The sequence below is a fragment of the Benincasa hispida genome, chromosome 9 (assembly GCF_027475165.1).
Source record: "Benincasa hispida cultivar pf3 chromosome 9, pf3_genome.v1.1, whole genome shotgun sequence".
Lineage (NCBI taxonomy): Eukaryota > Viridiplantae > Streptophyta > Magnoliopsida > Cucurbitales > Cucurbitaceae > Benincasa > Benincasa hispida.
This window is the reverse complement of record NC_143486.1, coordinates 29,482,939-29,555,027: the sequence shown is the minus strand read 5'-3', so window position 1 is coordinate 29,555,027 and position 72,089 is coordinate 29,482,939. Positions and strand designations below refer to the sequence as shown.

The window sequence follows — 72,089 nt, the reverse complement described above, 5'->3', positions numbered from 1 at the left end:
ATTGGAGCATGTCCCGAGGACGAAAAATAAGAAGGCAAACATTTGGCAAACTTAGCTGCTACCCTGACAGTTTTGGACGATGTATCTCTTAGTATATCACTTTGACGAAGGTGGGTTATACCTCCGATTGAGATCGCATGTGAGGACATTAATGCGGTATCAGTCTGCTTAACCGACGAGGAAGACTGGCAGCAGCCTATTGTAGATTACCTTGAGCATGGAAGGTTTCTGTGAAGGAAATCGGACATGAGGATTTCCATGAGAAGCGGAATGATCATTCCAAATTCCATTCATATTTGAACATACACAATTACAATTGGCTAACGGAAACTAACTGGTCATGCAACATTCGAAATCACAACATGTTTTTAATACGATCAAGGGAAAGAATAAATATACCTTTAAATACTCATCTTCAAACTCCCTCAATCACGAATGCTCGTACAATCTCCAAGACTGCAACACGGGAATGCTCGAACACAGTGACCGGAACACTGCACGATCAACAACAATCTCGAACACAATGATCCCAAAGATCACGAACACAAGGAATGACCTCCAAAAACCTCGACTTAGTCGAGTTAAGTACGACACCACCACAATGGCTACCTTGTTATTCTCGGTGTGAGAATCCAGAAGTGTAGGCTCTATATAGACTTGGTTAGAGAACGAGATCTGAGGAAGAACAATCGTATAAACGATTGAGCAAGTGGGAGATGAAAAGGTCTACTGTATAAACAATGCCCAATTGTTTAACAACTGCTATGCGATCGTTTAGCAAACGTTCCAGATAGTTTAGCTAATGGCCAGCTGTGTGAACTATCGTGTAGTGTCACTCCACGATCATTTAGTCTCTCTTCAACTATCGTTTAGTGAATCTAATTCACTTGATAGTCTTTTCGTGAGTAATTTATGAGAATAGAAAATCTCTTTTCAACAACAACTAAATTTAGGAAAACATTTTTCTTTTTATCTCACGGTTACCATGAAACTATCAATAACCTCCCACTCAATTGGTTATTAGAGAAAAAGATATAATTATCCAATAATTAATATTATTATAAATATATATGATAACCAACTTACCATACTATATTTATAACCTATAGTTTTAATATTTCATCTCATAAAACATATAAACCATAGTTCTTTTTCTATTTCATGGTACTTAATGTAAATCTCATTTACATTAATCCTCCGCTTGATGTATCTAATACATCACATCGACCATATCATATATAATTGAATTTTCTCTTGTCAATTTGAACATTTCAAATCAACACTAAAAACTGATTCTCAACTTGAATCCATTGAGCTACCAAGGGGATCTGTAGCTCGAAGCTCCAACGGTACGTAAATAACTGAATAAACTCTTTAGTCACGGGATCCACCATCCGTTAACTGTCAGACACTCCACTAAAGACCGGCAGTTGAACTCTCCTTACTACAAATATATTATGTGTCTATATCAACCAATCAACAGTGCGATAACCCTTTACAGATCCCTCGTAAGTACATCTGGACAAATAACTGTTATGCCTCTGTAGTTACACCTAACTCCTTAAGTACCACTGATCCCTCTAATGAACATAAGTCATAGTCCTACTATGACTGAGTCCTCTCTTCCAAAGAGAAGTTGTAGCCACTATGTTCAAGACCCGGAATCATCCCTTAAGGGAGCAATCTATTTACTTACCCTTGCTTTGGGGAAGGAGTGAATTCCATCTTGTGTAACTGAGTTCCCAGCTCCCAAATCAGACAAATCCCCAAAAAAGTAGGCATGTTGAGTTGGCAATCTGGCCACTCTCACCCATACTAATCAAATGCCTGCCCTCAAAGGCTGAAGTTCCGAAAACACTCAGGATTGAGGTCATGTAACCTATGGTCGTTTAGGTGAGATGTAAGTCTCAAATATCAACGACGTTATATACAGAGACGAATCATCTCGTGGTTCAGTATTATATAAACTCTTTGTATAGGACACCCTCGCTCGCATTTCTCCACATAAATGGTCAGGATCTACCATCTGTAGTAGTTCACAATGTTGGGTTTTATGTCCTAAACTCTTTGTAAAATGATAAACATATTCTATAATCAATATACTTATTATTGATTTCATAAATTGTATGAAAGTCAAAATCCAATAAACTAAGACCCATGAGTATTGTATGAGTACTTAAACTTTATGTGGAGACATAAGAATGGATCAAGTTCGAGTAAATAGTCAAAATGATCTATGGTACATGAATAAGATTGGGTACCTTATTCTGGTAACACCATTGGATGTAGCCTATTCTGTAGTTGTTATAAAGAGTTGTAAAGTGCTATATACGATGTGATCCTAATTCGTACATGTTATGACATGAGTAGTGGGGGCGTTCTATACAATGAGTTTGCATAAGATCGGACCAAGAAATAAGTCACTCTTACTTTATAACGTTGTTTACTGTATAAGACTGACTATTTCACCTAGATGACCTGGGTAACTCAATCTTAATCCTGAGTTAACTATGAACTCCTGTTTATTGGGGATTGCCCTTAGATTTTCATAGGTGAGGGTTGGCTCAACAGCGCCGGCTCAATAAGACTCCTATTTCAGGGATAAGACGTAATAGATAACTGGGGACATAGGGTGCAAGATGGAGTTCACACCTACCCGATTTAGGGATAGAACAAAGGTTGTTCTCTTAAGTACTGAATCCAGGTCTTGAACAAGGGGTCTCACCCTCTCATTGCACTGAAAGAGTTTGGTTTAGTGATCGGATCACAAACCAGTTGTTCATTAGAGGACCAGTAGGAACTTGAGAAATAAAACGTAATCTCGGGGGTAAAATAGATATTTGACCCAGCCGTTATTACGAACAACCTTTGAAAGGTCGACTTGCTGATTATGGTTAAATAATGTGGACATAATATATCTACAGTGAGGGGAGTGCAACTATGGGCTTTAGTGCAGTGACCCATTAGTTAAGAATGGGGATTAATCTTGTCTAATGGGTTTAGCCAATTAATAGCGGATCGTTGGAGCCCATGATCTATAGGTCCGCGAGGTCGCCCTACTAGCTCGTAACGGATTAGTTGTAGAATAACGTGATAAGTTAATTTAAAACGTTCAAATTAGAATTAAGGGAATTAGTAATTATATGAGATATAATTAGGTATTTAATTTTGAGAATTAAACGAAATAGGAGAATTTATATATTTAAATATGATTTAAATATATAAATATGGATTTGTGTAAAAATTAATTTAATATTTTATATTAAGTTAATTAAGTTTTATTTAAAATTAATTTATGAAATTAATTTTATTTTTCAGTTTTAAAATCAAAATGAATTTTAAAATCAAGTTTTGATTTTTGAGATAAAATTGAAAAAGAGAAAAACAAAATACAAAATGGAAAAAGTTGATTTTCCATTATCCATCTTTCAACTTGCTCACACAAATAGCATAATCTTTGCCTTGTCTTCTCCAAGCATGAGCTGCAATTTATGCAACTCTATCCTTTGCATGTTGATTTGCAATATAATGAAAAGATTGATGTGAAATTTGGGCATGCAATCTATAGAGAATTTTAGAGAAAATTCGGGTTGAAGAAAGGGTTCTTCACTAAGATTACTGCTGTGAACTTTTCTTCTTCATCCCTTGATTCAAGCTTGTTTTGAGTCCCACAACTCAATCTAGAGGACCAAGAGAATAATGGGGAAGATCTTGTGGTGGTCTGTAACAAGATTCGGAGAAGATAGCAACTGGAGAAGGAGCTTTGAAAAAGTTATATAAGAGGTATGTCTTGAAACTCACTTGTTTTTTACAAGAGCATGCTTTATATTTTGCCAAAATTAGTGAATTTGAGTGCTTAGATGATCCCTATGCTTCCACTGTTGCTGATACATTCCTACACACAATACTTGCAAACCTCTACAAAGCGGGTCGTATCCGTAGTGTCACAAGGATCAGGTATCCCTCCTTAATTCTTATACTACAGACCTATTTAGGTTATCACTTAAGGCATGATCCACTTGTATATCTCATATACATGCTTAAGTTTACATACAATAACCATGGAGATTTGTTTATTGGATATGAGTAAATGCCAAATAAAATAACTCTCATTTTATTCATAACAATGTGTATAGATTACAAACTACGAGACTCTGGGAGAATTAGGACACCAGTCCCAACATTGTGGATGACCCTCACTATAAAATCGAGATTCGAAGGAGGGCTGCGCATTTCATTTACTACAAAGGGGTCTTATACCGCTGATCCCTTGAAGGACTCTTCCTTCAATGCCTCAAAAAAGAGGAGTCAATGAAGGCTTTGAAAGAAGCGCATTCAGGCGTATGCGACACGCATCAATCTGAACCAAAGCTATAGTTCCAACTGAAAAGGATGGGCTACTACTGGCCGAGTATGATCCAAGATTCAATGGAATACGCAAAGAAGTGCGAAGTTTGTCAATAGCATGCAAATTTCATTCATCAACCGCCCGAGCCTCTGCATCCGACTATAGCTTCGTGGCCTTTTGAAGCATGGGGGCTTGATTTTGTTGGCCCTATAACGCCTAAGTCATTAGCAGGGCATTCTTATATCCATGTAGCCACTGACTACTTTTCAAGATAAGTTGAGGATATCGCTTTAAAGGAAGCTAAGAAAGAAAATGTGGTGGACTTTATCCAAACTCACATCATCTATCGGTACGGTATCCCCCATCAAATCGTGATAGATAATGAGAGGCAGTTCTCCAATAGCTTGATGGACAAGGTTGTGTCAGAAATTCAAATTCAAGCAGTACAAGTCGTTCATGTATAATGCTCTTGCAAATGGGTTGGCAGAGGCATTCAACAAGATGTTGTGCAACCTGCTGCTGAAAAAATTATCTCTAAGTCCAAAAGAGATTGGCAAGAAAAGATCGTTGAACTGCTGTAGGCTTATCGCACCACTCATCGTAGCCTTATAGAAGTCATTCCGTACTCTCTTGTTTGTGGGGTAGAGGTTGTCCTTCCTTTGGAAAGAGAAATTCCATCACTAAGAATGACAGTACAAGAAGGATTGACTACAGAAGACAATGCCAAGCTACGTCTCCAAGAGTTGGAAGCACTGAACGAAAAACGACTAGAAGCTCAACAAGCATTGGAGTGTTTCCAAGCATGAATGTCTAAGGCTTTTGATGGGCACCTAAAGCCTCGATCTTTTCAAGTCGGTGATCTAGTGCTTACTTAAGAAGACCTATTAACACAACGAGACATACGGGAAATAAGTTCACACCTAAATGGGATGGGCCCTATGTCGTCAAAGAAGTTTATACAAATGGAGCATACAAGAGTGTTGATCAAGACGGACTAAGAATTGACCCAATCAATGACAATTTTTTCAAGAAGTTTTACGCTTAACGAATGTTAATTATAAAAAAAAAAAAAAAAAAAAAAGAACTCCTCATCATAAGACCCTAAACCACATGTTGCTCTTGACCTGCATGAGCTTAAAAGGTGAACAACCAAAAAAAAAAAAAACATTTGAACTACGTCATGACTTGATCCTTTTTTTCGAGGGTACATAGGCAACTTAAAGAAATTTAAGTTCAGTCTATAAAAAAAAGGGTACCATAATCACCTTACGTATGGCGCTACATGACAGAATGAAGATGTTCATTTCTACTGGGGGCAACACGACAAATTGAAGATATTCATCTCTACTAGGGGCAATGCAAAAAATTAAAGATGCAAATCGTCTGTATGATGCTACACAGGTTGGATGTATACAATAAGGTTATCGTTAAAAATTCAATTATCTTTTCATTCACTTAAATAAAGAAGAAGTGTTGGGCGTTCATCACTTCAAATTTGAAGCATCACTTGTCTATAGTTCGACTCTTCTTCTTCAACTATAGACGTTCTTCAAGATTAAGTTCAGAAGTTTTGCTGATGCTTCTTTAAATTAAAATTCAGAGACTTTACCGATGCTTATTAAAATTCATGATTGAAGGATTTGTCAATGCTTTATCAAATTTAAAGCTCAAAGGCTTTGTTGATGCTCCTTCATCTTCAATTTTAAAGGCTTCGTCGATACCCTTCTATCTTCAAGTTCAGAAGCTTAATTAATGCTTCTTCATCTTCAAGTCTAGAGGCTTCACTGGTGCTTTTCCATCTGCAAATCTAGAGGCTTCGTTGGTACTCCTCCATCTTCAAGTTCAGAGGTTTCATCAATGCTTCTCCATATTCAAGTGTGAAGGCTTCGTCGGTGCCTCTCCATCTTTAAGTTCAAAGGTTTCATCGATGACCCTCCATCTTCGAGCTCAGAGGTTTCGTTAATACTCCTCCATGTTCGAGTTCAGAGGATCCGTCGATGTTCCTCCATCTTTAAGTTTAGAGGCTTCACCGATGCTCTTCCATCTTCCAATTCACAGGTTTCACCATTTCCTCTTCAAAGTCAAGTTTGAATGCTTTGTTTCTTCTCCAAAATATTGGTGCAACTTCCTTCCTTCTCCAAAATGTTTGTGCAACTTTGCTTCCTCCCCAAAAATGTTAGTGAGCTCCACCCCCTCTCCAAAATGTTGGTGCAAGCTTCGTTCATTCTCTAAAATGTTGTTGCAGCTTTGCCTCCTCTCTAAAATGTTGTTGCAACTTCACCTTTTCTACAAAAATGTTGCTATAGCTCCATCTCATCTCTGAAAATAAAGTCTGGTTCTCCTACCTTTGCCACAAATGCGAGATCAAGTTCGATCTTCCTGGCTCTGCTTCATATGCAAGATCAAGTTTGGTCCGTCTGTCTTCACCTCATCTGCAGAATCGCGTCTGGTCTTCCTAGCTTCGCCTCATATTCAAGATCAAGTTTGGTTCATCTAGTAGAGCTGGCGATCACCTCTGCAGGCTACACAGCTAGCACAAAGAAGTTGTGTTTAGCAGGAGTCAGATCGTTGAGAGTTGACAACCACTCCTGCAGGCTATACAGTCGCCCACACTTAGGGTTGTATCTAGCAAGAGTCAAATCGTTGTTGGTGGAGCTGGCAGGCTACGCAGTCACCCACATAGAGGTTGCGTCTAACAGGAGTCAGATCATTGTTGGTAGAGTTGGCAACCCCCCCTACAAGCTACACAGTCACCCACATAGGGGTTGTGTCTAGCAGGAGTCAGATCGTTATTGGCGGAGCTAGTGACCACCCTTGCAGGCTATGTAGTCACCCACATAGGGGCTGCGTATAGCAGAAATTAGATTGTTGTTGGCAGAGCTGGCGACCACCCCTGTAGGCTATGTAGTCACCCACGTAGGGGCTACGTATAACAGGAATTAAATCGTTGTTGGCGGAGCTGGCGACCACCCCTGCAAGCTACACAGTCACCCACATAGGGATTGTGTCTAACAGGTGTCAGATCGTTGTTGGCGGAGATGACGACCACCCCTGTAGGCCACACAGTCACCCACACTGAGGTTGTGTCTAGTAGGAGTCAGATCGTTGCTGGTGGAGTCGGAAATCACATATCAAAAGCCCCCTGCTAATATATAAATATATGTACATATATATAAGAAAAAAAATGAAAAAAGAACCCACCTTTTGGCCCTTTAAAGTGCAGGTTGCTAGCAGTTCTTTGCTGGTAATTCTAACTCCTATAAAAAAGAGCAAGGGGCAAGTTAGTTTTTTTAAAAAAAGAAAAAAAGAAAAAAAGAAAAAAAATCAAAGGAAAAGAAAGAAAAGAAAGAAAAGAAACAAACAAAACAAAAAAAGAAAGAAATAAAAAATAATGTGGGTAAAAAAAGAGAAAAAAGAGAGAAAGAAAAAAGAAAAAGAAAAAAAAAAGAGAGAGATGAGAAAGGAAAGGAGGAAAAGAAGATAAAGGAAAGTTCAGAAGAAGAGGGAATGAGGATAATGCAGGGATTTGAGGTCCTATTTATAAAGGTTCTCGGGTTTAAGGTCCTATTTATAAAGGTTCTCAGGTTCCTAACAAATTAGGAAATCAAAATCAAATAAAGATTTGATTTAAAATATTAGATTTCATAATTTGATTCTATCCCAGTTTTAAATTAAATTTTTTTAAAAAATAATTAAATTTCCTATTTAATTTGATTTTATTAGATTTTGTTCTCAAATTTATCTTCAATCAACCTTTGGACATATTCCAAATTTTATTCAACTTTGAGATTAAATTGTAGATAAAATCTCAAATTAAAATTTGGGTATCTTCTAAATTGTATATCAAATTCATCCAAATTTATGCTCTTATTTCTATTTCCAAATCAAATTGGGGGAAAGATCTAAAATTCATTCCAAATTAAAATTTGGCCATATTTCAAATTTTATTCTAAATTCATATTATCCAACTTAGTTTTTATCTTCAATCAAAATAAATTGGGGATAAAAAAGAAATCTCAACTAATCTCTCATTAAAATTTGGGCATATTCCAAATTTTATTTCAAATTCAAATCATCCAAATTTAGTCTTCTATCCTCAAAGACAAATTAAATTAGGGATAAAGTCTCAAGTATCTTAAATTAAAAATTTGGCCATATTTTAAATTTTATACTAATCAAATTTCTCAATTTTTATCTCCAAATCAAATTAAATTGGGGATAAAACTTGAAATTTTTCTTAATTTAAAAAGTTGGCCATAATTTAAAAATTTGGCCATATTCTAAATTTCATTTTTAAAATGCAGAATTAAGTTTTTATCTCCAAATCAAATTAAATTGGGGATAGAACTTGAAATTTTTCTTAAAGTAAAAATTTGGCGATACTCCAAATTTCATTTTAAATTCAAAATTTTTATAGTTTTATTTTCAAATCAAATTAAATTGGGGATAAAACTTGAATTTTTTCTTAAATTAAACTTTGGTCATATTCAAAATTTATAAATTCAAGTTTAGAGTTTTTGTCACCAAATCAAATTAAATTAGGGATGAAAACTTGAAGCTTATCTTAAAGTTTGGCTAGGTCCCAAACTTTATCACAAATTTTAATCAAACTTATGTACTAAATTCATAGTTTGATTATTTGAACATATCGAGGTCAAGAATAAATTACTTGTATCTCGATTCCAACTTTATCTTTTTCAAGATTCATCCACACACATCTGTGTAAAAATCTCGAAAAGGGGACATTTGTTGATGGAGAAATTTTGGACCAATCACAAATTGGAGAAATTTTGGACCAATCACAAATTGCCACATCATTCCTGACGAAATTCCAAGTCATCAAATTTAGGACCAATTAGGAGTTGACATGTGTCCCAAATTGAAGTTGAAAAAAATTTCGATGACCCAAAATGGTTTGACCGTTGAATTATATAAGATTAATTGCACTCAATTTGATATTATTATTTAGGTTCAAGTTCAACTAAGCCCAAAAATGGGTTGAATTTGACCCAAATGTCTAATTAGGCCCAAAGGTCAGACCCATGGGCCAACCAAACTCAAGTTCAACTAATCAAGCCCAAGGATCAGGCTCTAGACCAACTAAGCCAAAGGGTTAGGTCCATAGACCAACCAAGTCCAAGCCCACAAGGTCCACCAGAGAACTTTATAAATAGAGGAGCTCTCCTCATTTGTGGGGGTTAGCAATTTTACATCTAGAGAACCCAGAGAGAATTCATCAACAGCAAAAGACTCTTCTAAAGCTACACTCCTAGAAGACAGAAGACACTTGAAGACACAAAGACTCTTCCAAGACTTCTACTTAAAAACGTTCGGTGCTTTTCTTCTCAAGTCAAACACATTCATTCAACCGAGAGAGAATTAGAAGATCAAGTACTAGAGATCGAACCACATCGCATCAAATCAACACCAACATCACAACAACTCAAGTTCAACTCTATGAAATATGTTTCTTTGAAAACCTCATATGAACTTATTTGTTGGAATGCCTTGAATTTATTTGTTGGCACTTCGAATAACCAAGTACGGGTATCTCGCTTCCAATATAGTTTAGAGAACTTAGTCCGGTAATCTTGATTAAACTACAATAATTGTCAAGAGAGATGTTCTTACCTTGATCAGAATTGTACAAATTAATTCAAACACTGAACTAGCTAGCCTTAAACTACAAAAAGAGTTTCTAAAGATTATATACTACTTTATAAATCTAAACAAGTAAGCCTATCAAACTAAGAGAAAAGACTAATAGCAACCATTTTCATTTAGAAAAATACATAAACATAAACAAAAATACTTACAAACTTACAAACACAAACGAACTCAATGGAAACCAACTTATCAATCAATGTAAGTTACAAGATTATCAAAACTAAGAAGAAAGAATAATTAAATTTTAAACCAATAATTACAAATTTTAAATCAAAATTTTAGCATTTTAAACGATTCAAAAGAGTTCCAAACTTACAATAACCAATCACCTGCCAAATTTTCCAAAATCAATTCTTAAATTTGTTGGACAGTGGTTCTTAACACCCCGAAACCTCCATCTAACTTCAAAACATAGTGAGTATCAATAAGTTAAAACCAAAGTCAAATGGGCATCCACGATTTTCCAAGAAAGCCCACAAACTATAAGATCTAACTCCAAATCCTAAGTCTAGCGAGAAAACTTACAGAGGTGGCGTACAAAGGTTGGGCAGTGGCGAGAAAACTTACAGGGAGTGGCAGCTGGTTGGAGGAGTGACACGAGCGTAGAAGAGGTGTGACAACGAGTGGAGGCTGGTCAGAGGAGCGACGACTGATGTTGAAGTCTGGCGGCGACGTGAGTTACACAGAAAGAGATGGATTTTACGTCTTGACGCAAGTTGTGGAGAGAGAAAAGCGGTGGACTTTCACATTTTCGAACTGAAGAGGATTTTATTTTATTATTTTACTTTTAACCTATCCCCAAAAGAAAATATATAAACATATATATAATTTTCAAAATTCTTTCCTTTTCCCTCTACATTCCCTTCTTGAATTTTGAATCCCTTTTGCCAACAAATTTAAACCAATTATTTATAAAAATTTTAATTTATTTTCTTCCCCAAATTATAAACAATTTCTAAGTCTCCTAATTTTAATGCAACTTCTGAAATTAAATTAAAATTTGAAATAAAACTAAATTCTCCTTAAATTAAATTTAAATTTTCAAATCCTTCATTCCCAACAAATCAAATTGAATTATCTTCAAATCGATTAATCCATTTCAAATATATCCAAAATTTTAAATCTTCTCTAAATTAAAATAAATTCCCACCAACTGAATTTAAATTGAATTATTTTGACCCAAATAATTCATTTTTTATCTCAAAACTTAAAATAAAACCCAAATAATTTAATATAATTAAATTAAAAATTATCCGAAAATTTGGGTTGTCATAGAAACAGTAAAAAGCATGTTAAAGACCTATAGAACCTTAACTAGATATTTTGAAATTGACCTAAACATGTTCAATTTAGAAAAAGTGCAACAATTTTTCTTTAGTAATAGTAAGTTCAATCCCAAAAAATAGAGATGAAAAATAGTAAAAAAGAAAGGCTACGTCACTAATGAAGAGGGAGGGAATGAGAGAAAAGGGGGGAAATGAAAAAAAACTAAAGATGAGTGAGAGGGAAAAAGGAAAATATAGATGTTTTTACTTTTTTTAAAAAAAATATATTTCATTCTTTTTAAGAAAAAAACATATCTTTTAGTGATGCAGTAATATGTTGCTAAAAACTATGAACTTTCTGTGACACATGTTAACATGTCACAGAAACTTTTAGTGACATCTATTTAGACTTCGCCATTGATAATAGTTTTTTGTGACATGTTTTCTGATGTGTCGCTATAAATTAGCATTTTGCTACAAGTTTTGGCTATGCCACTAAAAAAATGTCACTAAAAATGATTTTTCTTGTAATGTAAGTTCATTAAAGGTATTTGACTCTTCTTTTTCCCTAACTTATGTACATTCTTGGACGCTTCCATGTATAGTTGGAGAGCTGCTAATTGTTGGGATGAGTTGATGAATAACATTAAAAGGTTGAATCAGGAGGTTGGGCCTATCCTTATGTAAAATGTGTGAAATTATCACAACCTTATTAAAAATTAGTAGCTTAACTCCTGATGGTGAGCTTCTTCTCCACAAGATTCGTTTGCATGTTGAGGAGTTCAAGTTTGGTTTGCATAGGTCCACTTGCCCTCCCACTTGCTTAGGTCGAAAATTCAATTGACTCAAGCATTGTGGATCCTACGTAAGACATACTTTCAGAAGCTAAATGTCGATGTTGAGTGGTTTGACCATGAAGGTGTAGGCAGGATAAACTAGATCGTGCGACTCCGCTGGGTCTCTAGTTTTTGTGGGTTGTGGAGAAGCAGGCAATTAAGAATCTATAAGCCCTTATTGTGACAAAAGGTTTGTCAGAATTTCCTGTTCAGGTTAATGGTTGCCTTTCTCCCCCTTTGTTAGTGGAGTATGACAGTGTTGAGCTTATCAATGTTGTTAATCATGTGGGTTGTGATATGTCTAAGTTGAGTTTATTGGTGGAGGAGATTGTCTCCTTGTTTGAGGCTGCTTAGGTTGTGTCTTTCACTTGGTGTCAGAGAGAGGCGAATGAGATTGCACATCGTCTTGCAGTTGAGGGTAACTTTGGAGTTAGTTTTGGAAATCTCTCTTTTTACTTCTCTAAAGAAGTTATAGATTTTTTAGGTTGCCTATTTGGTTTTCCTCTCCTATTTGTGAGGAAGACTCGTGTACTGTGAAGTTAGGCTTGTTGGGTTGTATGTTCTAAAATTTGTAGTTTGTAATCTTTAAACTTATTCTATTTGCAACAAAATTGTTATTGAGGTTTATTCAATAAAGCTGCTATTAAACATCTAAATCACACTTGTAATAGCCTAAATCCAATAAACTAACGAGTCCTTGCCTATAGCATGAATACTTGAACTTGATGTAAAGACATAAAAGTGGATCAAGTTTAAGTATATAGCCAAAACGGTCTATAAGTATAAGGATAAGATTGGGTACCTCATCCTCAGTACACTATGGATGCAACCCGTTTTGTATTTGATACAAAGGATGTGATCCCAAAATCGTTCATGTGGAGACATGCGAGTGGGACATCCTATGCAAAGATGTTTGAATAAGATCGGACCACGAAATAGTCACATTTCTTTATAACAACCGTTTACTATTAAAACTAACTATTTCAACTCGATGATCTAAGGTAACTCGATCTCAATCCTGAGTTAACTATGAATTCCTGTTTATTCAGGATTATCCTTTAATCTGCATAGGTGAGAGTGGTTCAACATTACCGCTCAATAAGCCTCCCATTTTAGGGATAAGACCGGGTAGATAGTTGGAGGACATAGTCCTACAAGATGAAATTCACTCTTACCTGTTTTAGGGTTAGCAGATAGGTTGTTCCCTTAAGTACTGACTCCTTGTCTTGAACAAGGGGCCCGCCCTCTCTATGACTGAGAGGGACTCAGTTTATTGGTAGAGCTATAAACCAATTGTTCATTAGTGGAGTAGTGGAGACTTAAGGAGCAAGATGTATTACAGGAATAAAACGGTAATTTAGACTTGGTTGTAAATACGAATAACCCGTGAAGGATCGACTTACTGATCACGATTAAATTAGATGAACATAAATATATTTATAGTGAGGTGAGTGCGGATACTAGACTTTAATGGAGTGATTCGGTAGTTAACGAATATTGATCTATTTGGTTAAAAGGGATTAGTCAATTAGTCTCAAATCATTGGAGCTCATGATTTGTAGTAGGTCCCCTACTAGCTCATAAATGGATTAAACCTTAGAATAGCGTGATGAGATAATTTGAAATGTTCAAATTCGAATTATGAGAATTGTTAATTATATGTGATATAATTATATGTTTAATTATCAAATTAAACAAGATTGGAGAGTTGGAGAATATTTAAATATGATTTAAATATTAAAAACATGAATAGGGATTCATGTTAAGAATTGGTATTTAATTAATTTAATATTAGATATTAAATTAATTAAATTAATTAAAATTGTCTAATTAATTATTTAAAATTAATTTTTAAAAAATTAATTGTTGGAATTAATTTTGTTTAAAATGATTAATTTTTATTTAAATATTAACTATTTAATTAATATATATAAATTTATTTTTTCATTTCATTTTGAAATTAGTTTCAAACTGAAAATTGAATTTTTTTGATTAAAAATCTATTAAAATGAAAAATTACATTTAGTAGGTTTTTCCCACTTAAGACACCACATTATTCCACTTAATTTGTTATGATTTGGTGTCAATCCACTATGCAATGTGATTGCATGTTGAAATTGAATAAAATCAATTTCATTAAGCTGAATTAAAGGTCATGGAATTGGAAATTGATGAGAAAATTAATTTTCTCATATACTTGAACCAAAACCAGAAAAATCTCTCCATATTTCTTCAAATTCAACTTCATTTTGGATCTCATAATCCAATTTAAGGGCCAAGATGATAGTAAGGAAGATCATGTGGTGTTATTTAAGCCAAAGGAGAGGAGATTCAAACAAAGGTAAATTTTGAAAGTCTATTTTTTGGAAAAATGAACAAATATATTATAAATCTAAATTAATGTAGTTAGAGTGTTTAAGATCTTAAATTGTTTTCTCTGGTGGAATATTAACACCATCGAGACTATATTTATTTTCTCTTAAAAAAAAAAAAAAAAAAGGAGAAACAGTTGTGAAAAGTTGGAAATAAATTAAATGAGAGAGAAAATATTTTACTAAAAAAAAGTATGAAAATGATGAGTTAAAAACAAATCTAAAACTAAGTGGGACCCAATAAAAATCAAATAAATAATTGTTATGATAATATAATACCATATGTCATAAGGCAAATCATATTATGGGCGCACCAGAAATTTTCCGAGTGTCTCTCCCACTCCAGTCGACTCCATCTCCGGTCACTTACGATCATCCCTCCTTCCCAAAATTTTCGTTCCTGCCTCAAAAACCATATCTCGTTTTTCAAATTCAGTCAATTTCAACCAAACCCATGTGGGAACTTATGGGCAAACTCCCTCAAATTTCTTCCATAGAAGGAAAACTCAAAGAAAAATCAGAGCTGGTGGAGACTAAAGCTCTGCAAAGACCGTTGATGAAATGCTCGAGGCGCTTAAAGATTGATAATCCTGTTATGTGGAGAAGGGTCTTGAACTGGCATCCGTAAGGATTGGTCAGTTAGTAGACCGAGAAGGTGAGGATCCTGAAAAAAAAAAAAAAAAAATTCTGTTATATGCTTATTTAGCTTTGAATCTCTGTCATGGCTCTGCAATTAATAGGTTCTGTTGACAATTTAGGGATTCTGAATATTGCTAATAGGATTTAGTGCTGAGGATTCATGTTGTGCAATGTTAAGAAGTAGAGATTGAGCTCTTTCTAATGTTAGAAAGAAAGTGTTTAGAGATCGAGTTAACCTTGAAGAAGGATGGTGGAGAATTGGGGAAACCAATTTTTCATATAAGAGTGTCCTTCCTTTTTGTATGAAGGCATTGGAGAAATATGAGATGGAATTGGGACATAATTCAGTTGAAGTTGCCTATGATAGGAGGCTTTTGAGAGGTGGTTTAATGTTGGTTTGGAAGAGCATAAAAATGCATTGGAGCAGAGTGAATTGTGTCAAAAGGCTTTTAATTGAAGAAGTAGTTGTACTCTCAACTCGAGGATGTTGTTTATAAGTGTTGTGTTGATCTAATCAGGAAACAGACATAGATGGAAAGAGATGATTGTAAAATTTTTGTCAAGAAGTAATTTCTTCGGTGGTGGCATTTGAGGCATATATCATTATACCGATTCAAAATGAGCCAATGAATGAGTTTGAAATTATACTTTCTTTGTTAAAAAGATTGGTAGCTATGCTTGATAAGCTTCTAGAAGAGCAACACTCAAATGGTAGGGCTTCTGCTAGAATAGGTTGGTTAATGGTGACCAGTTAGGTTCAATTATCCATTCCATACTTGGAGAGTCCGACATATTTGGAGATTGAGAGAGTCGGCTGCGCAGATGTTTGCAATAACAAAGGACTTTGTGGAGGTGTCAGTTGGTTCCAATCATGAAGATTCATTTGAAGCCTGCTAGAATCTTTTCGAAAGCATGTAGTGCAATAGAAAGGTATGGTTATTTTCAAGTTTTTTCTTCACTGTTAACATGGGTGGTTATGCTGTTCTTATATTGTTGTAAATATATTTTCATCCATCATTGGCTTAAGGGAGAGAGGGAGAAATGTATGGATTTTCACTAATTTAAAAGATGTATAGTTTAGAATGGCAATGAAGAAAATTACTTTATGTAATTAATCATTTATATGATGACCTAAAAACAACTATGTACCATCTCTTTTCAATTGTTTTCTTCTCTCATATGTTTCATATATCAATGAAGTTGTTTCCTATATAAAAAAGGAAAATAAAGCAGAACAGCCAAGTGTCTTTTGGAGATATGTAAGAGCTCTAGTTGTGGAAATAATAGGATTATTAGTAGAATAAATATGGTTATTAGAAGGGATAAATTAGTAACTAGATAGTAAGTTTGTCAGGGGGCTTGTTATAAATAAAGGGAGTGGTTTGGGAGCCAGGTGTGAAGAATTTGGTGGGATTTTCTTTGAGAATTTTGGGAGAGAGTAGCCCTTTCGAAAGGCTATGGAATATTATAGTTTCTTCACTGATAATGCAATATATATTCTTTCTTTAGCGTTCTTTCTGTTCTTGAGTGTTCTTGCTAGGAGGTATCCTAACCAGATATGAATAGCTTCATTGTGTACAGAAAAGTCAATTGTGTTCACTTTGGTGGAAATTGAAGATTGAAAAGTAAACGTGTGCCAATGCTCTGGCTATCCTACATGGCCATAGCTGTATTTAAGTAGTTGTTGTCAAAGAATTGAGTTTTCACAAAGAAGTCAAACAAGCTTTCTAGCTGACTTTAAGTCTCTAACAAATATTTGGACTAGCCAACTTAATGGGTTTGTGAGTGCTGTTGAAGGACCTTTTCAACCATTTGATCTTGGAATGACATTTCCTTTGAATATTAGACAGAAGAGATCAATATTTCACGAGTATTTTGAACAGAAAAAGTTATGGGAGGGCATGGATCTTTTGTTGGCATCTAGTTTTGAAAAAACAGAAGTGTGAGTATGGTCATTGTCGAGAACTATTTGCAATAACTTAAAGCTCTGTTTGATAATGATTGCATTTTTAGTTCTTTGTTTTCCCAAACTGTGCTTGTTTCCTCACAGTAATATAGATCTTTTGTCGAAATAACTAAGAGAAACTTTTTACATCTGCATACTTAGCTATGGCTATGAACAATAATATTAATGGCATCCTTTAACATAATCTTAACTTAATTGAGAAATCCAATGTCATTTGTTTTTCCTCTTTCTTATTTGCCTTGGTAGCTTATCATTTTCTATTGAATGACAGGAAAAAAATTGTAGAGAAGTTTTGCTTTTCTATCCAATTTTCATGATGAAAACTTTGTTTGCACTCACCTGGGTTCATTACGACAGGTTCGCAATTGAGAGCGATTCTTGAATTCATGAATTTGATTCCCTTTTCTTTTTTGCTGATGTGGTAATGTTCTTTGTAATTGAATTCCAAGAGCAAGTGATTGATGCTTGTAAAAGCCATGGCTCAAGTGCAGAAGATACGGTTAAAGAATACTAACAGCCTCAAACAATTGAAGAGGAAAGCATGTTGTACGTCCATAATTAAGCTCTTGACAAAACCATTCCTGCTACCTCATGGGCCGACATCTTCCAAATTTTGCGGCTCAGTATTCAGGGGCAGCCAGAAATCTAGCCAAAACACAGTAAACCCAATGAGCTATTTTACTCTCCAGACAAGTGGTCGGATCTGATGACACTTCTGTGTAAGTTCTATCCTTGAAAAGCTCTGATATTTGGGTTAATGTTTCTTTATAATTTCGGTCGAATCTTGTGTGCATAGCTGGAATAAGTTTGAAGTCTCACAACCCATGTTTTGCATTTATGTCTGCTTATCCTGATAGGAAGATAACATAATTACAGAGAGGTATGTACTCTGGGGAAAGTAAAATTTCTGTCATTTTTTGTTTCAACTCAAATAATGATAACTTTATAGGTGTATCTGTCACTTTGTTTCTTCAAAATTAACTATGTTCATAGTGTAAATGAGTTTGTAGTTTGCTATTAGCTGCATTAGTTTCATGTGAGAGAAATTTGTCCTTACTGAGATATCATGTCATGTGATGGCAAATCTATTCCATGCTCAGGGGCTTGGTTTCACCAATGTCGGGAATGAGGAACTTTATTTCCATTTTCTTTGCCTTGAGTTAATGAGATGTTAGAATGCAAGTAACTAAGATCTTGACTGAATTCAATTTTCTCTTTTCTTTTTTTTTTTTTTCTTTTAATAAGAAACAGACTGTAAAATTTCATTAATGAACAAAAGAGAACAACCTAACGGTAGGGGTTGAGGAGACCGCTCCCCAAAGAACATCAGGGCAAGGGGTTGAGGAGACCGCTCCCCAAAGAACTAGTTTAGAAGAGCCTTCCAATTGTTAAAAATAATCGATAGGCTATGTTGAAAGTAGGGTTTTACCCTAGGGGTATTATTGTAATTGTCTTACCCTAGGGCTCTCTACTGTCTAAATAGACACTCTGTTCTCTTGTATTCAGTGTATCAATTAAAAACAATAAGAAAAAGATCTGTATCGTGGTTTTTCTCCCTGTTCTAGGGTTTCCACGTAAACCGTGTGTTGGTCTCTCTTTTCTTATATTTCATCATGGTATCAGAGTTTGGGGACGAAACCCTAGTTGTTATGGAAGAGAACCATCTACAGTCGTCTTTTGCTGATGGATCTTCGAGTTTTGACATGAAAACTGCTATTCGAGCAGTTGTGAAGGAGTGTTTTCAAGCAGCCTTACTGGAGTTACTTTCTGTCGTCCAATTGCAGTCAACGGAGAGCCGCCGTCAGTGGGAGCCGCCTCATCCAACAGAAGTTCCGATCGGGCTTCTCCATACAGAATCTAGCTGGACTCGCGAAGATCAGATAGATCCGGCTCCGATCGGGTACATCCGCGCTGAACCCGAGCAAACCCTCGAAGGACAGACGAGTCCTGCGCCATCACAGCCCGCCAGACTCGTGCATACCTCCGTGCCGATTGGTTTTGCGCCATTCGCCACGACAAGTCCATCCGTTCTGTAAGGAGTTGCGCCGACTTCCGTGCTAGTTGGTTTCGCGTCGGCCTGCCCTAGGAGATCCGCCTCACCCACAGCGTTTGCAGATCCGACCCATTCTTTTTCTGCCCTAGGAGCGTTCGACCAACGACAAACCGGCGACCACCTCATGCAATCCAGCCGGCTGGGATCTTCACATATGCTGGCGACCTCCCAGCCGTCGACAACCTTCCTGCCGGCGACGTCCATCCAGTCGATAGTGGTGGCCCCGTTTCCAGCCGCTTGTAGTTCGGTCCATTACCCAGACGATGTGAGACAACAGTTGGCTTATTTGCAACAACAGATTTCAGATTTGGATACAATGTTTGGTGCAAATCCCCAACCAGTTTAACCAGTTTGTTCAGAGAATCCGGTAAACTTGTTCTCTATTTTGTCCAATACAACTTACTTAACTGGCTCAATGGGAAATTCTGCAGGATTTCTGGTTGGAGAGAAATTGAATGGGGAGAATTATTTCTCCTGGTCCCAATCGATTAGAATGGCCCTAGAAGGAAGGCACAAATTCGGGTATTTGGCAGGAGAAATTCTGAAACCTATCCCAGGCGATCCTCAAGAAAGAATCTGGAAAGGGGAGGATTCTCTATTACGATCTGTCCTCATCAATAGTATGGAGCCACAGATTGGCTGACCCTTACTGTATGCAGCAACTGTTAGAGATATCGGGGAGGCAGCTAGGGATCTGTACTCGAAGTGACAGAACACATCTCGGTTGTACACGTTACACAAACAGGTCCATGAGTGAAAACAAGGGACCATGGATGTTACTTCCTACTTTAATAAATTATTAGTGTATTGGTAAGAGATGGACCTTTGCCGAGAGATTGTCTGGAACTGCACACAAGATGGGGTCCAGTACTTGAAACTTAAAGAGGCAGATCGGGTATATGTGTTTTTGGCTAGATTGAACCCAAAATTTGACAGTGTTCGGAGTCGCATATTGGGTCAACGACCTACTCCTTCTCTCAGAGAAGTTTGTTCAGAGGTTCAACTAGAAGAGGATCGATCACATGCTATGAACAATCCTGTGGCTGTTTCCACTGATGCATCAACCTTTGTTACAAAGGCTTCCAGTTGCGACAGTGATAAAAAGCCCACACCTGTTTGTGAACATTGTAAGAAGCCGTGGCATATGAAGGACCAATGTTGGAAGCTGCACGGTAGGCCCCCAAATAGTAGGAGACGACAGTCACATGACAAATCAAACTCTGGGCGTGCACTCGTAAGTGACTCAGTTAGTGAGAATACACAGCATCAGACCTATCGGCTGACCAATTTGAGTGCTGTTGGGGTGAGTGCCATTGCGCAATCAGGTACATTTCCATCTTCTGGCCTTATTTGCATTAATGACAAGAAACCCTGGATTGTAGATTCAGGGGCCACAGATCATCTCACCAATTCTTCAGAATTGTTTGTTTCATACTGTCCGAGTGCGGAAAATGAACGTATTAGAATTGCAGACGGGTCTTTTGCCTCGGTTGCGGGGAAAAAAAATACCTCTCCTTTTGATGGTTTAGTACTATGTGATACACTTTATGTGCCTAAAATCTCATATATCTTTTATCGGTCAGTAAAATTACAAGAGATATGAACTGTAAGGCTATTTTCTCACTAGATTCTGTTGTGTTTCAAGATCAGAAGTCGGGGATGACGATTGGCACTGCCCGACATGATAGGGGGCTCTACTTCCTTTCTGACGATGCTTCTTCTAGGGAGGATCATAGAACTGGTTTTATGTCTTGAAAGTTTTCTACTTCCGAAAATGACTTTATATTATGACATTATCATTTAGGACATCCAAACTTTCAGTATATGAAATATTTATTTCCGCATTTATTCTGCAATATTAATATAGCGTCTCTAAATTGTGATGTATGTATTTGTGCCAAACAAAGTCGATTAGTTTTCGTTCTCAACCTTATAAGTCGTCCAGTCCCTTCTCCCTCATTCATAGTGACGTCTAGGGACCCTCACCTACTATTGGTAAACGTTGGTTCGTCACCTTCATAGACGACCACACATGCCTCACTTGGGTGTTCTTACTTGCTGATAAGTCTGAGGTGTCTTCTATCTTTAAACAATTTTATACCATGGTTGAAATCCAGTTCCATGCCAAGATTGAGATTTTGAGGAGTGATAATGGACGAGAGTTCTTTAACATCTCTTTCCATGACTTTCTTGTGTCTAAGGGAATTGTCCACCAGAGCTCGTGTGCTTATACTCCCCAACAAAATAGAGTAGCCGAGTGTAAAAATCGCCATTTGGTGGAAGTTGCCCGATCCTTAATGTTGTCTGCCACTCTTCCGTCCTATCTGTGGGGGATGCTATTCTTACAGCGGCTCACCTCATCAATCGTATGCCCTTTCGTGTACTTGACTTTCATAATCCCTTGAACCTATTCAAAGAATCCTTTCCGACTACTCGCCTGATTTCTGATGTACCCCTTCGTGTCTTCGGTTGTGTCACGTTTGTCCACTCCCATGGCCCAAATTGCACACAATTCACCTTTCGTGCTCAGAAATATGTTTTTGTTGGGTACTCTCTACACCAACGTGGGTATAAATGCTATCATCTATCCTTTCGTAAGTATTTTGTCTCCATGGACAGGACTTTCATTGAAGATCAACCCTTCTTCACCGTTAATCATCTTCAGGGGGAGAGTTTGAGTGAAGAGCCTAACTGGTGCTCCTATGATATTCCCTTAGGGGAATCCGCCCCGATTCCTTCTCTTAGTTCTGAAAAAGCCTATCCTGTCCACTAACCAAATTCCTTGGATAACCTACTATAGGAAGAATCTTAGAAAGGAAAGGAAGCCATCTGTTGAACAGTCGGCTCCGGTCCATGAATCAGACCCTGCATCTGGTTTAGGTACGTGTATTCTTGGAACTAATGATGTTGATATATGTATGGAGATTGACAAGTGCAGGGAAGATAAGAATGAAGGAGGTGGCAATACTGAAGATGTGATAGATGAGGAAACAGCTAAGAATGATAACAGTAAAGGGAAAGGTCCAGTTTGTGATAAGGAAGTGGAAGATACTACTGAAACCCTTGATATACAGGTGGTCGATCATGCTGAGAAACCTAGAGAGTTGGAAAATCATGATGCCTCTCTCGATCTTCCAATAGCACTGAGGAAAGGTACTCGTTCATGCGCAAAGTACTCTATGCACAGCTACATGACATATAGCAATCTGTCTCCCGAATTTAAAGCTCTCACTACCAGCTTGGACACTATCATGGTCCCAAGAATTATTCGTGAAGCAATGGAGAACTCTGAATGGAAAACTGCTGTTATGGAAGAAATGAGGGTTCTTGAGAAAAATGGTACATGGGAACAGGTGCCTTTACCTGAAGGGCACAAGACAGTTGGATGCAAATGGGTGTTCACCGTAAAATACAAATAAGATGGGACGATTGACCGATATAAGGCCAAACTGGTTGCTAAAGGTTTCACCCAGACCTACAGAGTTGATTACTCTGAAACATTCTCTTCTGTGGTCAAACTTAACACTATTCGGGTTTTGTTGTCGATTGCTGTAAACAAAGATTGGCCACTTCACCAGTTAGATGTTAAAAATGCATTCCTTAATGGAGAATTTGAAAAGGAAGTCTATATGAGCCCTCCTCCTAGATTCGAGAGTCAGTTCAAGCACAGAGTTTGTAGACTGTGAAAGTCATTATATGGACTGAAACAGTCCCCAAGGGCTTGGTTTGATAGGTTCACCATATTTGTTAAAGCACAGAGATACAAACAAGGGCATTCAGATCATACACTGTTTACGAAACGGTCTGACTCCGGGAAGATTTCTATCCTCATAGTGTATATTGATGATATTGTTCTGTCTGGCAATGATGAGGGTGAAATTACAAGGCTTAAAACGAGAATGGCCAGAGAATTTGAGATTAAAGACCTTGGTAAGCTGAGATACTTCCTTGGAATGGAGGTGACTCGATCAAGAGAAGGTATTTTAGTGTTGCAAAGGACATATACACTAGACATGCTCAAAGAAACAGGTATGACTGGGTGTAAACCTGCTGACACACCCGTGGAGTATAATGCAAAACTTGGTGTTATAAACAACGAAGTTCCTGTTAGCAAGGAAAGGTACCAGAGGTTGGTTGGAAAGTTGATCTACCTATCCCATACAAGACCAGATATTTCATATGCAGTAAGCGTGGTAAGCCAATTTATGCAAGCTCCCTATAAAGAGCATATGACTGCGGTTGAGCGTATTCTTCGGTGCTTGAAGGGGACTCCTGGTAAGGGTCTGATGTTCAGGAAGTCTGGAAAAAGGACTATTGAAGCATATACCGATTATGATTGGGTAGGCTCTGTCGTTGATAGAAAGTTGACCTCTGGGTATTGCACCTTTGTCTGGGGTAACCTTGTCACCTGGCGAAGTAAGAAACAGGGAGTGGTGGCTAGGGTAGCGGTGAAGCTGAGTACAGGGCAATGAGCTTAGGGATATATGAAGAAATCTGGTTGAATAAGGTTCTGTCTAATCTTTACCAAGACAGCGAGCTTCCAATGAAGTTGTTTTGTGATAATAAAGCAGCAATAAACATCGCAAACAACCCAGTCCAGCATGACAGAACCAAATATGTAGAAATCGACAAACACTTCATTAAAGAAAGATTGGATAATGGGAGCATTTGCATCCCTTATATTCCTTCAAGTCAACAAGTGGCTGATGTTCTCACCAAGGGGTTACTTAGACCAAATTTTGACTACTGTATTAGCAAGTTGGGCCTTATTGATATTTATGCACCAACTTGAGGGGGAGTATTGAAAATAGGGTTTTACTCTAGGGGTATTATTGTAATTGTCTCTTACCCTAGGGCTCTCTACTGTCTATTTATTCACCATATTCTCTTGTATTCAATATATCAATTAAAAATAATAAGAAAAAATTCTGTATCGTGGTTTTTCTCCCTGTTCTAGGGTTTCCACGTAAACTGTGTGTTGGTCTCTCTTTTCTTATATTTCATCAGGCTATACTTACAAAAGAATTTGGTATGGTTAGTGCACCACCAAGAGGTTGTGTGTTGAACAACAGTCCAAAAAGAATCAAAAGAAGCATACTTATCTTCAAAAACTCTAATTCTTTTCCTTCCAAAGGCACCACAAAAGAGACCGAGAAGCACACCTCCAAAGAACTTTCTCTTTACCCGCAAAGGAAGCACAATCAAGCCCATCAAGCAGCCAGTCATCAACTCTGTTTGGGAGGTAGCTATCCATGCCAAAAGTTCTAAACAAAAGGTTCCACCTTTAATAGCAAAATCACTATGAAGAAAAAGGTGATCCAGCGACTCTTCATCTTTCAAATAGAGGTGGTAGATAGAGGGGCCAAGAGAGAATTAAGGTTGTCATGAGAATTTAAGCCTCTATAAGCGAAGGACCAAAGGAAGAATTTGCCGTTTTTGGGGATTTTAAGCTTCCAAACAGGAGTCACCAAAAGGTAGGTGGGGGAGGAGGTTTTTTGGTGATATTCAAAAAGGTAGATTTGGTAGTAAACTTTCTCGAGGAGTCAAGCTTCTATTTGAGGCAATCTTGACCACCCTGAGGCGCCCAGGTGTTCAGGATTCCCAAAATGGCCACCCTATCACCTAATTCTTTATCAAACACATTTCTTCGAAGGTCTAGATTCCATGATTGACTGGAAGCACACCAGCAGTGTGTAGGACTACAGTGGGATGGGGTCGGGGATGCACTCCCCATCCCCATCCTCGTTATCGTGGGGATTTGTAGTTTCCATCCCCACCCAATACCCCGTTTTGAAGAGATAGGGTCGAAGTTGAGGAATACTCGATCGGGGATCGGGTCCCCGTGGGGAAAAATTCCCCATTTATATTTATATTTTTAATTATTATTTATTTATTTAAATTAAAAATTAAAAAACATTAAAGATTTTTTATTGTAAAATTAACAAAAAGTTAAAATTTATTACATTATGAAATGAAATTAAGAAAAAAAAAAGTTAAAAAACAGTAGCTTAACTATAAGAATAATAAAATTTAATAAAATAAAAATTTATATATACAAAACTATTTAAGAAAAATAAAAAAATATTCAGGGTGGGGATACCCTAGAATTTAAAACAAATAAAATAATATTTTGTGTCCTTGCTTTGACCGCATCCGCAGTCAAATTGGGGATTCTACGCACCCACGTGGTTTTTGCCCACCCTAATCCACTATCATAGCATCATTTTTAAGGATAGATTAAAGATATTGGGGAATTTCTGCGCAAGGGGTTGAGAATCACACCAAATATTCACTAAAATCTGATCGTTTTCCATCGCCAACAATAAACTTAGTAAACTTAAAAAACAAGTCTTTATGCTTTAATATGGCAGCCCAAAGTCTGGTTTTCCTATCCTTCTCAAGCGCCTATGAAGTCCAACCGTGAGCATCAACCCCATAAATAACCCCAATAATACGCCTCCAAAGAGCATTTTCTTCTTGACAGAACCTCCAAAGCCATTTTCACAAGGAGAGTTGTGTTATTTTTACGAAGTGACCCAATTCCAAGGCCATCGTAGGTAATTGGGAGAGAGGTCAAATTCCAACTTTCAAGGTGGGAGGTGGGATTGCAGGACCTCCATTCCAAACAAAATCTCTAATGATCTTTTCAAGGCAATTGATAGTACTAATAGGAGCTTGCATCAGGGAGAAGAACCAGCAGGGGACACTATTGAGAATCGATTGGTCAAGAGTAAGCCTACCTCCTTTAGAAAGGGAGATTTCTCTCCATCTGTCCACCTTAGCTTTGAGCCTTCCTCCAAGCTTCCTTAGCACTATGTTTCCCTCTAATAGGAAAACCTAAGTACGTAAAAGGGAAAGACTCCATCTTGCAACCGAACTTTGTGGTGCGAATATTCACTTCCTCCCTATCATGGTTGATACCAATGATAGACATTTTAGTAATATTGAGAGAAATCCCCGAAGTCAAAAGGAACAAGTTGACAACAAGCCACCACGCCAAAAGGTTACCAATCTCCAGAAGAGTGTCATTAGGATACTTGAGATGAGTTAAATCATAATGCAAAATACTGAATGAGAGACCTCTGATAAACATCTTTTTGTTGCAAAAGTGAATGAGGCTACTCAAGGCATCCTCACAATCGTGAAAAGAAAAGGAGCTAGAGGATCCCTATGACGCAAACTCTTTTTGGCATGAGTCTTGAAGGAATCAAATTCCCGCAGAAGCATGTGAATACCTTGCATTTAGACATTTGTTTTTTTTTTATAGAAACAAAAACAGTAAAATAAAACATGCATTTGTAGGATAAGCATTCAAACAAGACTATGAGCATGCTAGAGAAGAGGAAGAAGAGAAGAAATCAAAACTCACATTTATTGATTCTTCTAAATTTTCTCTTCCACCATTGTCAACGATTTCGAACTTCTCCAATGGAGAAGGATACCACTAATAAAGTTACCTTCCTATTCTCTAGGATTCCAAAAGAACTTGAAAGAGTGGTCTCCAAGAACTTTTTGAGGAGGAAAATGGTAGAGAATTTTTAGAGAGAATTTAGAGAGAAGGTGGAGGCTTTGTGATGTAGCCTAAAGGAGATAAAAGGAGAATTCTCTCCAAGAATCAAGATTTTTGATCTTTTATTAAAATGAATAATGTATTTTATACAAGAGGGGAAAGTTCCTATTTATAAAGGTTTACTATAATTGGGAGTAAAAAGAGAATTAATCTAGAATATTATCTAATTACCCAATTAGCCCATATTCTTTTTACATCATTCTACCCCTCCAAAAAGAAAACTCGCACTCGAGTTTTAAAAAGAAAAAAAAAAAAAATTATGAAGCAAACAAGGAATGAACTAAACTTGCTCAATGGAGTATGACCAAACCATCATCCTACATTTTGAACAAAAAATATTATGATCAAAGGTTGCCACTAAAAGATGAACTTCTCCATCGGGCATAAACCCAAAAAAGATGTTTTCTTCAAGCTCATTCAAAACCGTATTCAAAGGACCAATCACTAAAAAACCACATTCAAAGGAAAATTGTTCAAGAATCCCGTCTACTTTATCATTCGCTTCAAGTTCTTTGACAGTTTGGTGATCCATTTCCACCATAATTAGTGTCATTGTTCTTGTTCGATTTTTGCTTGGTGTTTGATACTTCTTTTTCATCTTTTTCATTGGATTTTTCTTCTTCATTTGAAATTATTTCCAAATCAACATCTTCAAATTCTTGTTTTTCTTCAATTTTATCTTCAAAATTTTCTATTTGAAAATTTTCTAACTATGATTCTTTTGTTTTTTCTTCGGTATATGAAATCAATCCGTTTTTGAACTCTTGCAAATGAATTGATAATTGATCAATATGTTAAGTCATTTTCCCCAATGAATGTTGGATTTCTTTTGTTGTTTTCTTTATTTTCTCCAATGCTACATGATCTAAGTAGTCATTTTTTTGGATTCTTGAATATGTTTTAATCTCATGATGGGTATAGGACTCATCCATTGATCCTATTGAATCAACCTTTTTTGATCGTGTTTTATAACCAAAAAAGTAATTTTGAGTCTTGCATGTTTTTCTAGGGCTAGCAAAATCCACTCTTGATGATTATTGATAATTCTTTAATTTATCAAACTCCCAATCCTTACGCTGATATCTTGAAAATAGGTTTGATTGGATCTTTGGGCCCTTTTTCGATATTGTCGCCTTCTTATTTCATCCCAAACTGCTCTTTATACATCATCGGAATCACTAGAATCACTAGAATCACTAGAATCAAATTTCCAATGTAGATAATGATAGGTTCTTTGAGAAAATCAAGCATAGGCAAAATTAGTATGTTGAATTTCTTTTTCAGAATCACTCGAGTAAGAATTCCAGCACTCCTTTTTGAAGTAAATTTGATTTTTTTGCCCATATCAATTGTTGTATTTTTTTCTTGGACGCCTTTTTGGGTCGGTAATAGTCCATTCTTGCAAAATCTTGAACAATCTTTGGTTTCTTCTTTCTTTCTTGAAATTTCAAGGGTTCCCCCTAATTAGATGGGTGTTGTTTGACAACGAGCACAACTCACGAAGCTCCCTCTAGTGATCAACGCGCCAAGAGTTTCTCGGTCTTCCATCGGCTGCAGTCGCTCTGATACCAATTGATGTAGCCTAAAGGAGATAAAAGGAGAATTCTCACCAATAATCAAGATTGTTGATCTTTTTTTAGAATAATGTATTTCATTCAAGAGGTGAAAGTTCCTATTTATAGAGTTTTACTACAAGTGGGAGTAAAAAAAGAATTAATCTAGAATATTATCTAATTACCCAATTAACCCCTATTCTTCTTATATCACTTGGAGGCTAGGTCTTTTTGTTATGAAAAACCACTTGCCCTAAATGGGCTATAAGGATATATTTATATGGAGAAGGGTTAACCCTTTCCCCAAGTATTTCACTTTATACCCTTAGTGCTAATTAACTAAATAACACTTATTTAATTAATTGGTATATTAATTCCAATTAATTAAATAATCATATATTAAATCCTATTTAATATACATTTAATTAATTATCATAAATATCATATATTTATACTAACCTCCAATCTCCATTATTTCTTAATCAATTAATTAACCATTAATTAATCAATTAAATAACTATATTAAATCATATTTAATATGGAAAATTAACATATAAATATCACATATTTATATGTATACATCTTTTTATGAATGTAGTTCATATAAATCCAATATTTGAATCTTATTCAAATATCTCTATCTTACATGATTTGAATTATAGATCATATCATTATATATTAATCTTATTAATATAAAATTTCCTCATTTAATTTGAATAATTTAAATAATTCCACTATTATCCTCTAGTGAGCTAACAAAGGGATCTTATGGACCTACAGATTAGAAGCTCCAATGATATGAGATTAATTGATTAAACTTCTTTAATCCAATTAATCAATATTAATTAACTACCGATCACTTCACTAAAAATTGATAGCTGCACTTTTCGTACTATAAATATATTTCTGTGTTCATGGATGTAACTAATCAACAAAGTAATGACCCTTCACAAATGCTCATAACTACAGTTAGGCCAAAATTGTTCAAGACCTAGAATGAGCTATTAAGGGAGCAATTTATCTACTTTCCCAAGGAATGGGAAGGTGTGAATTTCACCTTGTTTAGTTGTATTCCCAGCTTTCCAATCAGACAAATCCAAAAAATGGTAGGCTTATTGGGTTGGCTATCATGGCCACTGAATTGACACCCATATAGATCAAAGGTCTGCTGTCGTAAACAAGAGTTTACAACTCACTCAAGATTAATGTCAAGTCTCCTATCGTCATCCTAGTGAAATATTAGTTTCTTCAAATAAAAGTGTTAATAAAGAGAAACTAATTATTTTGTGGTTTGGTTTATGTATAAACTCCTTTTTACAGAATACCTCCACTCACATATCTTTACATGAACAATATGATTCATATTGTTTGTAACATTTACATCTCATATAACAATTACAAAGTGGGTCGTATCCGTAGTGTTACCATGATAAAGACACCCAACCTTCATTTATTTACTACAGACCTTTTAGGTTATTACTTGAACATGAACCACATGTATGTCAACCACATACTGTTCAAGTAACATCATATAACCTTGGATCTTAGTTTATTGGATTGAATTAGTGTTGTCTAAATGTCAAATAAAATACCTCCGATTTTATTAGATAAATAATTTGTGTTAACAAAACTACAAACCATGAGACACTAGATTTAGGACATCAATCCCAACAATCTCCAACTTATCCAAAGCTAGTGGAATGTATCAAAATACAAAAAAGACGAGTGGAAAAGTAAAATATCAATATACAATACAATAAACTAGGGCATACTTGTAGACGACTCATATTAATATTAGATAAAATATCCTACTTGCCCTAGCTTAGACGACTCATATCTTGTAAACCTAGACCCTTCAAGTGACCCTAAAAATCTTTAGCTGTGAGAGCCTTCATAAATGGATCAGCAATATTGTGTTCTGAGGCAATCTTTGTGATGATCACATCTCCCCATTGCAAAATCTCTTTAATAAGATGATGCTTGTATCTATATGCTTTCCACGTTTGTGGCTACGAGGCTCCTTGGAGTTTGCTACAACACTACTATTATCACAATAAAGTGTGATGGGCAAGGATATATCTGGAACAACTTTCGAATCTGTGAGAAATTTTCTGAGCAAAACGACTTCTTTAGCAGCTTCACAGGCAGCTACATATTCAACCTTCATGGTGGAATCCACAATACCACCTTGCTTAATGCTACGTCATACTATAACTCATCCATTAAGAGTGAACACTGATCCTGATGTGGATTTCTTTGAATCTTTATCAATCTGAAAATTAGAGTCAGTGTATCCTGTAAGGATCAAATTCTTAGCACCATACACGAGCATAGTCTCTCATTTTTCGAAGATACTTGAGAATAGCGTTAACTACTGTTCAGTGATCAAATCCTGGATTGGATTGATATCTATTGATACACCCACTACATGGCAGATGTTGGGTCCTGTACACAACATGACATACATAAGGCTACTCACTGCAGATGCACACGAAATCCGTCTCATCTCCTCAACCTCTTGAGGTGTCTTAGGACATTGTTTCTCAGACAAAATAATTCTATGCCTGAAAGATAGCAAACCCTTTTTGGAATTTTGCGTCGAATATTTGACAAGCACTTTGTCAATATAGGATGCTTGAGACAAGATTAGTGATTTGTTATTTCGATCCCTTATAATTTGGATCCCTAGAACAAATTGTGCTTCACCCAAATCTTTCATTTGGAATTGAGCAGCTAACTATTCTTTAATGGTAGTCAGGTAACTTACATCATTCCCAATGAGTACAATATCATCCACATATAACACAAGAAAAGTTACTGAACTTTTGATGATCTTCTTATAAACACAAGACTCATCAACATTTTGATCAAAACCATAAGATTTGACTGCAACATCAAACCTTATATTTCAAGATCGAGATATTTGTTCCAATCCATAAATGGACCGATTAAGCTTGCAAACCTTTTGCTTTTGACCTTGTTCAATGAATCCTTCTGGTTGTATCATGTAGATGGTTTCGTCAAGATTACCATTTAAAAAGGCAGTCTTGACATCCATTTTCCATATCTTATAATCATAATATGTGGCAATAGATAAAAGAATCTGGATAGACTTAATCATAGCAACAAGTGAGAAAAGTTTCTTCATAGTCCACTCCCTCAACCTGGATATAACTCTTTGCTACTAGTCTAGCCTTAAAGGTTTGCACCTTTTCATCTACACCCAATTTTCTCTTGTAGATCCATTTGCAGCCTATGGGTTTAACTCCATTAGGTTGATCTACAAGTTCCCAGTCAGAATTGGAGTGCATAGACTCCATTTCTTGATCCACGACTTTGATCAATTCATATTTGTCAACATCAACCATTGCCTTATTGTAAGACAATGGATCCTCAACCTTATAATCTAATATGACGGTTTGAGTTTCTGTTAAACCCAAATAGCGAGTAGGTTGGGTTACAGTCCTCCTACTACGATGAGACTCTCTTAACACTTGAGAAGGATGTGTTTGACTTGATAAAGCAACATCAACAACTCTTGTTGAAGTTTCAGTAGTTTCTCTGGAAATTTTATTTAATACAATTTGGCTCCTTGGCTTATGTTCTCTAATGTGGTTTTCTTCTAAGAAAGTAGCATTTGTCGATATAAATAATTTGTTTTCTTTTGGATAGAAGAATAGACCATCTCTCGTTTCTTTAGAATAAACTACAAATAGACATAATCTTAAATGTGGTTCCAATTTCTTTGGATTTTCCACAAGCACATGTGATGAACATCCTCAAATTTTGAGATGTTGTAAATTACTTTTATGACCTCTCCATAATTCAAAAGGTATTCAAGTAACACTCTTTGATGGAATCTGGTTTAAAAGGTAAGTTGCAATCTCCACTGGATAACTCGGAACGAGATAGGTAGAGAAGCATAGCTCATCATAGAGCGAACCATGTCCAACAGGGTTCTATTTCTCCTTTTTGATACATCATTTTGTTGCGGTGTGCCAGGTGTTGCGAGTTGAGATGTGATTCCATGTTCTATCATATAATTCTGAAATTCAATATCCATGTACTCTCCACCTCGATCTGATCGAAATATTTTAATCTTTTTACCTAACAAAATTTCAACTTCAACTTTATACTCTTTGAACTTTTCAAGTGTGTCAGACTTATGTTGCATTAGGTAACCATACCCATATCTTGAATAATCGTCCATTAAAGTGAAAAAATATTCAAATCTTCCCTTAGTTTTTACACTCATCGGACCATAAAAGTCTGAATGTATAAGCTTTAAGGGTTCTTTGGCTCTATAACATTTTCCAATAAAAGGTCGTTTTGTCATATTTCTTTCTAGACAAGATTCACATACAGGTAAAGAATTTTCTTTTAACTCGTTTAGAAGTCCATTCTTAACCAACCTCTCAACCTTATTGAGATTAATGTGACCTAGTCTTAAATGCCAAAGTTGAGCATTATCTTTAGGAGAAAATTTTCTTTTCTTAGTTTTAGTAGTTGCAGTGTTAAACATTTCAATATTGTGGAACATTTTAGATACTAACGACCTTAGTACATATAAGTTGCTTTCGTTTGTTGCAGAAAAATATTAATACCATTTTTCGAGACACACATTTTAGCCCAAATAAAAGATACATTAAAAGAGTGTTATAACAAACATGAAACTAAAATCGAGTTCCTTTTAAAATTAGGAACATAGTAAACATTGTCTAACAACATAAACTTTGATTCAGAAAACAACTTCAAACTCCCAACTGTAACTGTCGAGACAATCTCTCATGTTGCAACCGGTAGAATCATCTCTCCTGCTGCCAACTATTTTCAGGAACTAGTTTCCTACAAAAAAGTACAAACGTGGTTAGTGGCTCCTGAATCAAGTATCTAGGCATGGTTATCATTTTCCATCAAATATGTTTCCAAAACTAGTAAATCATATTTACCTTCATTTTCCTTCTTTTTTCTCGGTCAAATATTTTGGGCAATTTATTTTGTAATGTCCATCTTGGTTACGATGATAATATGTTTTTGCAACTTTGACCTTCTTACCCTTTTGGGCAACAACAGCAGTGGTGAGTTTATTCCCTTTTCCACCCTTCTTCTTTTTCCACTTCTTCACACCAGATGAAGAGGGAGATACATATTTAGTTCTAGAGGTCGAACCTCTGATGAACTTTTTCTTGTTGAAGAAGACAATATTTGCCTCTCCATTTATTCTTTTGGCTTTCATTAAAGACTAAAAGATTTGTAGCTCATTAAAGAGGGTGGTGAAGCTATATCAATTTTATTCATAACACAATTGTTATGGAATCGTAGAAAGCTATCAGACAGCGATTCCATGATAAAGTTCACCTGTCTGGACTCATTTATGAGACTTCCATTCATTTTAATAGCGTTGAAATGGTTCATCATGTGAAGGACATGTTCTCTAACACACTTCTTCAGCCATTCGTGCACTGAAGATGAACTTAAGAGCATCATGCATGGCTTGTGATAAAGGTTTTCCAAACATGTCACGCAATAATTCCATGATTTGGCGTGTAGTGATCATGGCCTCATGTTTTTTGGCTAGGACTTCAGATAAGCCTGCCAAAGTATAGGCCTTTGCCTTATCATTAGCCTTGGTCCACTTCTCATAAGCATCATAAACACCTCGCGACGTGTTGTGCCTAGTCCCCCGTAAGAACGAATTTGAGGTCATTCACCACTAAAACCGTATTCATCGTATTTTTCCAAGTTGTATAATTTTCTCTAGTTAATTTTTCAGCGCGAAACAAAGTAACAATTGAGCTAGACATGCTGATACAAAAATAAATTACTCATATTAGACACTTGTGCAAAAATTCATTTTTCATCTTAATCCAATTAGTTTAGCAAAAATTAATGAACCCCAACATCATTGAATTTTGCAATGATACATTCAACGATTTGGAATAAATGCCACCTTAGGATGTATAGTTATTTCTATCACTTAAGTGAGACACTTTCAATCAAACATTATCCTAGAACATCTCCTTATTCATATAATATTTAATTACCATTCATTTAGTCAATAAATCATTAATTGTCTTAATACTTTATCGTAAGTGTAACCTTTCATTTTCAACCCATAACTCTGCTCGAACCAATTTGCCTCAGGAAAGAATATAGTTGGTGCAATTGATTATAGTGGTCTTATCCATTTCTAGAGCTTGTAGTACCCTTCTCCCATGCAAATACCTTCCTAAGGGAGGGTGTGCCTAGGGCACCACAAGGCCGAGCATGAAAGAAACATTATAAATTAATGAAGGAGACCGCAGGATATATTGTCACACATTCTTCTCCCACTTACTATAAACACTTTCCCCATTCAACTTGATATTGACCTATGCAAATACCTTTCTAAGGGAGGGTGCGCCCAGGGCACCACGAGGCCGAGCATGAATCTCACTCTGTGAGCTCTTTAGAAGAACGTGGGTGAAAAAACGACATATCATCTATATAGCTTTTTTCCCCCATTAAGTGTTTTACCTTTTGGGTTTTTTAAAAAAAAACTATATTATTTTAACTAAGTCCTCGTTAAATGTACTTAATATAATGCTTCTATTGAATAGTTTAACAATATGTGATTTTGTTCATTAAACTCTTTTAATGAAATTAGCCACTTATTGCATACTTATAAAATATTTGCCCAATTCACCTTCTAGGTCTGTTACCAAGTAGAGGTGTTCCGTTTCCGTCAGCTTAAAAACCTTAACCTAGACAGAACGTTCCTTAGACAAAGGTTTTTTTATAGGCAATTATTTTATAAATTTAATCTTTTAACCAAGTTCATTTTTAAAATGAATTAAAAGATTAATATATTTTCTAAGCTAATTAGAAATGCATTTAACAAGAACTTATATTTACATGCAACTTTTGATTATCAATTTTAATATAATTCATTGAACTTATAACCTTTATAAAACAATGAATTTGTCAAAAACCTTTTTCATTTGCATTATAACAACTTTGATTAAATATAACGTTTATATCAATTTAAGTAATGTCATGCTCAATTCAAAGTTCATTTTTCATCTAATTGTAATGCTTATAATTATCATACATGAAAAATAAAACATACATATTCATTTCTCTACATCATACATTATAACATTTATGATGCATGAATATGCTTACTCAAAATATGCATTCAAATAATATAACAATTATATTATAATGTATGAACATGCTTATATTAATCATGTAACTATATAACATTTCTATGATACATAATCCCTTTTATCTTAAGGTGGGATTTTAAAACTATCTGACATACATTATGTAACATATAAAATATATAGTTAAATAACACATAACATACATATAAAACTACGTAAAAGCTATGATAGACCAAATATTGGTACTATAATTTTTAAAAAAATAAAATTACAAAGGAAAAACTACCATCCTTGCATTAGAAGAGACTCTTACGACCAACTATCTGCCAGGTACCTTCCATGATTCACAAACCAAGACAAACAAGGGATTTTCGCTAAACTCCCCACATGGCAGGCGAAGTGTTCGATGCATGGTGCATCGCTCGGCGTATGGGTCTCGAGTACCGCATGCGTTGAATAATGAAGCTCAGCGCATGGGCATCGTCCCTCCGCATGCGACTGTGAGCCAACTCGCCACAAGCCAAAAATGCATGCCAAGACATCAGGTGCCACAAGACAGAAGCAGACCCTCTGTTTTTCTTCGAAAAAATGGATTTCAGACAACTTTGAATTTGACCCCGGATGACCTAAAAAATATAGTCTCGCTTGTAAAAATAAAATGCCCAAACAATAGGCCCTTACATTGATCAAATGAACAAAAATTTTATAATCTATGGTTGTAATAAATGAAATTATCTATGAAGCAAATCTCATATATTTTCAAGCAAAATGTAGAAAAAAAAGTCCACCTCATGAACAAATTTTTGTTTCAAAAAATAGAAAATCAAAATGCAAGAAAACATTGGCTCTGATACCAATTGAAGGAATTGAATTCTCGCAAAAGTGTGATGCATTGCATTTAGACATTCGTTTTTACGGAATCAAAAAGGGTAAAATAAAACATGTATTTATAGGATAAACATTCAAACAAGATTATGAGCATGCTAGAGAAGAGGAAGAAGAGAAGAAATCAAAACTCACATTTGTTGATTCTTTTAACTTTCCTCTTCCATCATTGTCAACGATCTCGAACTTCTCCAATGAAGAAGACACCATCAATCAAGTTACTTTGTATTCTCTAGGACTCCAAAAGAACTTGGAAGAATGGTCTCCAAGAACTTTTTGAGGAAGAAAAGGGTAGAGAACTTTTAGAAAGAAGTTAGAGAGAAGGTGGAGACTCGGCAGCTAGGTCTTTTTGTTATGAAAAATCACTTGCCCTAAATGGGCTATAAGGATATATTTCTATGGAGTGATGAAGGTTTAACCCCTTCTTAAAGTATTTCCCTTGATACCCTTAGTGCTAAATAATTAAATAATTAATTTAATAACCCTTATTTAATTTATTAGTACATTAATTAAATAAACATATATTAAATCCTATTTAATATACATTTAATTAATTCTCATAAATATCATATATTTATACTAACCTCCAATCTCCATTATTTCTTATCAATTAATTAAGAATTAATTAATCAATTAAATAACTATATTAAATCATATTTAATATGAAGTTAATTAATATATAAATATCACATATTTATATGTATACATCTCTTTATGAATCCAACTCATATAAATCAATCTTTGAATTTTATTCAAATATATCTCTCTTACATAATTTGAACTATAGATCAAATCTATAATTAACCATTATATATTAATCTCATTAATATAAAATTTCCTCATTTGATTTGAACAATTAAAATCATTCCTCATTACTATTCTTTAGTGAGCTAACAAGGGGACCTTATGAACTTGCAGACTAAAAGCTCCAATAGTATGAGATTAATTAATGAAACTCTTTTAGTCCAATTATTCAATATTCATTAACTATCGATCACTCCACTAAAGACCGATAGTTACACTCTTTGAACTGTAGATATATTTCTGTGTCCATAGATATAACCAATCAACAGAGCAATGATCCTTTACAAATGCTCATAACTATAGCTGGGTTAAAATACCGTTTTACCCCTCCAATTACATCTAACTCCTTAAGTATCATTGATTCCTCTAATGAATAAAAAGTTTATAGTCCAACAATATAAACTAACACCTTTTGGGCCAATGAGAGGTTGATGCCTCATTGTTCAAGACTCGGAACCAGCTATTAAAGAAGTAATTTATCTACTTTCCAAAGGAATAGGAAGGAGAAAATTTCATCTTGTGTAGCTATGTTCCCAACTCCCTAACCAGATAAATCCCTAAAATGGTAGGCTTATTGGGTTGGCTATCATGACCACTCTCACCCATATAGATCAAAGAACTGCCCTCTGAAATAGGAGTTCACAACTCACTCATGATTAAGGTCAAGTCTCCTATGATCATCCCAGTGAAATATTAGTTTCTTCAAGTAATGGTATTATGAAGAGGAACTAATTATTTCATGGTTCAGTCTATGTATAAACTCCTTTATACAGGATACTCTCACTCACATGTCTTTACATGAACAATATGGTTCATATTGTAACACTTACATTTCATGTAACAATTACAAAGTGGATCGTATTCGCAGTGTTTCTAGGATAAGACACCCAACCTTCATCTATTTACTGCAGACCTTTTAGGTTATTACTTGAACTTGAACCACCTGTATGTCAACCACATATTGTTTAAGTGACATCATATAACATTCAATCTTAGTTTGGATTGAATTAATGCTGTCTAAATGTCAAATAAAACATCTCTGATTTTATTAGATAAATAATTTGTGTTAGCAAAACTACAAACCACAAGACAATTAGATTTAGGACATGAATCCCAACAAATCTTACCCCTCGGTCTGCCATTAACAAGAACGGAGAAGTTGGTCGAGGAGAGACACCCTCAAACCCACTTTCTCCATCTTCTATTGAACCTCTTAAGTCTCAAAATCGCATCAAGAAAAGTCCAATCAACTTTATCATATGCTTTCTCAAGATCAAGCTTCAAGAGGGCACCTTTTTTCTTCAGACGGCTGCCATTCCTCCACAGACTCAGAAGCCGTGGAGGGTAAGTTATAATTTAGCTATAATTTAGGCCTGGGAGGGTAAGTTACAGTTTTTTGTTGTTAAATACTTTGGTAGTTCAAGATGAGCTACTTAGGATTATCCTACAAGTTTCTTAGGCACTTTTTGTAGAGCTAGGCGGGTTGTCCCTTGAGACTAATCGAGGTGGGCATAAATGATTTAGGCACTCACGGATATAAAAAGATAAATGAAAATTTTGATAGTTAGAGGCGTTCTCTTCAACTTTAAGGAGTTTTAATTACATCATTGAGTTTTAAATTATGACTATTTGAAATCGCTATTTTTAGTTAGTTTAACTAATGAAGTGATTTATTTTTGAGAATAAATGATGATTGATTTGGCACAATGTGGTTAAACAAATTAATGGAAGTAAGTAGACAAATAGACGAGATAAAAACTAGATGAACTACCTTAGATTGAACCAAGTGAAAAAGTATGTGTGTTTTGGGAGAGAATAGATTCAAACTCCATAACAGCTGCCTATAAAGTGTAAAAGTCCAATTAGATTTTTGACATCGAAATGTCGGTAGATTGTTCTACGATGTAAAAGAGCCTAGACACTAATGGTCACATAAGAAAAGTCTTACTATAATAGTGTAATCTCAAGTCGATTTGATTTGTGAAACGTTGTTTTGTAGTAAAGTGTTGTTTGATGGTACTATACTATATGTTATTTCTTGTTTACACTGTGATAATAGTCACTACCCAACAGAGAAAAGAAACAGTTTAAGACTGATTGGAGCCAATATACTCCATTACTGCCTTAGTATCAACAGCCCTGGGTAGGTAGTTTCTTTGAAAATCTTTGAAGTTAAGGGAACGATAACGTCGAGGGTTGGCTTCATTTATCATACATTTTGCTGGTTCCATAGTCGCTTCATCTTTTGGATAAACTAGATATGTTAAGCTTTGTCGAGATGTCTTTGCATTCGTCACAGCTCGGTGTTCTGCTGCTTTTAGTTTCCCATTGGTAATTACCTACATAAAACCATGAAATACTTAGTAAAGCTTCCAATAGTAGTGTTGTTTTAGCAAAGTAGTGATGGAAGAACACTTTTCTATATGGAACTAGCTTGACTGTGCTTAGAAATGCTTTTTGAAAAGAAATGTTTATGTGAAATGCATTTTCAAGTATAATAATACCAAAATGAAGGGAAAAAAAAGTTCAATATCTTTTTGTTTGTACTAGTAAATCTTTGGAATGAAAATATCAAAAGCAGGTTTAAAAACAATTTTCATCCCCGTACTATTAGATTTGGTTCATTTTGGTTCTTATACTTTTAAAATGCTTATTTTTGTCACAATACTTTTAATTTTGATTCATTTTGATCCCTATACTTTCAAAATCTTCATTTTGATCCTTATATTTTCAACTTTGTTTATTTTGGTATTTGACCTTTAAAAAGTAACCTTTTTGGTCCTCTTAAGAATGAAAGTGATCAAATTAAAATTTTCACCTTTTAAAAGTAGAAAGATTAAAATATACCAAAGTTAAAAGTAGGGACCAAAATGAATATATCAAAAGTATAGGAACTAAATAAGTCAAAGCCAAAAGTACATCAACCAAAAAGTATTTAAACCGTAAGTGTGTGTATATATAAACTATGAAATGCATTATAATTAGACTAAAAAAAAGGTGAACGTTAGAGAGTTTATATAATGAGAGACTAGTAAGAGAGAGAGATTGGTAAGAAAAAAGTGGGGTAGGGCTTAAAGCAAATAAAAGAATATGCACCAAAAGCATCTATACCCTTTTTTTTTAAAAAAAAAAAACTTTTTAGATTTTTTAAAACCATAAAGTTATTATACTTTTTTAAAAGTCATATCAAACTCACTTCAATCGTTTTACTTGATCTTCTAACAGCAATTAAACGTCAATGGAAGAATGTACCTGCAATACGAAGCCAATGTTAACCACAAAGGCGTTGTCGATAGGTTGAACACCAATCCATCGACCATCCTTGAGGACTTGAAGGCCATTGACATCTTGAAACAAAATAGTGATGAGGCTTGGATCACAATGTTGGCTCAATCCCAAAGTCAAGCTAGGGTTTGGGCATGGTGGGTAATGGTTTACCAACAACAATGGATTTTCACTCATTTCACCTTCAAAGTACCCTTTTCCAAGCCCCAACCCTTCACTCATCAGCTCTAATATCTCCAAAACCAACTTTCTCATCGCGACACAATACGCTCCAACCACCTCTCTAAAATATAAGTCCAAAATTATTACATTAGTCATAGTCATAAGGTTGGAAAACATAGCATAGATATCATACTTGGATATTAAAATGAATAAGTATTTTCAAGTTCGCAACCAAGCATCTCTCAACTGGTTATGATACATATGTCAGAAATTTGAATCTTTTCACTCCACAATTTGTTGGATAACATAACTAATTTTACTAAATTACTATAAATCATTGATCTATATATATGTGGAACAATGACCAAGTAACAAACAAAAAATCATTGGTCAATTTATTGTTATACATAGTTGATTCATCTATAATCATTATGTCAGCTTGAATTATTTTTTATAACTATCGATTCACATTATCAAAATTATAGACTTGTTGAGAGGCTGTTTTCAAATCATTCTATTATTTATAAAACAAATATTTAATAAAAATCTAATAATGGTCAATGGATATCTTTTTCTTTAAAAAAAAAAAAAAAAAAAAAAAAAACTCATTTTACAAATTCACAAACTTGTAAAAAAGTCTATAGTAACAACCTTTGCAACCAAACCCATATATTTGATAATTCATATAAAAAAGGAAAATTATTTTAAATGGTAAAACTATTTAAAATATTTACAAGATATAAAATTTTTTGAATTATCAATGATAGACGATGATAGAAGACACGGATAGAAGTCTATCAGCGTCTATCATTGATAGTTCTAAAATTTTGCTATATTTTGTAAATATTTTGATTTATTTTTCTATATTTAAAAATAGTCCTATAAAAATGTAAGTAACTTTTAAGATACATCAATTGACGTGAACGATAATTTGTTAGAATAGATCATAATTCCTGTTAGTCGAACTCACTAGACATCAATCATGATCTATATATTGGATGACAAAGTACATCTAACTATATCTTTAATATAGAGCTACAATAAATCATACACTACCATCATTATAACACTTATCCAACCACCTAACTATTTTTTTAAAATGAAGCACACAAATTTCTATAAATTAATAAATAATTTGAGTTATTTCATTCTAAGAATGTGAGATATGGTAGATGTCAAGTAGAAGTTTTCTAAAAAGTATTGATAAATAATCAAAATTGTTCCTTCAAATTTGAGTTAGTTCATTAAATGAAGGTGTAATATTTTGTGTTATTTTTACCTGTATTTGGGGGGATTTTGAGGCCAAAAATGAACATATTTCTCCAAAGGATGACAATTGAAAATCAAAGCATCCCTCCAACAGTGAATTTGTTCCTTCATATAATTTTCACTGCTTGTGTAAACTCTGCAACTTCTGTTAGGGTCTTTAGAGCATTCCTTCGCCTTCTCCGGCCCTGACATCGCGTGAAATTCCTTGAATATCCTCATCGTCTCCCCGGATACAGTTTTCGACACTCCATGGTTTATTACCTAAAATAGGATGTTAAGAAATTCGATAATTAAAGAAAGTAAGGAAAACAGAGATTACAAACAGTGTATTAATTACATCCACAGACATAAGGAGAGAGTAGTTTATTACTAGAGAGAATATTATAAATATAGGTCGTAAAGGTGCCTTTAGGGTTAGAGAGTTTATATCTAGTGCACTCTTTTAAATCCTAGGGCCAAACTCATAAATAATGCATAAATGAATATAAATTAGGTTTTGGGTCAACGAGCCTCCACCAAGACATATTGTGCTGCATTTACACCGCCTAATAAAAGATTCAAAATATTTCAATAGAAGAATGAATCAAAATAGTTGAAATTGATATACAATATACATAACTCTCAACTAGTTGGAGTCTGTTTGGTAGACAATTTGAAAACAAAATCTTGAAAACAAGGGATTAAAAAAAACATAATTGTATTTCATATTTTCAAATATATGTTTGGTAGCACATTCAGAAATTAAACTCTAATTTAAACATATTTTTAAAATATGTTTGAAAATATATTTATAAATTGTAAAACTAATTATAGTTACCTATTAAATACTAGGTTGAATATAAACTAATACTAATTAATTTATGAACTTATTGTCAAAATTTTTGTATAATTATTATTTTGTAATGTCATATAATATATTATGTATTACATATTTTAATTTAACAAAAATAGTTGAGTTTATAACATGAAATACTATAATTGTTATTGTTTTTTTTCTTTTTAATATAATTTTGTATTTTAAAACTTTGCATTCAAAATCAAGATACTTTGAAAACATAAAAAAGTTAGTTTTAGAATTTGCACAGTTTGAATCACAGAATCCGAAAACAGAATCCAGGCTGCCAACCAAATACATATTGACTATATTCAGTAAATTTAAAAACATAAAACAGAATCTGAGTTGGTATGAAAACATAAAACAGAATCTGAGTTGCATACCAAATAGGCCTTTAGCGATTTTTACTTTTCAATTAATCGTTGACTACAAACTTACAATATTGACCTATTCAATAGAACACATTTTTAACACTTTGGATTTAAGAATTATGAACTAATTATTATTCAATGTCACTGCCAACTTTTGAATCTTAAATAGAGTTGGCATTTTGGTTTATTGTCATTATTAATGTCTCTTTTAATGCTCATGTTAAGTTAACTCATCCTCTCTCTCTCTTCTATCTTTAGGTTATATTAAATTATATTCATGTGACATCTTTCACCTAAAATAATGTTTGGGATGTGATTTAACTCCTTGCAATAGTTAAAAATGAAGATCTTCCTATAGGTGTGTACATCAAACATTTTTAATGGAATATAAAAGTAAAATTATAGGAAGTGATTTAGATTATTGAAAGTGGAGAGTATTGAAATCTTTAGTAAGGTAGAAAATATGGAGAGTTTCTTTGTCTTGCAAAAGGAAATTAAAAAAAAAAAAAAAGAAAGAAAGAGTAAATATGGTGATGACTGATGTTTCAAGCTATGTCCTTTAATTGGTTATATACATTGACATTATTTGTTTAATTTGATAGTCACGCATTAAGATATTAAGATCTCGTTTGATAAACATTTTGTTTTTGAAAAGCTAAGCTTATTAAATAAGGTTTTGCTTGGTAACTATTTTTTTTTTTTGTTTTGATTTTTGAAAATTAAGCCTATTTCCTATCTATTTCTTACAATGATTTGCATCTTTCTTAATTCTTAGTCAAATTCCAAAAATAAAAACTAATTTTTTAGTAGTTTTTTTAAACAATTGGTAAAAAGTAGTTAACAAAAAAAGAAATTTTGAGGTGGAAGTAGTATCTATAAGTTTAATTTTCAAAAACAAAAAACAAAAAACTACATGTTTACCAAACGAGACTCAAACTACTCATATACCTATATGTTTTCTTTGTTTATTACATCATTTCTATTAATGTTTTAAAAAACAATCAAGCGAGGTTCTGAAAAACTAGTTTCGTTTGGTAATCATTTGATTTAAAAATTAAGCTTAGAAATGCTATTACCACCCATAGATTTATATGTTTCCTTATCCACTTTCTACTATTGTTTTCAAAAGTCTAAATCAGATTTGGAAACTAAGGAAAGTAGTTCTTATTTTAGGAGTTGATTGAGAATTTAATTGTGTTCCATTAAGAAACGTAAAAATTACAATTGAAAAATGGATAGAAAACTAGCATAAATTTTAAAAACATGTAATTAAAGATGAAATCATCATCAAACGAGATTAAAAAAATAGCTTTGTTCTTTGAACTGATTAGAAATAATTTAAAATATATTTTTTTAAGAAATGTGAAGATGATAGTAAGAATACCAAAGAAAATTAACGAACCTAAACTTCAAAGATTAATAAAAGATATTTGTTGCTCATAGAAACTATGTATATATCTATATGTATATATGTATGTGTAATATAATATAATTTGACAACGAGTTATTTTTAAATATAAAAAATATTTAAAAATATTTAACAAAAAAATTTCGAAAATACAAAACATTTTTAAAACATTTTATTATAAAATATAAATATTTTTAAAATTTTCTATTTATAAGAATTTTCCTTTGACAACACTGGGAAAAAATTAAGCTTCCAAGGCATATTCATACCAAACACTTGAACCCCAAATGGGAAATAGGGACATATTCCCAAGCAAGAAGAAACAAAAAGGCCAAAAAAAAAAAAAAAAAAAAGGAAAAAGAAAAAGAAGATTCCAACATCTAATTTTTCAGTAAAACTTTATACCAAAACTAATTAACTATTTTCAGAATTGACATATTCATGAACTTTATTTACCAAAAATCTTTTTGTCACTAAAATTTTAAATTCAAACATTTTTAAATTTATTGATAAATGGTTGTTGAAGATTTACTTAATTTAAATTAAGAAACATTTTCATAACTCAATTCTGCACAAAAGTTTAGAAACAAAAATAAAACATTTTTATATACCTTAAACGAAAGGAAAAGATGAAAAAGACAAGAGATAATATACGAGAGTAGCTTTCAAACCTGAAAAAATCCAAATTCTTTAGATGCATCGAGGATTTTGCGAATAAGAAGATTTCGGTCTTGCATAGAGAGATCAATCACCGGAATAGCGTTCTCCATCGGAACAACGACGTTCCCGGGCCTCTTCCCCGGCGGATACACATAACTTTCCGGTACCGATTTAACACCTTCCCAATTGGCTACAAACTTATTAGCATCTCCCATATTGTACTTACTATTTAAAATTTTGCTCACAATAGATGATTTGATAATGTCCTAAACTTTTAAGGACTCAAGCTCTATATAGTAGAGAGGTTTCTTCTTTCAGTTGGCTTCTCCCCCTTTTTCTTCATGGCATTAAATAGATATATGCAACTTGCTGCAACAGAAGACTTATATTAATACAAACCTCAAAACTTGCAACTTGCCCTAATATTTATTTATTTCACTACTTGTTTGTTTTCATTTGATTCATTTTCTTTTTTTTTTTTTTTTTCTCCAAGGGTTTGGATTTTAAATACATTTTCTATACTTTTTATGGTTTTTTTAAAAAAATTATAAACATGTTTCTTGCAATATAAAGTTATATTCAAACACAACAAATATTGATCTTTAATTTAATATACTTTAGAAATTGTTCAATTAAGTTTTTCGTACTTTTAAATGTTCGAATTTAATTCTTGTATTTTTGATATATCTTAAAAATAGTCAATATTATTAGTTTATCCTTAATTTTTACTAAACAGAATTTAGTATCTATTAATAAATTTTGTGACATCTTTTCTTCCATAAAATTATTATTTTTATTTAACCAAAATTTCGTAACACCTTACCTCATGGGAAACTATGTTTGAGATGAATTGAAGGTAGCGGTAACTTAAAGAGAATGAAATCTAATTAAATGCGGGTATTAAAATAATATTTTAAATTTGAGGGTAGTTGAAGATGTGTGTAACAAAATTATTAAGAGGTTTTTCAGAAATAGAAAAATAAAGGGAAGCTATTAACACAAAATAGCAAAATTTTTATCTTATTTGATAGAGACTGATAGAAGTCTATCAGTGATAGAAACTGATAGGAGTCTAACACTGATAGATTATCAGTATTTTTTTGTTTTTTTTTTTTTTGCTATTTCTGTAAATATTTTAACATTTTTTCTATTCATAAAAAATTTTCAAATTATAAAGATTGAAAAATTGATAAAGGAATGATATGGAGAGTTAAAAAGTTATATCGAGTTCTAATGAAATTCTGAAATTTATAAGGACTAAACTGAAATTTAGATAAAAGTACGAGTACCAGAATACCAGATCCTTATTAATTTTATTATTTTCTTGTGGCTTATTTTATTACCGAATGAAGACTTTGACTTAGATTTAAGTACCGAAGATCAGCTTAAACTTTGTTATCTCGATCAAATAAATAAATAAATAAATAGTTAGTATTATGTAATTGAAAAATAAATAATAATAAATATGCCCTATCGTAAGCTCTTTGTCAAAAGTTTTCGGCGCAAATTTATAGAAAAATATATATTTTTTTTCATTTTCATTTTATATGTGATGTATATTATATTCTTCATGGACCAATTGAAAAGAATATTGTTATTATTTATTAAAAAAATAAAAATAATTTTCTATCGTGAAGTCGGTTAATTGATTATGTGTTTGAAGTTCTCGATAGAAACGATTAATTATAATTCTGTTTCAAAACCGTTGGATCTAATTTGACATTCTTAGATGATTTTATTTTATTTGATATATATATATATATATATATATATATATATATTTAATGAAACCAATGCTAGTTCATTGAACACAACCACGAGTTTAATTTAGAGAGAGAAATTTTTCATAAAATAATAATTTAAGTTTAGTCCAAAAATTACATTATGGTTTAATTTTTAAACATTTAAAATATGTTGATTCATGGTTAGATTTTAATACATCTATCTCTAGTTTATGTATGGAAAAGTCTAAATGAGTAGAAAGAAAAAAAAGTATAATTTGTAAATCTAGCCATAGTTTCTTTTTTTAATTTGTAAATATAGAAAATTTTTATTATTCCAATTTACTCCAATTGCATATCAGATGTATATTTAGTATATTAGTCGACTTATTGATTTTATTTCTGGTATATCGATAAGCTAAAATACTTTAGTTTTTGTATTTTAGTGAACTCAACTAATGTAGTATGATTTTAATAAATCGTTTTTAGTTTTTGTTTTTGCTTTAATATGAAGTTGTTTTCATTCAACTGGTTTGATTTTGATGGTATTACTTAGGTTTTGTCATTAGTTTTTTTTTTTATTTAAAAATAATTAATTCAATTTTGATGGTATATCATAATTGTATTAATTGTTTCTAACTAAAATGCAAAAGAAAAATTGTATCAATTAGTTTATTCTATTTTCGAAATTTTGATGAAATGTAAGTGTTGCATCTAATTTAGTATATCAATTGTATAAAACATATATTCCATATTTTGTAATAAATTGATTGATATACCATATTTAGAGAGAAAGAAAATCATGAAAATTAATATTATCTAGCACACAACAAAATTTGTTACACACGATGTTACAACAATTCCAAAACATCAAAGATAAACACAGAAAAATAAAACTTGAACAAAACACAAAGTTTGTAACCTAGTCAATGCAATACCACTACCTTTAGGACAATGTGCATAGGAAAGATAAATTAACTAATATAATATCAAGTGACTACAACGGTGTACTTTGGCGCCGTTGCCGAGGACTAATGTTTCGTGAAGTTTTGTGTTTTCGCAGGCACCCTTTCAATCTTAGGCGTATTGTAGATTGTGCGACCAAGCTGCAAATAATATTTAAAGTATAGGCGATGCATTGAAAGTCAAATATTGACCCCGAGATAGAAAGGTTATCCGTCGCATGAGCTAAAAGCAGTTAGACGCATGTCAACCATCATGCGTCCAACAATTGCTTGAAGCTCCAATGGTTAGGACGAACTCCTTGACCCGAGCAGTTGAGAACCATCTCCTGCATGGGAGACTCCTTGTGACATCACTCCAATTTCTCCAGGGACGTCTTCTACTCTATCCTTACGTTGCTTTCTTAGCTTAGTTTATTATTTTTATTTATTGTTATTTTGGATATGCGGCTGCTTCCTTGGTTGTGGTGCATTTGCTCCTTGTAGGTGTGATAATAACTCTCCTCGGTGCGCAGTTACAACGGAAGAATCCTCCACATCCTTCAATGCATGGCCTCAATCGCATGAATTCCAACGCATTGTCGCATGCGTTATTCTACTTAAGGTTCTGTTCGTATTATCTTTTATGCATTATCCTTTTGAAATTCTCCTTGTCTGATTGCGGTTCTTTGTGATGCATCTATAATGGTACAAATAATTCACCACATCCTCTAACTAGTATCGCAAGGGTCTCCATACTTTTAATAGCTTCTTCAAATTGTGAAAGTCTATAGTTTTATTGTGTGCAAACCCTTGCTCAAACATTGGTTATCACATTCTTGTTGAGTTTGTTTTTAGCTTGCAGTGAGAACGCTGTCACCCTCCAAGTTTGGGGGTGGCAACAATCTTGGAGAATTGCGTTCATTACATTGCAGTCATTCCCTTCAAAAAAAAAAAAAAATTGAAAATAACAACTCCACTGTCAACGCAATGGGGAAACCCATGTTGATAAGAGTTAAGTTGTGAAAGGCATTTATCCGTGGTTGGATGTCCGCATGACACCCGTGGGGGCAAGCCAAAACGAAGGTAAGTCGCCAGGATCAACGCATAAACGCAACTCTTCTGTCTGGCGCAAGCCAAATCAAGCAAGACATGAGTTGAGTTGAGTATGGAACACACTCGAGGTTGGATACCCGCATGACACACATGGAGGTAAGCCAAAACGAAGAGCATAACCAGGTTCAACGTCGCATTCGAATAAGTAATCGCATAATCTTGAATTGTTTTGAACGAACACATTCTCAAAAGCTGCAAGGTTGCGGAGAATGAATAAAAAGTTTTTGAGCAAAGGCTTGCCAAATTTCAACTTAGAAAAGATCTCTTTGAAGAAGCAACCAAAGTAGAGGAGAGCATTGCAGTCATGGTTAGAGTTACGAGTTAATTATATTCTGAGAGGCTAGTCATCGCAAAGGAATGACGGAAGGTGAGGTAAGAATTTCTTAAGTATGATGCATGCTTGAGGACAAGCATAATTCTAAGTTTGGGAGTATGATAACTGGCAAGAATGCCAGTTATTATAAGTCTTTTATTTAGAATTATGAGAGCTAATAAGTAGAAAATATGGTGATAATACTTAGAATTTACGAAAACTTGAGTTTTGCGTCGATTAGTACCTAAATCCTCACTAAACCCAATATTATGCGTTACTCCATGTCAAAGTATCTATTTTTGTAGCTATCGCAAGAATCAAACGTATGCGTTAGAAATAAGCAATCGCGGACAAACGCATGTGCTAAAGCAAGGCGATCGCAAAGACAAATGCATGCGTTGAAAGTTGGATCGCATGCGCCCATCGCATGGAAGTTGCGGTGATCTAATGCGTCCATTGCATGAAAGTTGCGGTGATCAATTGGAAATTGTGGCCACGGAGTGACAACCATGATAGAAGGACGATCGCAAGATGGGTAGAATGCGTTGATCTTCAGCTGAATCAAGCTCGGACGCATACCTTGGGAGTATCAACAAGATAAGGCGATGTGACAATGCCATACTGCGACAAAGGTAGCAGTGAGACATAACGCAATCATGATAGTTGTTGGCGTTTAAACTCTATAAATAGCCCTTTGGACCTTCATTTCAAGACATCCGAATTTCTGCCTCAAGGCAGAGGTTTGCGATCACAGATGAGAGCTTGAGTAAGATTTTCAGTGAGAATTCTTCACCTCCCCGAACCAGACTGAGTGACGACCGAAGCTTTCGACGGAGATAGAGCTCGAAAGAGACATCTTCACCATTCATCCATGGCACCATCGGTAGCCTTGATGCAAAGTCCTTTATTTCTCTTCTAACCTCTGTATTGTATTACATTTTAGCTTAAGATATTAAGACGTTTTGTAATCAATGCATATCTTGATTTCTTCATTGTCGTCTTCTTCATCATCTTTATCTCTATCATTGTTTATCTTCAGCATTTATTTATCAAAGGTGATCGTATACTTAATCGTGTAGCCTAGAGATAGGACGCATGTAGCAACCCACCGAGAGGTGTGCGTTGTGCGAGTATAATGAGTTAATCCTCTTTGCTTGGTGAAAGGCTGTAACAATGCTTGTCTATGGAATGTTGCAATGCTTGTCTATAAGTTAAATAGTCGCGTCAAACTGCTTGAGAAGGTAAGAGATGGAACGCACTAAAGCAAAGTATGCATTGTTCCTAGAGATAGGCACAATCTTATATTCAACGCAACCATGCACTATAGAGATATAGTCATGCGGTTGACCACCGAGAGGTGTGTGATGCGTTATGTGACGAGCTGGGATTACTTGAGCGATTTAAGATAATAAACATTACTATGCATTAATAGTTGTTGTGTATCTATCTATTCTCATCGTAAGTCTTCTATTACTCAATCTATTTAGTTAGGAGTAGGAGTAGTGTGTAAATCCATTAAACTTTCTTCGTTTTACTTTTATTCATCGCCTCAAACGCATTGCTTCACGAGTACTATTGAGTGACAAGTCCCTGTGTTCGACCTCGGATTACCCGAGAAACTTGCGTTTGCGTTATACTTGGCGTGAGCGTAAGAAAACTTGTGATAGGAACGCATGGTCATTGCATACTAGATTAACGTTTTTTCATTCTGATGCATGGGCGTAAACGCATAGCTTAACCCATGTCTAACGCATGATTGTGTGCGCAACCCCATCCCTAATTCTCCTTTCAACAAGTTAGAGATGGGGCTGCACACGTAATCATGCGTTAGACATGGCTAAGCTATGTGTTTACGCCCATGCGTCTGAGATCATGCGTCGGAATGAAAATGTGTTAATCTAGTATGCAATGACCACGCGTTCCTATCATAAGTTTTCTTATGCTTGCGCCAAGTATAACGCAAACGCAAGTTTCTCGAATAATCCAAGGTCGAACACAGGGACTTGTCACTCAATAATGCTCGTGAAGCAATGCGTTTGAGGTGATGAATAAAAATAAAATGAAGAAAGTTTAATGGATTTACACACTACTACTCCTAACTAAACAGATTGAGCAATAGAAGACTTGCAATGAGAATAGGTAGATACACAACAACCATTAACGCATAGTAGTGTTTATTATCTTAAATCGCTTGAGTAATCTCAACTCGTCACATTAACGCATCGCACACCTCTCGATGGTCAGCCACATGACTATATCTCTATAGTGCATGGTCGCGTTGAACATAAGATTGTGCCTATCTCTTGAAACAATGCATACTTTGCTTTAGTGCGTTCCATTTCTTACCTTTTCAGGCAGTTAGACGCGACTATTTAACTTATAGATAAGCAATGCAATGACCCATAGACAAGCGTTGCTACAACCTTTCACTAAGCAAAGAGGATTAACTCACTATACTCGCACAACGCACACCTCTCGGTGGGTTGCTACATGCGTCCTATCTCTAGGTTACACGATTAAGTATGTGATTGTCTTTGATAACTAAACGATGAAGGTAAATGATGATAAAGATAAAGATGATGAAGAAGATGACATTGAAGAAATCAAAAGATGCATTGATTACAAAATGTCTTAATATCTTAAGCTAAAATATAATATAATATAGAGGGTAAGAGAGAAATGAAGGACTCTACGTCAAGACTGCCGGTGGTACCATGGATGAATGGTAGAGATGTCTCTCTCGAGCTCTATCTCCAGCGAAAGCTCTGGTCGTCACTCGGTCTGGTTCAAGGAGGTGAAGAATTCTCACTGAAAATCTTGCTCAAGCTCTCATCTGTGATCGTAAACCTCTACCTTAAGGCAAAAGTTCAGATGTCTTGAAATGAAGGTCCAAAGGGCTATTTATAAAGTTTAAACGCCATCAACTATCATGATTGCGTTATGTCTCACTGCTGCCTTTGTCACAGTATGGAAATGTCACATCGTCTTATCTTGTTGATACTCCCAAGGTATGTGTCCGAGCTTGATTCAGCTGAAGTATCAACGCGTTCTACCCATCTTACAATCGTCCTTCTATCATGATTGTCACTCCGTGGCCACAATTTTCAATTGATCACCGCATTCGCTTGATCATCGCAACTTTCATGCGATGGACACATTCGATCACCGCAACTTTCATACGATGGACGCATTCGATCACCACAACTTCCATGCGATGGGCGCATGCGATCCAACTTTCAGCACATGCGTTTGTCTTTGCTGGCTTTAGTGCATGCGTTTGTCCGCGATTGTTTATTTCCAACGCATGCGTTTGATTCCTACGATAGCTACAAAAATAGACACTTTGGCATGGAGTAACGCATAATATTGGGATCAGTGAGGATTTAGGTGCTAATCAACGCAAAACTCAAGTTTTCGCAAATTCTAAGTATTATCACCGCATTTTTTACTTATTAGCCCTCATAATTCTAAATAAAAGGCTTATAATAACTGGCATTTCTGCCAGTTATCATACTTATCTGTTAATAAATGATAATTACGATATCCCCTAAGTGTGAGGCTCCATCTCAATGAACCTTAGGCTCTCCCTAAATGTGAGACTCTCTAGCATAAAAAACTTTTATCTTTTCACATTCAAATGAAGACCACTCCACTTGATGAACTTAGTCTCCACTTAAGTTTGAGAATCACTTCTCAAGTTGTAGTAGAACGATTCAACAAGATCTATAGCAACAACATACTTCCACAATCCTAAGAATTGACACACATGTGGTTTACACCGAACACACAAGACAAAGACGCAACGATTCTTTTAAGCAGTCGACCCTAAAAGAGAACAATATTCTCTTAAATATGCACAACATGAAAAGAAAATCAAACCATTACTAAATGTTGTTTGAGCCCAAAGAAGGAAAAAAATAATGGGAATAAACATTAAGAAATTTCCAGATAAAGAAAAAATTATTCTGCAGGGTCTACATTTCATGAGAGATCTTGAAAGATAATCTAAGGCATATCAATGATGTAGTTGATATTTCAAATATGAAGTATATCTTTCAATATAGTATGCTTAAAGTATAACACTTGGTGATTCAATTTTATATCAATATTAATTTAAAACGCATTTCAAGTAGATCATTAGTATATCAATAGTATATCATCATTCGTTCAAAATAAAATACTAATGTTACATTGTTGTTCAATAGTTTATTAGTAATCATTCGAAATTCATTTAAAATTTAGTAGTGGTGTAACAATAGCATATTAGTAATCATTAAAAAATCATTTCAAGTATATCATTGGTGTATTAATAGTATATCATTACTCATTCTAAATTCATTTCAAGTTTAATATTGATGCATCAACAATATATCAATCATCTTATCAAAAAAATGGATAGAGATTTAAATTAAATCCATGAATAACAACAATGGCATGAGCATTTATCAATGGATAAATTTAGTATAATAAATAATAGATTAGGTATATATCAATTGTATAACTAACATGTCTACTAAATATAATCAATTGACTGATATATCAAATATAAATTATATCAATTAACTAATACACCAAACATAAAATATATCAATTAACTAATATACCAAACAAAAAGTAGATTAGATATACTATTGATATACATATGATACACCAAAAAGGATAAATTTAGAATTATAAAAATGAAAATCAAATCTAAATTTTTTTGCTATATTCGTAATTTTTTTAAACAACTATTGCTAAATTTACCATTTTTATAATACTTTGTTGCCATTCTTGTAACGGCCCACAATGTTATTTGATTTATGGGTAGTTACAAGGGCAGTTAAGTTTGCGAATACTACTTCCACCTTCAAATTTCTTCTTTGTTATCTACTTTTCATCCATGGTTTATAAAAGATTAAACCAAAATATTGAGAACTAAAAAAATAGCTTTCAAAATGTTGTTTTTGTTTTTGAAATTTGGTTAAGAATTCAACAATTGTACTTAAGAAAATGAAAATCAATGTAAGAAATGTGGATGAAATAGGTTCAGTTTTCAAAAACAAAAACAAAATACAAAATGGTTACCAAACAATGCCTAAATGGTACCAAAAGGAGCCTTAATTTTTCATTTTTACTTTTTCAAAATTAGACATATTTCTTTTCAATTTCTTAATTACCATAGTTTGTATAGAGTTGAATTCTTAACCAAATTTTAAATTTCAAAATATATTTTTTTAAAAAAAGTACTTAGTTTTTTAAAGCTTGACTTGGTTTTGCAAACATAAATAAAAAAAGATAACCAAGTTAGGAATTTAGAGGTGGAATATGAATATTTATAGACTTCATTTCCAAAAAATTGAAAACCAAAAGCCAAATGGCCATCAAACGAGATATGTTTTTTTAGTTTTCAATACTTAGCTTAGTTTTTAAAAATGTCGGTAGAAAGTAGATAACAAAATAAAAAATCCTAGAGATGGAAAAAGCGTTTGTAGGTATAATTTTCCAAAACAAAAAATTAAATGATTAACAAATAGGGCCTTAAATTTTTAGTTTATCTATATATATATATCAAATAATTTAGATGGTTCGAAATAACTTATAACTTAAATCATATAAATGTTTAAATAATTATCTTATAATAAATTAGATACTAAATAATACCAATATATATATATCAATAATCTATACTATATTAAAAGGGAAGGGAAAATTTTAAACAGACTTTACCTCTAACTTTTTCAATAAAGACCATTTTACCCTCACACTCACACTCTTCATGTCTTACGTACCATTCATCATTTTTCTTTTTCGATTTTTCTTTCCATTTAATTTTATATTCCCTTTTCCATTAGGTTTTTCAACAAAGTCTATGAACATCCAATTTTTCTTCCAACAAAATCAAGATTATACATATAAATAATTCAATTTTATTTTATTTTTTATTTAAAAAAGAAATAATTGTTTTCTGGCAACTTATTTAAAAGCACGTATAAATATAATTCAACTATTTCTTCTAATGTATATTTATATTATTTGAAGATTATATTTCACTATTATTCCTTTCATTTGAATTCAATGTTTATGGTTAATATTTTGAAAAAGTAAAAAAATATATATCACTAAAGTAAATTTTAAAAGAACTTAATATTGGTCAACTTTGTTTCAAATTGTTAATTCTTTTATTGGAAAAAATCAAAACAAAAAAATTTATAACTGAATCTCTAAAATTCCGTAATGTTTTAATAGATACGACGCTGTTTCATATGAATCTCAAATGTATACCATTATTAAAGTTTTTGATAATTTATTTTTACACTATATCATTTAAAATTAAGAAAATTATTTTAAATAATAAAACTGCTAAAAATATTTATATATAATAGCAATATATCACAATGATAGACAGCAATAGACTACTATATGTGTCTATCTGTTTCATGATAGACATAGATGATAGTCTATTGCGGTCTATCACATATAGATTGTAATATTTTACTATTATTTGTAAATATTTTGGTTTATTTTCCTATATTTAAAAACAACTCTCAAAATCATAAATAAAGATAGCTTATTTTAATTTATATCTTTATTTTTTGTAAACATCATGTCTAATATATACAAAAAAAATATATTTATTCCACCTTTTATATTTCAATTATGTTTCAAAAATTTTTAACTGCATCCAATATATTTCATATTTATTATAAATTAACTAAATAAAACTATATATATAGTCATCATCTTTTTCATTACTTTTAAATTTTAGGTTAGATATTTACTATATAATCTTTTTTTAAAAAAAAACTATATATATTTAAAAATTTATGTTCTAAAGATAAACCACTTGTACCTCACGTGTCCTTTGACTAATAATAGTAATACGTTGATTTTAGTCCTAATATTCGAACCATAAAATTAAGTATTAATAATTTACCAGTGTAGATTTAAAATTTAAGATTGTTTTTTTCTAAAACTACAACCTTGACGATGCGACAATAATCTTGAACAAAATAATTTTATCATGAGATGGTGGTACACAAAAAAGTAGTTTAAATATACATGGGCTAAATAGATGAAATATTTCATTAATACTTCTCTCTTTTTGGAAAATTAAAAAAAAAAAATTCTCAATTTGTTTTTCTCATCCCTCCTATTTGGGGGGAAAAAAAAACTCATTTGTCAAGAAAATGATGGTGCAAGTAAGGAAAGTTGATTTTTTTTTTAGCCTCAAAGAAAAATAAATGTCACAATAACTATAGATTAATGTTGTTAAAGTTTTATTCACCATTATTTATTTATTCACCATTATTTATCTACCTGTCTTATTATATTATGCTACTTATTGTCATTTTACTAGTTTAATAAACTGTCATGTCAACATTGAGGGGGCGTTTGACCTTAAATTGGGTTGGGTTGGGTGGGTAAAAGAAACCCACCCACCGTTTGGTTCACCAATTATTAAAGAGCTTTATTACCTCGTTATTTGCATTAACTCATATTTTTCACTTCTTTATTCACATTAACTCTCCCAATTATTCTCCTCCTATAATAATTACCAACTCAACTCAACTCTACGTGTCAAATATTCCTTAAGTAACTATGGTATTCAATATGACAAGAAGTTTTTAGAGTGAAATGAAAATTTGAATAATGCGATTTTTATTTATTGATTGATTTATTTTGCATGTAAGATATAATTTCTCTTAAAGAACAAAATAATTGGAATTTACATCTCTTTCCACTTATTCCTTAATGTAGAACAGAAAATGACTTTTTTTTTTTCTCCCTTTTCAATCATTTTTCCTTAAATGTTTGAGTACTCTTTCATGTGTCTTATTCTTTGAATATTATTCAAGAGTAAAGTTGTTCGATCCAATCATACAGGTTCTTCGAATCTATGAAAAAGATAAAAGAATCCTTTGTTCCTATCATTTCCGTGGAATATTTTAAAATTTAATGAATCGAAACAATCATTTACTATAAAAACCAAAAATAGGTTTCTTTTAGTTCAACATCAGTTATGTTCACGATTAAGACTCTAATCTATTGATCGAAGATATATATATTAACTATATTAACTATATTCAAGTTATAGAATAATTGGTCATACGAACTTTAAAGGAAAGAAAATATGAAAAAAGTTTTTCTTTTTAGGGGTGAAATCAAGCCTATTGTATACCAAAAATTGCAAGTATTAGCTCTAAAATAGCCTATAGAATGTTCATACTTATGGCTGACTAGGTCCAACGTGACCTTGACCTCATTTTGGGTCGGTCTTATTAACTTAAGTCGAATCGATCTGATCAAGATAAATTAGTGTTTGTCGTTTCAGTTCAATATTTTCTTCTCACAATGATATATAAAAGGGAAGAAATAACCGAATTGACGTAAACAATGAATTGTATGTGCTAAATACGACACCTGTGTTCAAATCTCTATTTTGTAGGTTACGTCATTTTTTTCCGGTATTAAATTTTGTACGATCTAATTTCGGGACTTTTGTTAGAAACTTTTATTAAATAAAACTAAATGAAATCATCCTAACTAGAATGAAGTCCTATTCAAAACTATATCAATTTGATTTTTGACAATTTGAATGAGTAAGAATGATAGGGGAACTATTATAGGAATATATCCTAAATTAAAAAGATAGTTGGTGAGGGAAAGAAATTGAATCACCAACCTAAAAGATATCAACTTTTTCGAACGGTCCCATAGTGGGTGAGGTAAGAAAAGAAATAAAAGACACATATATATAATAATAATAATAATAAATAATAATAATAATAATAATAAATAAATAAATAAATAAGGGATAGGGACGAGGAAATATCTATTTTTCTCTCTCTCTTTCATTGTTCCCATCTCATCTTTATCTTCAATACTCATTATTATTATTTATAATTAATATTTTCGTTTATTAAGGTACCACATATTTTGTTCATTGCATGTAGATAAAGAAAAATTACCTTCTTCTTCCAACAATTTTCAGTAGTACTTTCTCTTCAAATCTCCTTCAAAAAGTCGAGTTAAGAAATTGAGATGGAGAATTAGAAGATGCAAACAACAGTTCTCTTATTTTTTCTTATGGTGTAGAGTAAAAGGAGAAAAATATGTATATTCTTCGACTTAAATAAATATTTGAATCATATTCTAACATATATTTCTCTCTTAACTTATAGTTTTAATATGCATTTCATTTATATTGATTAATGATTCTAATCAAATTCATATATATATTATATCATATTATATAGTTTAAATTTGAATCTTATTCATTATTAATTATATAATAATGTATCTATACGTACATTACATTTGTATATTAATCATATCATATACAATTACTTTAGGTTTCCCTAACTAATTTGAACATTTCAAATTATTCTTTCAAAACTTTGGTCATTGTTGATCCGTTGTAAGCTAGCAATGAGACCTTATGGATCTACAGATTATAAGCTTCAATAATTCGAGATTAATTAATTAAATTCTATAATTCTTGAATGAACATTCATTAACTATGGGGTAAACTACTACAGACCAATAGTTGCAATCTTATATATTGTAGGACATGTTGCGTCCATGGATATAATCATTGCACGTAAGTCAATCATTTACGAGTCGTTCATAATTACAGTTGGTTCATTTTACTCTTGTAATTATCTCTATATCCTTAAGTACCACTGATCCTTTAATGAGCAATTTATTTATGGTCCAACAATAAACTAAGTCCCTCTCAGGCCAATAAGAGGGTGGGGCCCTAATGTTCAAGTTCGGAAGTAAGCACTTAAAGAAACTACTCATTGTTGGGAATGTCTCAAAACTCGTTGTTCGTAATCATGGAAACACATTCTATTTATCAATAAAAGTATTATTGAAGAATTTATTCAATAAAAGTGTTATTGAAATTGAAATTTCATTATGTTATAAAATCCAATAAACGAATCCATGGCTATATTATGGATATCTTTATATAGAGACATAAAAGAGGATCAAGTTATAATATATAGCCAAAAAGGTCTATAAGTATATAGATAAGATTGAGTACCTCGTCCTGGGGACACTATGGATGCAACCTACTTTGTATACTGATACAAACGACGTGATTCCGAAATTGTTCATGTGGAGACATGCGAGTGAGGGCATCTTATGCAAAAGAGTTTTGCATAAGACCAGACCAGGAAATAGTCACTTTTCTTTATAATGACCGTTTATTGTTAAAACTGACTATTTCAATTCGATGATCTAGGGTAACTCGATTTTAATCCCGAGCTAACTATGAACACCTATTTATTCGGGATTATCATTTGATTTGCATAGGTGAGAGTAGTTCAATAACACTGCTCAACAAGCCTCCCATTTTGGGGATAAGACCGAATAGATAGCTAGGGACATAGTCCTGCAAGATGAAACTCACTCCTACCCATTTTAGGGTTAGCAGATAGGTTGTTCCCTTAAGTATTGATTCCTGGTCTTGAAAAAAGGGCCCCGCCCTCTCATGGTCGAGAGGTCATGGTTTATTAGTTAGACTATAAACCAATTGTTCAATAGAGGATTCGTGGGAGCTTAAGGAGCAAGATATATTTAAAGGGGTAAAACGGTAATTTTGACCTAGCTGTAAAATACTAACGACCTGTAAAAGATCAACTTACTGGTTATGGTTAAATCAAGTGGACAAAAATATATCTATATTGAGGAGAGTGCAAACATCAAGCTATAATAGTGTGTCTCGATGGTTAATGAATATTGATTAATTCAGGTTAAAGAGTTTAATCGATTAATCTCAAATCGTTGGAGCACATGGTCTGTGGGTCCATAAAGTCCATCTACTCGCTCATAAAAGATCAAACCTTGAATTAGAAAATTGAGAGAATTTGAAGTGTTCAAATTCAAAAGTAGGGTTTGGAATTTGTAATGTTCAATTTCGATTTTATGGTTTGGATAATTATATTCTATATAATTAACGTTTAAATTTATCGAAATTAAACGTAATTGGAGAGTTTAAAATATTTAAATATTGATTACATGAATAGGATTCATATTTGGATTACGTGTTTTAGTAATTTAATATTTGATATTAAATTATTAATTAATTAAATTTGTTTAATTAATTATTTAAATTAATTCATTTTAATTTTAAGAAAAATCACTTTTGGAAATTAATTTTTAGTTTAATTTAATTTAAGTTAAAAATTGAATTAAATTATAATTGAAATTGCAAATAGTGGAATTATCCAACCTTTGATGATTTTAATGGATTAATCCCAAAATCAACACTTGGCCCACTATGTTAGTGCCTTCTGAAGTATCAAATTGGCTGATAACTTAATGCTTGCATGTGTTTATTGAATAAATAGTCTAGTTTCAGAAATTGAAAGGGGATGCATGCTGAGCTAATTGAAACTTCTGAGAATTTGTGAAATTCTCTCAAACCCTCCCGAATCCCAACTTCTATTGAGCTCAATTAAGAGTTTCTACCACTCAATCCAAGGCTGAGAATTATAGAGAAGCTCCTTTCGATGGTCTATTAGATATTTGGAGTTCAATTACGTAGAGTTCAACAAGAATCAAGAAGAGTTCTACAAAGGTATACACATATAAAACCCTTTTTATATTGAAACTATTTTTCAGCATGCTTTGAACTCAAATTAAATGTAATTACGGTGCTTAATGATTCTGTTAGCTTCCGCTTTATGCTTGTTTATTCTACCACTCATCTACTTACACTACACTGGAAGAAGTAAATTCTATGTTGTAAAATTACATTCCCAGCTCCCTATTCGGTCAAGTCCTCAAAATGGTACGCATATTGAGTTGATGACTCGGGTCGCTTTCACACATGCGAATAAAAGAGTGAGCCCTCATAGTAGGAGTTCATAATTCACTTAGGATTATGATTGAGTTATTTATGATCCTTTTATGAAATATTAATCTCTTCAATTAATGGATTTATAAAGAGATAAATTAATATGTGGTCCAATCTTTTAGAAACTCTTTGTATAGGATACCCCCACTCACGTGTCTCCATATGAAAGATTTGGATTATATTTTTTGTAACACTTACAAAGTAGACCGTATCCATAGTGTTACCAGGATAAAACATACAACCTTATCCATATACTATAGACCTTTTAGGTTATTACTTGAACATAATCCACTGTATGTCGACTACATACTGTTCAATCCTCATGTAAATAACCTTGGATTTTGCTTTATTGGATAGAGTTATGTAAATATAAAAATAATATAACAATTTTTTTTTATTAATACTTAATAAATAGTTTATTTGTTTACAAACCACGAGCTTATGTCATAAAACCCAACAATTTTCAGGTCCACCATGCTCCCATAACAAATCTACCAAATCTAATGGTGACCTTGAGACTTTTCCACACAAAACATAAACAAAATTAAGAACAAATAGAAGGGGTCAAACCTCTCAAACCTCCTTACACTTCTAGACCATGTGCACCGTAATCTCAAGCTTCCCTACACACAACTGACATTGGGGATCAATATCCAAACCCCAACCCACCAGGTTTTCCCTAGTGGGCACACTAAATTTATAAATAATTGTTTTAAATGACAAAGCTGTTGGGAATATTTTCAAATATAGCAAAATGTCATTGTCTACCATTATCTATCACTGATAGACAGTGACATATACTTAATAGACTTATATAATTTTACATCAAGGTACTTAATGATCATAAAATACTTTAAATCATTTTTTTTCCATTGTTTTTGGGTTCACCATGTTGGTAGGAGTGGAGATTCAAACCTTGAAACTTCTAGGGGTATTGATGCATTTTAAATATGCGATGGAAATCACAATCGTAAATGAAACAGTCTATGCGAGAAGTACAAAATTTGGATGAATAAAAGTAGGGTTGAGAAAAATAGTCACCATCATTCCTAAGTAGATGCATAAATCATGCGTTCAAGAAAACTACTCAAAAAATACAACCTACACTTCTCAGTGTATTTAACCACCATATCCTATCACTAGGATACATGCAATGAGTTTTTGATGCAAAAGATGTTTCTTTATTTCTAAAAATGCTCTCTTCTTGTTTTATAAGGTCTAATTCTTTGGCCTTTTCCAACATAGATTCAATCTACATAGAATAATCTTTCGACTTATTCAAATAGTTTATAAAGCATACATAAAACAAGTTGAATGCATGATTAAGCCTTACTTAGTTCATGTTACTACAATGTTTCTCAACCCATAAAGAAATTAGTTGCTCATGGTAAAAGTTGAGGAGATGGATAAAAGATAAATCGTAGATGTATTCATATTGAGAAACAGGAGTCTTTAACGTTTTACAGAATACAAATACCAACTATGGAAGAAAAGAGAGATAGAGAATCAAGCCGTGGTATGCAAATTGCTCCCTCCGGCTTTGTAGACGACTTCTTCACATTGAAGGTGAGGTTCCCTTATTGCTTCTAGAGAGAAATCTTAAGCTTTTGTTTAATATTACATGAGGGCTTGAAGGAGAAGTGTTTTTTAAAGTAAGAATTTGAGCAGAGTTTTTCTCCAATGTCTTGGCTCTTGGCTATCAGCTATCCTTTTCTTTTCTTTTCTTTCTTTTATTATTTTTTTTTGCATGAAAATTTTGTTGGGTATTTATAGGTGGTAAGGAGATACTTTTTCTTCTCTCATTAATGATTATGCTGATAAGGTGTATTAACTTCCATACCCTAATGCGCCACCTACTTCGCGTCAGAATTTCATTGGCTCTACCGTGAAGCTTTCTTCTCAGCTATCAACTTGGTCTCTATTTGACTTCCACCACCCATACGTCATGTCATCCACTATGATATAATGTTATCAACTTATTCAACTATGAGATTCTAATGTTTTCAATGAGAATTCCTTACGATCGCCTAAGTAGATTTCCTACGCCCAAAAAGCATGATTTTTATATCTTTCGTAGATATTGAGACTCTGTGTAAAATAACTTGTATTTCTACTAGTTATCACACCCCAAAATTTAAAGCAATACTTGTCCTCAAGCATATAATTAGAGTCCTAATATATCTTGAACATTTTGACGCATCGCCTAGACCTCTCAAAGTACCTCCAACTCTAAATTTGCTAGACTAGTGCTTTCTTTAGTTTTATTCTTCTACCTATGGAAATATTTCTAGCCTTTAGATGCGGCAAGCTTTTTCTTCAAAAATCCCTTGCTCATTTGCAAAGGCGTCTTATATTCCATTTTTAGGAATGGGCTTTGATTTAAAATTTAGTAAAAAGGTCCTCCTTGGTGTACTTATTTAGGTTTAATCATGCGCTGATCCAAACATCTCATCTTCGTTTTGGCATGCCCCCACGGGTGTTATGTGAACATCCAACTATGTGCAAGGTGCTCTTTTCAAACTTAACTCATGCATTCAAAGTTTTGAACATGGCAGCGGAGTTGAGATCAATTATTTCCTATGTTGATCACGATTCCCATCTTTGTTTTGGCTTGCCCCCACGGTGTCATGCGGACATCCAACTACGAGTAGGTTCTAATCTCAATGGCATTTTCTTTATAACAAAGAGGTTTCAGAAGATTTAAAAAACAACTTGATTTTTAATGCATTTAGCTCAAACCTCCCACCCCCAAATTTAGAGGACAAAAGGTCCTCATTGCTGAAAACCGAATTATGTGATGACTTCAGAAAGATATCACAAAAGAGGTTTGAGATAAAGCTTGCACGCATACTAATTTCAAGAAATGTTTTTTATAGAAAAGTCCTAAAGCTTAGTACTAACATTAGTCATACAAATCATTGTGTCGGTAACATAATGTCATCATTGAGGTCATTTGTGGAATGTAACAAAACACAGAAGAATATTAAATGATCAAGAAAGATATGCAAGAGACATGCTAAAAGAAAAGGCAAAGAAAAATTGGTGCTTAAAATGGAATTCATAGTCATTAGTTATAAAAGTATGTGACGACAAATATAAAGATTAAAAAATTAAAAGTAAACACCTGAAAATTTAATTTTCGCCCACATCATTATTATTTTGCTCGTACAATGGTGCATTTTCTTTTGGGAATTGTAAAGGAGCTTGGAGATGTGGGGGAATAGTCGGTCCAACCACGAGGCGAGCCACGACGTCTTGGAAAAACTAAATCATGAAGTGAAATTACTTGTGTTGCCTCTATGTTTGCTGGAAAATGAAGCTTCTGGTAATAGTTTGTTGGCGTTAAACTTCTTGTACTTGGCGTTGGACAAATTATCTTAACTCGTTGTGTTGCATAACGAGTTCTTGTTGTTGCCGCATCAAGTCACTCATCTGAGTTGCGACCATGTTCTGTTGTCATGAAAAATCATCAAGACCTCCTAAGATAGGCTCACGAAGGTCATTTTGAAGGAATCTATACCGTTCGTCAACTTCTTGGTCAACTTCCTATTCAGGTGCGTTGGAGTTCTTGCATTAGCTTTTTTCGTCAGCTTAGTGTTTGCTGGCCTCATCAATGCCTGATTCTCCTCCTACTTCAAATGTAGAGGATGGTAACCTTAGGTCATCGGCAGCAAGAATGGTTGGTTGGACACTTGGGGCCGACTCCTCAGGAACCAGAGCTTGTGGTGTTATTTTTGGGGAGGGGGAAGGTGTTAGTAGTTTTGATGCGATGGGAAGAATGGGGACAGAAGGTTCTTCAAGAGGGAGAGGGTGCTTGTTTAGATCAACGCCTAATCTAGAGGACTCCCTATATCATGGTGATGTAAAAGGTTCATCAAGTTCGTCTGGATGTGGAGGAGAATCTGCCCTAGGTTTATGCGATGAGGTTTTGCTTCAGCGGGAGGGAGGCTTCTCAACATGGGGTGATGCAATCACCCTTTCATAAACGTTTGGCAAAATAAGCACTTTTTGCTTCTTGTGTTGAGTAGGTTTTGGAGAGGTTCGAACTTGTTGGGTTCGCCGCTTTGCTGGTTGCTTCGGCTTATTCTTGGCTTACGACGCTGGTAATTTATTAGGCGGCGGAGAGACTGGTTTGTGAGTATGCCTTTTATTTCCACTTCCTCTTCTTCTTCAAACCAACCTTGCGTTGCGTACAATCTTGTAATCATCAATGAGAAGAACAACTGCCCCCTCGGTTTTGAGAACAAGGTCCATATCTGTTTTGCGATAATGTGGCAAACGTTGATCAAAATCATCCACATTATGCAGTAAATTGCCATTACGTGTTCTCTTGAAACAAAGTAGTCATGCATCGTGGGGAACAACTTCCTTTTTTGAAGTATAACCACATTTTCCTTAGATGTTAGGTTATGTGTCGATAAAGTCTTCATTCCTTAAGCAGACATGGTCCATTTAGTCCCTAGTTGGGCAACCACTTTCAGCGTATCCTTCTGTTCTTCAGTAGTTGGCTCATCAATGATTCTATTTCCCTCGACATTAGGGATGTCTTCCAAATTATATATATCTTTGATTTTCTTGACACCAAATCTTATTGTCACATCGCCAACATTTGTGTTGTATCTATCTGAATGTGGCGTCCCATCATAGAACCCACGAACCACTGCTGGTTTGACCATTCTAGCCTCTTCACAGAAATTCCTCCACCCCATCGCATCTACAACATCCGTGATGAAGGTGGATATCGGTGCGTTCTCTAAGAAAAATCCCATTTTTATCAAGATCGGTGACCTCTTATTTGGCGCTCTCTCCTCCTTGACTATGAGAACTTTTTCCTTCCGTTCCCTCTTCGACACCACTTTTCTCGACGCCACTTCCTTCTTCGTGGCCTTAACCACCTCCTCCTCTGGCTTCTTTTTTTTGCTCGCCATCTTTTTCATATGTTCTTTCTCTTTTGAGATCTTGTTTTCTTCTTGAATCTTCTTCAAATTACATTTGATGCATTGAGCCTTCTCCCTGCGGGCTTTCTTTTTCTCATCACTTTCTTCCTCCATTCTTTTTGAATTTCTAGCGCGACACGTTCCATACTATCCTTGACTCGTCTGGCCTTGCTTACAATGAGGCCTTGACTCTCTCAATATCCTCATTGCATAGTTTGTGATGAACTTTCGTCGCAATGATGAGGATTTTGGCTTCCTTTATCAACTCTTGAAATCCCTCCTTAACTTTCTTGACATTATTGGAAAATTTTTCAGCCAACCATTGAGTAGAGGAGGTGGACAAAATGGTCACTTTTTCTTCACTTCTTCTTTCTCCTTCCTTCGCGTTCTTCCACTCAAGGGATTTTCATCTTCATCCACAAGATCAATGTATTAAGCTTCCACCTTATCGCCTTATTTCTTCGACTTTTTATACTCAAATGTGGTGAACATATTTTCGAGGGGCCCTTCCTTGACTCTTATAGGGCTTGGTGCATTGGATGCTAGCGCTTTAGGGCCACTTACCGCATGGTCAGATGCAGCTCCCACCTTGCTTGGCTAGTTGACAATGCCTTCATCTTCGAGGGAATCAAGCAACTTCAAATTTTTAAGAATATCTTCGTATACCTCTCGCTTATCCCCTCACCTTGCTTCGCTGGCGTTAGAAGTCCGTGGTTGAATGCGCCCTTGTTGGGGATGACGAGCGTGATAACGTGGGTTCAGGTCGGATTATGGAGGTACTTCTGATGAGGTTGGGGCTGATGGTGTAAGAGCCACCACATTTGGTGGCAGAGCATATATTGGTGCAGGCGATCGGAAAAGTTATAGGTTGAAGGTTGGCCAATGGTATTACCACCTCATAGGAAGAGAAGAAGGTAACAGCGTAGGGGAAAGTTATAGATGATCGAATTTTGGGCTTGTTGATCTTCTTGGATGATCGAACTTTAGGCTTGTTGAATTCTTGAATGATCGGTCTGTGGGCTTGATGATCTTCTTGGAGGATTAGTGTTCGCATGAGTCTTCAGGAGAAACTTGTTTCGTGGAGTTGGACTTGAGTTGGTGTTGATGTTGATTTGATGCGATGTGGTTTAGTTTCTAGTATTTGATCCTCTTATTCTCTCTCAGTTGAATGTGTGCATTTGACTTTAAAAAGTAGAGAGCGTGATGTTCTTCAAGTTAAAGTCTTGGAAGTTTCTTTGTATCTTCAGGAGACTTGTGTCTTCAAGGAGTGTGCAACTTCAAGAGTCTAGGAGTGTTTTGATTGTTGGGAGAATTCTCTCTGGATTCTTGAGAATGTAAATTATTGACCCTCACAAAGGAGAAGAGTTCCTCTATTTATAGAGTTCTCTGATGGGTGGGCTTGGGCTTGGGCTTGGTTGGTCCATGGGCTTGGCCCTTGGGCTTGATTAGTTGAAGTTAAGCTTAGTTGGTCCATGAGTTTGGCCTTTAGGCCCAATTAGTTGGATTTTGGCTTGATTTGACATTTAGGTAAAATTCAACCCATCTTTGGGCTTAGTTGGACTTTTAACTTAAATAATAATATCAAATTGGATCAAATTAATCTTATATCATTCAATGGTTATGATGAAACCACGTGGCATCATCGAAATTTCTCTTCTACTCCAATTTGGAACACATGTCTAACTCCTAATTGGTCCCAAATTTGATGATTTGGAATTTCGTTCTGAATGACGTGACAATTTGTGATTAGTCCAAAATTTATCATTCTTCGAGATTTATGCACATATATGGATGAATGAATATAAAAAAATATAAAGTTGCAATCGAAATTCAATATATCTGTTCTTCAATTTGATCTTAATTGATGTGTCAGTCAAATTATGAATTTAATACATAAGTTTAACATGAATTTGGGAAAATTTTGGAATATGGCCAAATTTTAATTCGAGATTTTACCCCAATTTGATTTGAAAATAGGGATAAGAACCTAAATCTTGATGAATTTGATATAAAATTTGGAAGGTACCCAAATTTGAATTTTACATCAATTTGAGATTTTAACCTTAATTTAATTTGACTTGAGGAGAAAAGTCTAAATTTTGATGATATAGATTTGAGATAAATTTTGAAATATATCCAAATTTTAATTTGAGATTTATACAATTTAATCTCAAAGTTGATAAGTTTTGAGTTTGGATAAAATTTAGAATATGGCCAAATTTTAATTTGAAATAAATATGGGATTTTATCCTCAATTTTATTTGGATTGAGCATAAACGCTAAATTTGATTTGAATATGAGATAAATTCGGAATATGACCAAACATTAATTTGAAATAAATTTGAGATTTTAACCCCAATTTGATTTGGATGGAGGATAAAAGCTTGATTTGAATGTGAGCTAAAATTTGGAATATGGCCAAATTTCAATTTGAGATTTATCACAATTTGATTTGGACATAGGATAAAAACTAAACTTGATTTGAAGTTGCGATAAAATTTGGAATATGACCAAATTTTATTTTGAGATAATTTGAGATTTTACCCTCATTTTCATTTGGATGGAGGATAAAAGCTAAATTTGATTTGAATATGAGATAAAATTTGGAATATGGCCTAATTTTAATTTGAGATTTTATCACAATTTTATTTAAAAATAGGATAAAAGCTTAACTTGATTTAAGTTTACGATAAAATTTGGAATATCACCAAATTTTATTTTGAGATAATTTGAGGTTTTACCCTCAGTTTGATTTGGATGGAGGATAAAAGCTAAATTTGATTTGAATATGAGATAAAATTTGGAATATGACCAAAATTTAATTTGAGATGAATTTGAGATAAACTTTTTTGGAATATGTCAAAATTTGAAATTGATGTAAATGGATTTTGATATCATTTGATTTAAATCTATTCAAAACCACAAAAATCTTAAATTCAAATTTAAAAGATGAGATATTTTTGTTGAGTTATGTGTCCTAAAACTTGCAGTTTGTAAAGTTAAATATATTTTATTATCAATAAAGATGTTATTCAACATTTATTCAATAAAGTTGTTATTGAATCTATAAATTGCATTTGTAAAGTCTAAATCCAATAAATTAAGATCCATGACTATTATATGAATACTTGAACTTTATGTAGAGACATAAAGATGGATCAAGTTCAAGTAAATAGCCAAAATGGTCTATCGTATACGAATAAGGTTGGGTGCCTTATTCTGATAACACTATTGGATGTGGCCTACTCTGTAGTTGTTAGAATTTGTTGTAAAGATACTACAAACGAAGTGGTCCTGATTCGTTCAGGTATTGACATGAGGAGTGGGGCATCTTATGCAATGAGTTTGCATACGATTGGACCAAGAAATAAGTTACTCTTACTTTATAACACTGTTTATTGTTTAAAGACTGACTATTTCGTTTAGATGACCTAGGTAACTCGATCTTAATCTTGAGCTAACTATGAACTCCTGTTTATTTGGAATTATCCTTAGATTTGCATAGGTGAGGGTTGGTTCAACAGTGCTAACTCAATATACCTCCCATTTCAGAGGTAAGACCAGGTAGATAGTTGGGGACGTAGGGTGCAATAAGGAATTCACGCCTACCCAGTTTAGGGAAAGAAGAAAGGTTGTTCTCTTAAGTACTTAATCCAGGGCTTGAACAAGGGGCTTTACCCTCTCATTGGCCCAAGAGGGATCTGGTTTAGTGATTGGATCACAAACCAATTGTTCATTAGAGGATCGGTGGAAATTAAGAAGCAAGACGTAATATTGGGGGTGAAACAATATATTGGCCCAGTCGTTATTACGAATAACTTGTAAAGGATCGACTTACTGATCATGGTTAAATCAAGTGGACAAAAATATATCTACAATGAGGAGAGTGCAACTATCGAGCTATAGTTGTGTGACTAGATAGTTAACGAATATAGATTTATCTGGACTAAAGAGTTTTAGCCAATTAATCTCAAATCGTTAGAGCTCATGATCTGTAGGTCCATAAGGTCCCTCTACTAGCTCGTAAAACATGAATGCCTTGAATTAATAAATTGAGTGAATTTGGAATGATATCAATTTGAATTGTTCAAATTGAATTGTTTAAATTGAATTTCAATTTGAAAATGTTCAAAATTAAATTAGGGTTTGATTTTGAATAAGTTCAAATTCAAATTAGGGTTTGTATAATTATATTTGATATATTAACGTTTAATTTATTGAAATTAAATGAAATTAGAGAGTTTATAATATTTAAATAATGATTTAAATATTAATTACATGAATAAGAATCATAATAAAAATTGAGTGTGTGATTAATTTAATATTAGATATTAAATTAGTTAATTAACTAAATATGTTTAATTAATTAAAAATCAAATTAATTTTCAATTTCAATTCAATTTGAGAAAATGAATTTTGATTTAATTAATTATGAATTAATTAAATCAAATTTTAGTTAATTATAGAATTGATTGAAATTGGAAAATTGAAAATGAAAACTTGGTTGGAATGGGTTCTTCCCACATTTACACCAAGTAGGAGGTGTTCCTCCCAAATTTACACACAAATCCCACTTCTTCATGAAGTTGCTACTAACATTGAGCTGAGTATTGAATGCTTTCATGCACTTTGTGTATAAAAGCTCTAAAATTGAAGATTGGAAGGGGGAATTTTGGAGTTCTTTAGAAGACTGTTGCAAAAATTCGTTTTGATCAAAACCCACACAAACACCCTTCACAAATTCACTTTAATTGGAGTTTCACCAATCAAATTCAAGGGTGAGAATAGTAGAGAAGATCTCTTGGTGGTTCATTGTTAAATTGAAACTGGAATCACATGAAGAGTAGCTTGAAATTGGGAGAATTCATCAAAGGTATGTTCATAAGAAACCCTCTGATTTTATGTCAAAGCATGCTTTTAAAACTCAAAATAAAGTTAATTAGAGGGTTTATTGATTCTGTTTGCTTTCAATGCATATTTGTTTATCCCATTAGTTGGTATCAGAGCATGATTTAAGCACTCAGTTAGCGTTAATTTGAGTTTGGTAGGTGTTTTTCACAAATTGTATGAAAATGATGAACTGATATGATTTTTCTGAGTTTTGGCATTGTTTTCTCTTCAATTATGTTACAAGTCTTGTAATTGGCTCTTGTTTGATGGGCATTAATGTGTTTTTTAAGTGTCTGTGATTCATTTGCAGTCATTAGAGTTGCAATTAGGATGTAATTGAAGAAAGAAGTTAAAAAGGTCGAGCAGCAGGAACTGGAAATTCAAATCACTACCACAAACTCGATGCTCGATGGAATACTCGATGACATTCTTAATGGAATTTAATCAATTACTCGATGTACGATGCCATACTCGATGGTACTCCATGTGTTTACTTGATGATATTTCATGAAATACTCGATGCACGATACCATACTCGATGGTACTCAATGTGTTTACTCGATGATATTTCATGAAATACTCGATGCATGATACCGTCTCGATGGTACTCGAAGTAACTCGATGCTATTTTGTGGCATACTCGATGCTTGATTGTACTCGATGGTTTTTGCCTGGGTCTGCCCTTTTATGAGCATTTGAGGTCTGGTTCAAGGTGGTTCATCCGATCCAGAAGCGTTTTGGAGCTGGGTTTTGCTGATTTTTGTAATAATTAGGCTTTTGTTTGCTTGATAATACCAAAACCAAAACCATATTAGTCTATGTTTAATTATTTATGCATGTGATGTATGTTATAATTAAAAAAAACTTGTATGAGCATAATGTATGCCATGTAGATTTAAAATCCCACCATAGAAAGCATGTTACATACATTGAAATTATGTTATAAAATGTTATAATATATAGTATGTATGTATAGGGTTTCAAATGTTTTAATAAATGTTATATTAAATATTGAATGCCTTTAATGTATGTTGTGGATGCTTAGTGTCACAATCGCCCTTTTGAAGACTTCTTTTAGCGATTGTGCGGCATTTGTTCCCATTCACGAACAAGTCAGCCAACCCGAATGCAGACCGCCGGTGGCACATCGAGTGCCTCTCACAACCTCCACCCCCATTTTAGGGAAAACGATTTTAGAAAACGGGTTTGAAGAAAAAAGTTTTCATAAGC

General features: G+C 33.8%; 1 protein-coding gene and 1 long non-coding RNA gene across 6 annotated transcripts; one reads left to right on the top strand and one right to left on the bottom strand.

The window, feature by feature from the left end:
• Window positions 1-14,774: 14,774 nt before the first annotated feature.
• Window positions 14,775-40,976, top strand: LOC120085232 (uncharacterized). 5 transcript variants are annotated; one of them, XR_016532359.1, is made up of 3 exons: window positions 14,775-16,057; window positions 17,365-17,812; window positions 40,329-40,976. It is a non-coding gene; the product is annotated as an uncharacterized LOC120085232 (long non-coding RNA). The 5 variants fall into 5 exon arrangements; XR_016532360.1 differs by lacking the exon at window positions 40,329-40,976 and adding an exon at window positions 35,745-36,373; XR_016532358.1 differs by lacking the exon at window positions 40,329-40,976 and adding an exon at window positions 28,169-28,589.
• On the bottom strand, window positions 39,051-45,449 carry LOC120085231 (hyoscyamine 6-beta-hydroxylase-like). Its single transcript, XM_039041130.2, has 4 exons — window positions 45,105-45,449; window positions 41,830-42,080; window positions 40,356-40,671; window positions 39,051-39,442 (listed from the first exon to the last, which is right to left on the bottom strand). The coding sequence occupies exons 1-4, from the start codon at window positions 45,306-45,308 to the stop codon at window positions 39,191-39,193; spliced, it is 1,023 nt and encodes a 340-aa protein (XP_038897058.2). The 5' UTR covers window positions 45,309-45,449; the 3' UTR covers window positions 39,051-39,190.
• Between the last annotated feature and the right edge of the window lie 26,640 nt (window positions 45,450-72,089).

Coding starts and splice junctions, on each gene's coding strand:
- LOC120085231 (XM_039041130.2), bottom strand. CDS start 45,308: ATGGGAGATGCTAATAAGTTTGTAGCCAATTGGGAAGGTGTTAAATCG. Junction 42,081..45,104: donor AAGAATTTGGATTTTTTCAG/GTTTGAAAGCTA, acceptor ATCCTATTTTAG/GTAATAAACCATGGAGTGTC. Junction 40,672..41,829: donor CAAAATCCCCCCAAATACAG/GTAAAAATAACA, acceptor CTTATATTTTAG/AGAGGTGGTTGGAGCGTATT.